This window comes from Stylophora pistillata, chromosome 1 (genome assembly GCF_964205215.1).
Source record: "Stylophora pistillata chromosome 1, jaStyPist1.2, whole genome shotgun sequence".
NCBI classification, from domain to species: domain Eukaryota; kingdom Metazoa; phylum Cnidaria; class Anthozoa; order Scleractinia; family Pocilloporidae; genus Stylophora; species Stylophora pistillata.
The window spans coordinates 39,926,104-39,997,282 of NC_142519.1; the positions used below are offsets into that span (position 1 = coordinate 39,926,104).

General features: G+C 38.8%; 4 protein-coding genes and 1 pseudogene across 5 annotated transcripts in view; 3 read left to right on the forward strand and 2 right to left on the reverse strand.

Moving 5' to 3' along the window:
• The window catches only part of LOC148742486 (uncharacterized), a 20,595-nt gene extending 5,963 nt beyond the window's left edge, over window positions 1-14,632 (forward strand). Inside the window, exons 7-16 of the mRNA XM_088757269.1 lie at window positions 250-315; window positions 1,409-1,480; window positions 2,124-2,195; window positions 5,818-5,892; window positions 6,171-6,242; window positions 6,429-7,449; window positions 8,534-8,615; window positions 9,269-9,307; window positions 9,791-10,219; window positions 12,559-14,632. Of these exons, the coding sequence (XP_088613395.1) occupies window positions 250-315; window positions 1,409-1,480; window positions 2,124-2,195; window positions 5,818-5,892; window positions 6,171-6,242; window positions 6,429-7,449; window positions 8,534-8,615; window positions 9,269-9,307; window positions 9,791-10,219; window positions 12,559-12,698 (2,068 nt within the window). The 3' untranslated portion in view covers window positions 12,699-14,632. The remainder of the gene's footprint in view (window positions 1-249; window positions 316-1,408; window positions 1,481-2,123; window positions 2,196-5,817; window positions 5,893-6,170; window positions 6,243-6,428; window positions 7,450-8,533; window positions 8,616-9,268; window positions 9,308-9,790; window positions 10,220-12,558) is intronic.
• Window positions 14,633-29,620: 14,988 nt separating this feature from the next.
• On the forward strand, window positions 29,621-45,119 carry LOC148742487 (rho GTPase-activating protein 19-like; annotated as a pseudogene). The gene is made up of 8 exons (XR_015996254.1): window positions 29,621-29,819; window positions 30,380-30,576; window positions 36,382-36,474; window positions 38,204-38,263; window positions 39,365-39,520; window positions 41,965-42,015; window positions 42,422-42,964; window positions 44,583-45,119. The product of XR_015996254.1 is annotated as a rho GTPase-activating protein 19-like (transcript).
• LOC148742488 (uncharacterized) lies at window positions 34,483-35,790 on the reverse strand. Its single transcript, XM_088757052.1, has 3 exons — window positions 35,514-35,790; window positions 35,312-35,400; window positions 34,483-35,174 (listed from the first exon to the last, which is right to left on the reverse strand). The coding sequence occupies exons 1-3, from the start codon at window positions 35,709-35,711 to the stop codon at window positions 34,745-34,747; spliced, it is 717 nt and encodes a 238-aa protein (XP_088613178.1). The 5' UTR covers window positions 35,712-35,790; the 3' UTR covers window positions 34,483-34,744.
• A 9,488-nt stretch (window positions 45,120-54,607) lies between the features above and the next one.
• On the forward strand, window positions 54,608-59,495 carry LOC148742489 (pancreatic secretory granule membrane major glycoprotein GP2-like). Its single transcript, XM_088747584.1, has 7 exons — window positions 54,608-54,781; window positions 55,209-55,580; window positions 55,704-56,090; window positions 56,189-56,238; window positions 56,952-57,553; window positions 58,267-58,583; window positions 59,262-59,495. The coding sequence occupies exons 1-7, from the start codon at window positions 54,718-54,720 to the stop codon at window positions 59,354-59,356; spliced, it is 1,887 nt and encodes a 628-aa protein (XP_088603710.1). The 5' UTR covers window positions 54,608-54,717; the 3' UTR covers window positions 59,357-59,495.
• Window positions 59,496-60,404: 909 nt separating this feature from the next.
• LOC148742490 (WD repeat-containing protein 1-B-like) overlaps window positions 60,405-71,179 on the reverse strand; it is an 11,471-nt gene continuing 696 nt past the window's right edge. Inside the window, exons 3-15 of the mRNA XM_088757032.1 lie at window positions 70,317-70,464; window positions 69,683-69,863; window positions 68,822-68,899; window positions 68,098-68,178; window positions 67,271-67,362; window positions 66,394-66,535; window positions 65,285-65,366; window positions 64,850-65,003; window positions 63,743-63,827; window positions 63,156-63,266; window positions 62,277-62,450; window positions 61,386-61,530; window positions 60,405-61,215 (exon numbers count right to left, since the gene is read on the reverse strand). Coding sequence (XP_088613158.1) covers window positions 61,109-61,215; window positions 61,386-61,530; window positions 62,277-62,450; window positions 63,156-63,266; window positions 63,743-63,827; window positions 64,850-65,003; window positions 65,285-65,366; window positions 66,394-66,535; window positions 67,271-67,362; window positions 68,098-68,178; window positions 68,822-68,899; window positions 69,683-69,863; window positions 70,317-70,464 — 1,580 coding nt within the window. The 3' untranslated portion in view covers window positions 60,405-61,108. The remainder of the gene's footprint in view (window positions 61,216-61,385; window positions 61,531-62,276; window positions 62,451-63,155; window positions 63,267-63,742; window positions 63,828-64,849; window positions 65,004-65,284; window positions 65,367-66,393; window positions 66,536-67,270; window positions 67,363-68,097; window positions 68,179-68,821; window positions 68,900-69,682; window positions 69,864-70,316; window positions 70,465-71,179) is intronic.

Below are 71,179 nucleotides of genomic sequence, written 5' to 3' on the forward strand. Positions count from 1 at the left end.
TATACTCAGCTAAGATGCATAAAGATTCGTAAGTCCTCAAAATAATAATAATAATAATAATAATAATAATAATAATTTATTGATTTATAGTGCACCTTTCAACATACCAGGTGATCAAAATATCCAATTAGGGGGTTATTTCGATAAAATGAAGTCTCTTTATTCGAAGAGAACTAGTAAAACTTTTTTAAGCCGATTCTCAAATGCTAATTGAGTCGCCTTCTTTTTCATTCTACATATTACTTATAGCTTTCTTTCCAGCAACAAACTTCAGCGCTTGCCAAGCTTCAAAAATATTTCCGCTATAAAAACGTTGTAAGTGATAAACGTTAGTTAAAAAAAACCTGGTTAAGTCACGTAACTTGTTTCATGAGCATTTATACAATATCAGCTTACCTTTGGACTATTTCGCTGGCGTCTTCTTATGGCATATTACAAGTTTGTTTAACGATGCTAACAGAATAAAACGCGAAAAATATACGCCCACATTGGAAACGGATGCCGTCAAATAAGTATAATCAAGGGCAAATGTGTAAGGTGATAGAACACAATGTAATACAACACATCCTAAAAATACTTTAATAGCAACCTTCCCTCGGAGCTTTGTAGCCACACTATGGTAGTGACTATGGCTGGTGATTAATGATTATCCCAGATCAAAATTTTCCGAGAATAGAAATTAACATTTTTAGCGACTATTAAAACACTTTCAATCAATCTTGAGTTAACTTGGGGTTTAAATGAAAACAATGGATTTAAAAAGTCAAGTTTTAAAGTAAAATTTTTCTGGCGGCTTTTCCGCCTGTTTCAGACAAGAGTTGCTTAAAAGCATAGAATTCTGGGTGCCGTGATTAGGAATACGAGCTTTATTCCCTCAATCCATTGCAAAAGAAAATGGGCGCGCGTCCGATCATGTATTTAAATGTTACAATAGCGTTGCGAAGGTATAAACATTGTTTAACCGACGGCCAGCATAGTTCTTTCGCTGAAGGCCTGGCATAATAGAGCTTAGTTGTCACAATGCACGCGCCAACGTTTTGGTCCGAATACATTTTTGGTGTTATTTTCAGGAAGCGTTGGAGTACACTGAAGGGAATGAAAACAGTTTGCTAGATACCAAAGTACTAGTTCACTTTCGAAGGAGGTTTGGCCAAAATAAATGCATGTTTAACACGACTGACTCTAAATGATAGCTGATGAAACAGTTTCTATAATAGGAAAGAGGTTTCGGGACAGAAGCAGTCTCGAGGTCCTTGACAAATAATGCTGGATCAAGGTTACTAATTAAAAGAATCTCCAAGTTTCGTAATCACCTGCCTGCTGCCAAAGACCATTAAAGTCAACAAATACCTCTCCCTATCTAAGACTCTATAGTTATACCGAACGCCTTGTGCATTTTATTGTTTAGATACATGCATAACAACAGCCTCGTAGCCCTGTCACCTGATCAGTTCCAAGGCCTCTCCAATCTGAGCGACCTGTAAGTAAACATTTCATGGAAACCACACCTGACAGCACAAGTAGCTAGTATTGACCATGTTAATATCTAAACATCTGTGATTGATAATCATTTGCTCGTCTAATTGCTTAGCTCTTTTTATTTACTCTTGGTTTGAGAACGTCCAGCTGAAAAAAAAAGGGAGGAGTAACTCTCGAAAGTACAGTCAGGAGCCCATCAACCTGTGTGATGAGCTCCTGGTACAGTTTATTTAATATTTTTGCAGTGGTACAGAGGGTCAGCGGGGTGAATAGACTCCCCTTTCCTCCTTCCACCAGTTTTGCTTAAAGGTTTTCTAAAAGAATCAAGGTCGTGCTCTTTGACTGGATAAACCTCAGAAAGCTCGGCAGAATTCTAAACAAGATGCCATGTCATCCAAGATAGCAACTGCTACCCCGAAGTTCTCTAGAAAAAGACAGAAAAAGAATAGAATTGGGGATGTAATAACTCTTTCTCTTACCCAAAAGGATTCAACATGTTTTCAAAATCGGAAAATTTCTGAAGTTATTTCGGGAGAAAGTATGGAAGAATCAATAGAGATGGTGGAAGTTTATGAAAATAAGTGTTTACTTCTATATTTTTTTACACTTCTGATAGTAATGATGTGTCTTCTTTGTTGTTCAAGGGCTGTTTACGAAAACAATATTGAGTACCTCCCGCGTGGAGTTTTTGAAGGCATGAGAAACATGATGTCTATGTAAGTATCTGGTTTTGAATCTTTCCTTTAATTAACGGTAGCGAGGTACCAGAAAATCAATAAGGGTCTCGGAAAGATGCAATCGTCGGAATCGTAGGAATTTCCGTTATCTGAAATGAATTCGGCTCAAGAAAATCAAGAGGCTCGCAAAGGTCCACACCAAAAACGTGGACGATCCTCCACCCCTGAGGACTGGTCATACTGTATGAATAAAACCATTTGTGATTGGAAGACGAAGTATTTACGAAGCAGAGGTGAAATCCGGCTGAATAAGAGATCTTTTAAAGTGCTAGAAAGAACCACCAGAAGACAAAGCACACACACACCAGGTCTTTTAACCACAAAAACCAAGGTCCTGCCAAGGTGGTCCTCCCAGATTCAAACTCTAAGTGTTCAAAGACACATACCATGCAAACCACACGAGGAAGACATGAGGCAATACTCATGGGGATATTCAAATCAAGCGGATAGTCATGGATCAACGTTTGTGAATATATGAAAGTCATATATTTGAACTGTGGTTAAAGAACGAGTACGAGAGCGATCTTCGCAGCAGCGAACACTAGGTGAGAGAAGATGTTACCAGAAATCAGAAAAATTCACAAATCAACGGCAACAGTCAAAATATCGAATTGGCTCATATTCTAGTATTAGGTAGGCCTATAGATAAAACAAACCAAGACTTATATAGTTTGTTGAAAAATTCTTTTGTTTTCGAGAAAATTAATAAAACTCAATTGGCGCATAATTAGCGTCGTTCGAAGATAAAATTTAGCCCAGTTTTGGAGGCCTTGCTTCTACTCGTAAAAGCAGTGAAAAATTTACTTATTCACAGACTATTAGGACAATGTCTCCCCTAAGTTTTCACAAAAAAAGTAGAATCACCATTTCAATGTGAAATAAAATACAGATTTTTCTATTTACTTAAGTGCAGTGTGAAAAGTGGGGTAGCTTCAAAAAACTATTTTTATATGTGTTAGGTGAACTAAACGTTTAATATTTGAAACAAGAGAAGTAGAAATGATAAACTTACCGTTTGTAGAGTTGTTTTTCTGGGGTTTTTGTGCTGCTATGCATACGAGGGCTTTTTAAATTCATAGAAATTTCGCTCTTAGGCGAAATCGGCGACATAAAAGATGACACTGACTTTGTTTATCATTTGCAGTCATGATCAGTGGTAATAATGAATACTTGAATGATATAAATAACGTCTTCAAAGTACTTGCAATAAAGAAGAGGCTGTTTTTGTTTTCTCCGAAAGCATTCGTTTTGTAGAAATGAGTGGACATGGTTTTCACTGCGTGACTTGTGTGTCACGCAATTGTCAGATCTATATTCCTATTACGCAAGGGGTTTGAAATTTCTTAAATCGAAAAGTTGCAGGAAATTTTTTATCTGAAATCCAAATAGGAGGAATGAGATATGAGAAGGCGTCTTCGCTTTTTGCCTGGAAATATTGACTGGCACTTTGCATTTGTTATTTTCCCCTCGACTCCACCCAAGACCAAGTCTTGAGCGATGAATTGGGCATATTGTTTATGTATCAGCATCGTTGGGTCATTGTAAAACAGCTGCTGGACTCAATATCAAGTCATACTCGGTGAACACACCAGTGAATGAAAAATGAGCCAAATGGCCTGCTATTTCCTTGTCACACGACAGTAAAGGTACTATTCGCCTAGCCCCTTTTCTGTCTTTTGGATTGTAGCCACAATCATCCACAGCAAGAGATTCAAATGAACAAAAAATTTCCATTCAAAATATTTAAACTCAGTTGTTTACTTGTTACGCACTAAGTTTATCAGATGTTATTATATGGCTGTGTCTCACAAGGACTGGGAACTACCGAATTCACGAATTTGATTGGCTGAAATCAATATTGAAAGCGGTCTAGATTTTCCCATCTAGATCGGCATCTGGCCGGTCTAAAAATAAAAGGTACAAAGGTACAAAGCATATAAAAAATTGGCATATGAGACAAAGTCATATAATAAACATCTTATTAAGCGAGCTAGGTCGGTCTGTATGGGAGAATCTTGACCTCGGTCGATGGTGCAGACCTCACTGGGTTCGGTCTGTACTGGCGACCTCGGTCAAGATTCTCCCATACAGTTCTCCCGCTCGGTTAATAAGAACTAAAAATGAACTGTGACGTTACGTGTTATTGCTAATTGCCTATAAGTAGTAACAAGTTTAAAAAAATATGAATTTTTATCCGAACACAAAACCTCTCATTCCTTCTATTTGGATTTCACACAAAAAATCTCTTGCAACTTTTCGATTTAAGAAATTTAAAACCACCTGCGTAATAGGAATATAGATCTGACAATTGCGTGACATAAGTCACGCAGTGACAACCATTGTCCACTCATTTCTACAAAATAAATGCTCTCGGAGAGAACAAAAACAACTTCTCTCATAGTGCAAGTACTTTGAGTACGATATTTATATCATTCCGAGCCTTCATTATCCCCACTGACTGCAAATGATAAACAAAGTCTGTCTGTTCTTCTATGTCGTCGACTTCGCCGAAGATCGAAATTTCTATAAATTTAAAGCCCTCGTATGCATAGCAGCCCAAAATCCCCAGAAAAATAACTCTACAAACGGTGAGTTTATCATTTCTACTTCTCTTGTTTCAAATATTAAACTTTTATTTCACTTAGCACATATAAAAATAATTTTTTGAAGCTACCCTACCTTTCACACGGCCCTTGAGTAAATAGATAGAAAAATCCGTATTTTATCTCAAATTTAAATATTGATTCTACTTTTTGTGAAAACATAGGTGAGACATTGTTCTAAGAGTCTCTGGAATAAGTAAGTTTTTCACTGCTTTTACTGGTACAAACAAGGCCTCCAAAAATGAGCTAAATTCGACCTTAGAACGACGCTAATTGTGCGTAAATTGAGTTTTATGAATTTTCTCTAGAACAAAGAATTTTTCAACAAACTATATATGTCTTGGTAATTTGGTAACATCAACTAAGTAGAAATTGTAAATTGGCCATTGTAAAGAGTTAAAAAGCTGACGTTTCGAGCGTTGGCCCTTCGTTAGCCCTTACCCCTTTATATATGTCTTGGTTTGTTTTACCTATAGGCCTACCTAACACTAGAATATCAGCCAATTCGATTTTTTGACTGTTGTCTGTGAATGTTTGACTCTTCGTCACAACCTCTGTTACACAGTAGTGAAAGTGACGACTTAAAAAAAACTTAGGCCTATACTGGATTCCAACTCATGACCTCTGGGATACCGGACTGCACTGGTTAGCTGACATCGCAATGGTCACGGGTTCGAATCCCGTACATGCCTGAATTTTTTTCAGGCTTCATCTTCCCTATTGCTTGTGTACTGTTCGTCACAGCGAAGATAGCTCTGATACTCAGTGATGGATAAGTTACAATTTAAATGCGACTTGCGTAAAAAATTATCTATGGAAAAGTTTCCGTAATTTGAACGTAATTTTAAGTTGATCATCGAGCAATAATTGCACAGTGAAGGTCATGAAAATACTTTCGTGATATTATTGTACGACTTCATGGCCTCATGCACAATGAGGCTCTCTTCAATGCTTGTTAATTGACGCTTCACCCTTTTAATTACTTTATCGTTCTGCAGGAGCTTTTATTCCAATAAGATCCGCGCAGTGACCAACGAACAATTCAAAGATGTCGCCCCAACTATTCGATTCTTGTGAGTTTGACTAAACTGATAATATTTCAGGTGTGTTCAAACTACACGAAGAGTTTGTTCCAAGTTCACAGGAGACAGAGACTGTCAGACTGAGTGCAACTTGCACGTGCTGAAAATTCTCGGATTAGCGCCCGTGGGTGTAAGATTTCTAACGGAAAAAAGGAAAAGAGAGAGCCAAAAAACTGCAAGTGGTTTAAACGTAGGGTAATGATATTGACGTTATCATGAAATAGAGGGAAAAGTTTAACTGAATTACCTGAGTTTCCTTTAATTTGCAGGTACTTCCATTACAACGAAATGCGAGAACTCCCAGAAGAATTTTTTTCCAACATGAAGAATCTAATAACTGCGTAAGTGGAATATTCACGATGGTAGAAGTGGAACAATTGAAAATGTTCACTTGTCTGAAGACGATTATGCTACTCATAGAATGTTACAACCACTCATTCATTTTCCTACCAGTTCAGATCCTGTGAAGAACGAGATTTCCGCTTTTTCTCTCTGTTATTCATTTCAACTCTTTTTATGAACCGTAGGACTGTGGACACCAACCTGATGTGTTGCCATTTGACGAAGGAGGACGCAGATTGTGACTTTGCTTATGTCGACAGCTTTGCAAGTTGTGAAACGATGTTCAGAGATCGAGCTCCCAGGATTTGTCTCTGGGTGGTTGGAATTATATCGTTGGCTGGTGCTGTGTTTGTGGTCGTGTGGCGGTTGGTGTTTAAGGAAACAAAGAAAAAAAACAAAATACAGTCCATCATGTTGATACATTTGGCCGGGTCTGATGGACTGATGGGTGTCTACCTAATCGTTATAGGTGTGATGGATGCCATTTGGGCAGGGCAGTATTACTTGCACGACTATTACTGGCGTTCAAGTTTGCCATGTCAGATAACAGGTGCCATTGCCGTGTTGTCAAGTGAGGTGTCTGTAATGACGATTTGTTTGGTATCCGCCGACCGCGTTAAGAATATTCTGTTCCCCTATCGTGGAAAGTCCCTCACAATTAAGGTTACGCACCTTTTTTCCCTCTGTATCTGGATTGTTGGTGGCATAATTGCATTTATTCCCACGGTGGGTATCGACTACTTTGGTAGTCGCCAAAAGGGTCACCACTTTTATGGCCGATCAGTTGTATGTCTTCCATTGCAGCTTTCCGCTGATAAGCCCTCAGGCTGGGAATACTCTGTCGCCATGTTTGTTGGTGTAAACTTTACTCTTGTGTTCTTCGTCATTGTGGCCTATTCCATGATTATCTACAAGTCATGCACATCAAACAGGCGCCTGGCTCAGCAAGGAACCGAAATAGAGAGAAAAATGAAAGCCAAGAAAAGGGCAGCCGACCTGAGGAGGGAGGCCTCGCTCGCCAAAAGAGTGTTCTTCATCGTTCTTACCGACTGTGTCTGCTGGCTGCCTATCGTGGTGATTGGAATGAGGTCTCTCTTGGAAAAATCCTTCCGTACACCTGGTGACCTGGCAGTTTGGATCGCAGTCTTTGTTCTGCCGGTTAACTCTGCCATCAATCCCATTCTTTACACTTTATCAACAAAACAGGTAATAATTCGCAACCTTCATATCGTTGCTTCAACTTCTTTCTGGTGATAGATAAGCTGACATTTAAAGGATACTTCCATAAATATCTGTTCTATGCCGTGAGGAACGCAAAATGAATCAGTTTAAGCGAAAACACTTCGTTCAGCACGAAGAAAATCTGGGGTATTTGATATTTGAATATTTTCGGATTGTACTCGACCTTCCAAAAGAAAAAAACTTCCCGTACAAAAACCCTCGCAAAAGACGAACGCCACATAAATTTATTACCTCTTAACGATAAACATCTCAAAATAATGAAACAATAGTCCACCGACGCGAAATTTAAATCAAAACTTTTCCTTTGGGAATATCTCAATAGGTGGAATCTGTACATAATGGGAGCTTTGAGGAATTTTTTTCTCCTTTGAAAAGAGAGCATTTTACTGTTCGAATCAGCGACTTAAGCCGATTTGTGAAGCGACCAAGTTGCGAAATACTATACCCTGAGTTATTTAAAAGAATAATGGAACGAGAGAACTGAGAACGGTAGAACGGTGGATCGGCGAAATTGCGGAATATGTTAGAACGCGGAGGGACCGAATACTTTTTTGCATAAAAAAAAAAATAAAAAGAGTAAAAGAAAATGGAATAGCAATAAATAGGAAAATTATCTATGATTTACAGGCGAATAAAAGGAAGCATAGGTATTTAATGTTAAAGCCCAAAGGATTGGAAACCACGAGTCATTAGAGCTAGCCCCTTAAATCATTATTATTATATCAGCATTATTAGCATTATTATTACTATTGTTAATACGATTATTTCTTACCATTTTATTACTAGTTGAATGTCAATTAGACAATATATTCTAGAATCATCTTTCTCCTCTGGATCAGGCTACTCAGTCATAAATATGTGGGATGCGGTTTAGTATGTAAGACAAATATTTTGCAGCTCTACATGCGAGCGTCATTTCTCCAACCTCTAGTTTTTTTGTTTGTTTGTTTGTTTTTTTTTTTCTATGCTATAAAACTTGTGCTTCACCGTAAGTAGCCATATACAGTCTTTGACTGTCCATTATTTGTTCTTGGTGGCTTGCATATAGGTACGACGAGTTCTGAGTCCTAAATTCCAACAGTTCTTGGGCTATTTGATGGAAAAATGTGGACGAAATCAAAACACTGAAGGTAAGATTATCGAGAACCATTGGAAAATAAGGACTATCATTTTGTTGTGTATTAAAAACGCGGTTTCTCAAAACAAACCTGCTCAACTGAAGTTTCCGTCAAAATATAATTAAGGTTGACATTAGGTCAAGTAATGTTTTGTACAGCCTCTGACTGCCGAACAACCATAGGTAGGGGAAATTCATTTCTTATTTTAGGCAACGTCCAGAGACAACATTTACCGGTCAATTTCAATTGGTCTGATTTTCCTCGGTTAAAGGTAGTACTGGAAAGAACTGCTTTCGGTTACAAGGTCTTTCCACGACCGACGCTTCGACAACCTGAAGGGATTCAAAGTCATCAGCAGAGTCCTGTTAGGGTTTCCATTTTTAAGAGTGGTCCTCTGTGATGTCAGCTTTAATTGATTTTTAATTAGTACTTGACGTGCAATTTTGTTTCACTAAATTTCATTAGTTCTTGAGATCTGATTAAGTGTTTTTGCCACGCGATAACCTTCTGGCGACTGCACTTCTGCATGATTACCTTAAAAAAAAACTATCTTTGGTGACGCTGATTATTGCTTCTCGATACACCTATCAGCTGACTTATTTTACAGTCATGAAAGTAAATGCCATTTGAAAATCAATGATTAATGCCATAACTGTTTTCCAAAGGCCAAGAGGAGGGCATGGAAATGAGAGTCATCGAAGAAGGTACGAAACTTTTACTCAGCTCAAGTAAGCATGAGGGAAAGTTGCTCGATCGAGGCGTAAACAGAGGTTCTGCCTTAAGTGTCAGTGAGAAAGTGAAAAAATCGTGCCTTATCAACCGACTACCCCTTGGATCGGAGGCCGGGATGGGCGAGGAGAAAAAACATTTAAATTGACAGGAAATTAAATCCAGTTATTAGCCGTCAGCCTCATTTAAACGCCAGAGTTATCCAGTAAAATTTAAAACAAACGCCGCTGATGTTTAATGGATAAACTACGTTATCAACAGTGCTAAATTACTCTTTTTCTTGAAAGAACTGCGACCAGCGTTGTTGTTCCAATTAAGACTGTTAAAAAAAAATACACAAGATTACTAAAATGTTATGACGCACCCTATGATGGTAACTGATATACTGTGATTGGGTACCATAGGAAGTAGCACTTGTAGCACAGAGCACTTTTTCCTTATAACTTTTTTGTTTCCAGTTCAAATCCATCGAGACGCAGAGAGTGATGACAGCGATGACACTGATGACGAATCAAAAGATCAAAGTGCGCATGTGCAGAACGCAGAGCAGACCGATCACGAAGAGCCTGAAGAGAGAGATGAGACTGAACAGGATGAAGAACCGGAGGAAGGCCACGAAGACCCATCAGAGCAGAGAGACGAACCTGAAAAACGAGAAAAAGAATCTGAACAACAACATGAGGATGACATGGAGGATGAGCCTCAAGAACAAGAAGAATCGGAAAACAAGTGCAAAGAATCCAGAGGGAAAGATGAAGATAAAATTGAAGATGAGCCTGACAAAAAAGAAGAAGAACTAAAGAGGGATTTGGAAGAATCTGAAGAGCAAGATGAAAATAATATGGACGATGAAGCTGGAGAAGACGAACAGTTTATTATGAATAAGGGTATGTTTACCAACCCCCTGCTTCCTCTAAAAAAAAACAACTTTGACATATTCAAAAGGTTTTTTTTTCCATCAATTCTTGGGTTTCAAGTGACGTCACAAGCTTTGCTGAAGTTAGTATCCGCCATGTTGGTGTCCCTCGGGTGTCAAATTTAAGCATAATTAGTCGATTTCTATATTGAAGCCCTCTCTCTTATCGCCGTATTATTTCGCCAACTACATGAATATCCAGAAAGAAAAAAAGCGATAAAAGTATCTGGCATTCATCTTAAGGTATCCCAGTGCTCTCTGAGTATGCCGAAAGCTTAGAGAGTTGGAAGGAAAGATGTTTACAAAAGATCTCGGTCATCGCGGTTGACCCTGCAAGCGTGACAGCCGAGAAGTTCAGTCCAAAATGCTTGCCTCTTGTGGAAGTGTCGGATTTGCTGAGTTACCTCGTTCTTGAGACCAGCTTCTACACCAAGAAGCAGTTCAAGGCGTTCAAGATTCTAGAGGCGTTTAATCAAATGGTGTCGGGATTTGTAACCTCAGTTGTTGGCAAAGTAATCGCCGGCAAGTATGTCGTGAGAGCACGAGTTTGGCATTCACAGCATATGAATGATCCTTTTGTGAACATTTGGGTCATTTCCGAAAACAATGGGACTATTTTGTCAGCCCATTGCTTTGGATGCAAAGCTGGACTGGCTGAGTCATGCTCACATATCGCGAGTGTTTTATTTTATATTAGAGCAACTACTCGAATTCATGGCAAGCTCGCTGGGTGTCACGAAAACTCAGACACCGAAAACTCAGATCCCTCGAAGTGTTCTCCAAGCTTCCAAAGTGCTCCATAATTCGATAGTGCATAGCATAAAGCATGAAACAATTGTTTTATAACATAACCGGTGGAATAATGCAACAAATCCGACGCGAAAGACGGACAACAATATCAAGAGTTATTCTTCAGTGAAGGGAATCGTGACGGCGCTGATGCCGAGTCTTCTTTCCCGTTGTTTTTCTCTTTCTGCCTCATTTAAGAACTCTAGCCTAAGGGTCGCAAAATTGTCTTCGTTTTGGGACTGGTGGGCCGAGTCTCTGTTTGTATCCATTATTATCGCGAAATATTTAAGAATTTTAACAGAGCGACAACAAGGATCTGTGCGACGAAGTACAAAAAAGTAAACAAATGTCCCTTTCGGCTCGTCAACATCACGCCACATTTTAATACTTTGGTGTTGGAGCGAGCGCATTTGATCCAGTTAACTGTGAATGAAAAGCCCAAAATTAACGGGAAAAATGGAGGAAATCTAAGCAAAATGAAGTCTTGTGTCACTCTAAAATGTTTTAATGCTCAACCATCGGACGATTTTGCGAAACGTGCAACTTGCGGCCTTGTTTTTGCTGCTTCAGTTGGATCAAGACCCAAAACGTCAAAATACACGCGGCATTACCAGGAGTGATCATGAGTCGAGTTTATCTCTTGAATTTTCGAGGGGTCTGAGTTTTCGGGGTCTGAGGTCTGAGTTTTCGGGGTGTGAGTTTTCGTGACACCCCAAGCTTGCTTGCACTCAGGTAAAATGCTCATGGATTTTGCCGACATATGTCAATGAAGTGCCGTATGCGAGGGCTAAAGACATCGATTTCTCATCGGCTAAGAAGCTCAAAGAAAAGCTCGACCAAAAAATCGAGGATCTACAACAGCCGCAAGCCTCGAACCATACAACAACTTCTAGTTCCTCCCGTTCTTCCCCTTGATTTGTAATGATCTTAGGTATAGCGCATTAAATCATATATCCAATGAATTTTGCGCCATAGAAATAATAAAATTATTAAATTATTATACGAAAAAATCCTTAGTCTTTATGCTTTCCACTTTTGCTCGAACAGCCAACAACAATACATAAAACCATCCCCTCTTTCTCACATGAACTCTTCGTTAGATACGGTTTGTTTACGCTCGAGGGACACCAAGATGGCGGATAGTAACCGTTGCTAAGGTATTGGTCACGTGGGTCCCAAGGATTTGGAGGACTAATGACGAACATCAGCTCCTCATTAATCACTACACAAATTGTTAGCTTCTACAATTTTTAACCCTTCCCACCCAGCTTAGCAACATTCAGCGGTTTATTCCAATTGTGAGAGAAATTTTCGCTCATTGGAAAGCCTTTGTGCGGTTTTCTTTTTCTGCAAAGCGAAGGTGTTCTCGGGAAGCACTTTTGCGAGTTTGCGTTGAACTTCGGTGCCCCACTCTATATAAAAATCTCGCTATGAATTAGTCTGAGCAGAGCGTAAGGGTTTCATACATGGAACTTTACTAAATTTCTTCTTTCATCCTTGTGTCCTGTTATTATGCAACAGATAAACACCAAGCAGATGACAATCGCCCAGCAGCCTCAGGGCGAGAGTCTCCAAGAGCACCGCTGGCCACGTTTGACGATGACAGCGATCTTGATCACTTTTACGAAGCGCTGGATGGTCTAAAAGAAACGAGTGTGTAATCAACAACACTATTCTCAGATGAGTGCATTCTTTGTGGAGCAATTTTACTTCGAAATCGATGAAGTAGTTATCAAGGAACCTGCAGTAGTTTTCGTAATGTTGTCAAAATACAAGCTTGTTGTTTTAAGTGCCCGTGTTACGCTAAATAATATACCGTAGTTAAATATTCGTTTAGCTAAATGTAATGAAAATGGGTCATTTGAGAGGATTACCTGCTAGGGATACTTGTTTAGGCGTCAATGAGTTGCCTAGCTTGAGTTTGGGCTATATATGTAGCACTTCATACATGTACTATTACAGATCAAAAGCATGTTGATTTCCTTCAGCCATAGTCTATTAACTATGCTTCAGCAGTAAGAAAGCTTTGAACTGTTAAAACTAAATTATTTTAGAAGCCCATCTCTGTCCTTTGTAATAACATTTAAGATTATTCTTTATCAATGAGAGTGAGCTTTAAAATAAACAAACAGTGTTTCCTGGCCCTTTTTGGAGTGAATGCCGTAAAGTTACCAACTCAAGACGTCATTCCAAAAGACTGGCGGATACAGTTACCCTACGCATTAATCTCTACGGGCTTTTTCTTGATAAATAGATAACCTTTGAGTAGTCTTTTATACAATTCTTTCAGATGTAGATTGAATTTTAGTTCAGCTAGTGTCAGGTGCAGAAAAAGTGGCAGCATGTGAAGGTGTTTATATATAGGGTCTGATCAGAACAGGAGGCAAAGTATAGGCTGATAGAGAAAAGATTGTCACGCCCTACTTACTTGTCATTTGTTAAAACTGGTAAGATTTTAAGTACATGGCTGTGTTGTATGGCAATGTTAAGCCATACATGGTATTTATTCAATCTAACACTGATATCAATATCTTATACTTATGATTTGTTCAATTCAACCTAAACATGCAAGACATTCAGTAGATGGTTGTGTTGCATGACAATGCTAAGCCATGAATCATAATTATTTAATTTATATCAGTTATCACATATTGTTTTCTTACTTATGATTTGTTTAAGGCAATGTTAACATCTTATTATATATTCTGTAGATGGCTGTTGTATAGCAATGATAAGCCATAATTTGCATTTATTCAATTTGAAGTTACCGGTACCTTCAATATCTTTTCCATTGTAAGCATTCAGTAGCAGGCTGTGTTGTATAGTAACGCTAAGCCATGAATCATATTTACTCAACCTGAAGTTATCTTACTCATGATTTTGACATTACAGTGGTTACATCTGATATGTTTAGTAGATGGCTATGTTGTATTACAATGCTTAAAGCCATGAATCATAAATGTTCCATCTGAATTTACTAAATTTATTTAAATTTATTAAATTTTCCTCCTGAATTTACTGAATTTACATCTGAATGATATCTTACTCATGATTTTGTTTCATCACAATCATGGTAACTTCCACCATATTTAATAGATGGTTGCATAATTTAACAATTCTAGGCCCTGAGTCATATTTATCCAATTTCAAGTTGCTTTTGATATCTTACTCATGATTTGCTCAAAACAAAAAAAGCTAGATCTTAAGTAATTAGTAGATGGCCGCATTGCTTAACAGTGTTATGCCATAATTTTATTTACCCCACGGCACACACGTACCAAGTACTCAGGTCAGATGATGCATGTGTATCTGGCTCACTTATTTATTCATTTGGATTTTTTGCTCTTTCTACTTCTAAGTAAATTATGCAGAAGCTTGTACAAATTGAAAGAAAAAAGGTGTTGCTGAATTAATGCAGAAAGACAGGAAGATGAACATCAACTGAGTGATATGTATCAGTCAAATCTGTGTTGGCAAACTGTCAACTAGCTAGTGAAGTCATTGTATATTGTCAAGCATATCTGCTTAAATAAATAAAATAAAATAAAAAGTTGTGGTTTATTGTAGATAACTATCCATTAACCCATTGACCCCTAAGAATGACTAGCATCAAATTTCTCCTCACAATCACTCCTAAATCAAACAGTAACGTCACCAGAATAAAAGAAATCATCACCAAATTAAGAAGCTCTGAAATGTTAACAAATTCTCCTTTTCAGTTCCCTAAAAAAATGTATGACAGTACATCGAGAATATGCATACTGAAGTTAGATGTACATCTATCAGCTTAAAGGTCATGAGTGAATTTTGTTTAATGAAAACTTCCAGTGCATCAACAAACTGCCGTAATAATCACAGATTATTCAAGGGCTGCTTGCAGCCTGTAGTATAACTAACAATTATTCTATGAGCGCGCGTTGGATATCAGATGATAGATAGCCAACGAGATGCGTAGCGCCGAGTTAGCTATAATCATCTCATATCCAACAAGCGCAAGGGGAATAACTGTTTTATTAAAAATGGTAAATTCAATTATTAAATTTTATTAAATTTTTTAGCTCCCTTCTAATTTTAAGCTGAATTGTACGCTTACCATATTTGTAGATTATGGTGTATTGGCTCATATACCATAATGGCTAAAACAATAAAAAGTCTTGAATTGCATTATCCAATGACTCAGTTTTTAATAATGTGGATTATACGAAGATAAAGGAGACGACATTTAACAGTGTTACCAACTTGTATTCGCTCCTAACAGCGGCTTTACAGCAAATAAAACAAAACAAATATATCAATAGGCCAGCGGCAATCCTCCATATACGGTCAGTGGTCCCTCTGTTCGGCGCCATTTTTAATGAGCGGATGTGCAAGATAATGAACAAACAAACAACAACAAAACGAGTCCAAATTGAGGCGGGAGGGAGGGAAATTTTATATGTCGTCTCCTTTATCTTCGTCTAATCCACATGATACTACAGGCTGCAAGCAGCCATTGCATAATGTGATTATACTTCAGAACAGTCGCCTCCATATAATAGTGTCTGTTTAAAGGCTCTGTTATGACTCATTTTGAAGATCCTAGTACAGCTCGGCCCGCTTGAGCATCAAAGCTTGGGCGGTAATAGAACTTGTTAAAGGTCGAAGGACCTGACCAATCTGCCAGAGTCAAAATTTGAGGTAAAGATATACCTGCTTCAATTGCAGCAGTGACTGCCGCACTCCGTGATGAGTGGGCTTTGAATATAGAAGTATCAACTTTAGCCGCACCTAAAGTTTCTTTCATCCAACGAGCAAGGGTGGAAGATGACACTGGTCTGTAAGAGCGGATTTAAGAGACAAATTACTTGCATGTTTGAGACGCTTGCATCAGAAGCATTGGGCCGAAAGGCTTCTGTGCGTTTCTCATATTCTCGTAGACATTCAATAGGGCACAATCTAGCATTAGGAGGTAAACTGGCATGAAATGAAGTTTTAGCAGGATTTCCAATACATGATTTTTTTGTTAATTGAGGGAGAGTAAAAGAAACCCCTTCAGGGTAAAAACGTCTGAATATGAGGTCATGTGCAGCCAATTCAGACCCTTGTTCAGCAGATGTGAGGGCCAGCAGGACCACTAGTTTCTCAGAAAGTTGTTTCAATGACAATTCTGAATCATCACCAAGGCCTTCTAAGTAGCTAGTGACCTGATGAACCTTCCATGTTTGAGTGTATCGTGGAAGGGGAGGTCTCTTGTCGAATATACCCTTCATAACTTGACAAGCCAATGGATGTTCGCCAACCCTCAGAGAATCAGTGGTTAGGTGGGTCATGAATATTGCTGAACGATAGACATTAATTGATCGGTATGCTTTGCCCGAGTTCAATTCTCTTGTAAGGAAATCTAAAACTGCTGATAAAGGGGTTGAAATGGGATTAATCTGTTGTTGATTACACCAGCTAGCCCACTTCTCCCAAGCTTCCCCATAGGCATTTGAAGTGTTTTCTCGCCATGCAGCTATGAGCCGTGTTCCAGCCTCTCCAGAAATGTCTGTCTCTGAGTATGAACGGTTGAGACAAGCCTTCCTGCTAACTGAAGGTGGGTTAGGAGGTGATTTTCCCCTGCCTGGTCAACAGATCTACAGGTTGTGGAGGTAACCGAGGGAAGTCGACACAGCGTTGGAGGAGTAATGGGTACCAAGGCTGGGTTTCCCATACTGGGATTACTATGACCAATTTCTGAGCTTGTTGGAGAATGACTTGTTTTAGGCATCTCCCTACTATTGCGGAAGGGGGAAAGGCATACCCCGTCAACTGAGCCCAGTCCAGGGTAAAAGCTTCCACTGTGTCTGCCCCTGGATCTGGCCTCCAGCTTACGTACCTTGGGATCTGGTACGATAGGCGGGATGCAAAGAGATCTATTTCCAGGGGACCCCAAAGTCTCTGAATACATTGGAAAATTTCTGGTTTGAGCTTCCAGTCGGAGTGGTCTACAACAGTACGCGACTTCTGGTCGGCCTGGAAGTTTTGGATTCCTAGAATATGTCGCGCCATTATGTTTTGGCGTTGAAGACACCAAGACCACAGTTTGAAGGCAAGACTTGACAGAATGGGGGACCTGGTGCCCCCCATTTTGTTGATATATGTCACTGCTGTTACATTGTCTATGAGCAACAGAACCTTCGCTTGAGTTTTGTGTTGAGTGAAGGCTTTCACTGCGAAAGCCCCTCCCATCAACTCTAGGCAGTTGATGTGGAGTAGTCTTTTGGACTGTGTCCAAAGGCCTCCCGTACGTATTCCATTGCAGACAGCTCCTCACCCTAGTAGGCAAGCATCTTTCTCTATTGTTAGATCTGGGTCCCCATTCATCAAGGCCTTGCCGTTCCAAGCCATCAAGCTGTCTCCCCACCATATCAGTTCTTCTCGTGCCTGAGGGGATACCTGCATCTCGCTTTCGTAATTCAGTTAAAAGAGGCCCGAAAGGGTTTTCTTTGACGGCGCGGAGAATGGATTCCAAGATACACGCAAGCTAATTACTCTCGAGAAAAATAAGCGATAGCGCGCGCGATCAGGTCCACGGGCGAGGCGTAAACAAACATTACCGCAATGAGCGTTTCAAAATTGTCGGCACCTCTACTGTTTCCAGCGGGAGTGGTTGTTTGAGAAACAAAAATGGAAAGTTTACTTCTTGAAAGCAGTTAGGAAAATGTTCGGATGGCAGGATTCTTGCCTAAGGTGGTCAAAAAAATTTTATTTAACGAGCGAAAGGATGGTGAAGTCGACACCCCATCAATAATAAAGTCGCGTCGAATGCATTCGGTAGATCTTACTTTTGTTCCGCGAAAAATTTCAATGGATACCTCCGAGTGCTACGATTTGTTTCGCATTGAATTTGATTCCTAATAAAATGAAATGACCGAAAACTTTCCTAAACAACTCACTGGAAGATGAAAAGGAAAATGAAATCATTGTTGGAACCAGGATTGTAAACATTGACAGTTTTATTAACGGAGATGGAGAAGCGAAAATGTTGCCATAAAAATAAACATAATCTTCAGTATAATTTGGATATATCAACCAAGTTAAAATGGTAAATTGGCCACCGTAACGATTACAAAAGCTGACGTTTCGAGCCTTAAACCTTCGTCGGAGCGAATAATTTTCAGTAAACAAGAGATCGTGAAAATGTAGATGAGACTTTAATTCTAACTCAACCACAGACGGTAAAATTAAAATAAAGTATTTATCTTTAACTTGTGAGAAAGATTGTTAATATTTCCCTTGATAATCTGTAAATTACAACGACGAAACTGCAAACTCGCATTTGTTAAGAAAGGATTGCAAAATTTGTTTTGTTTTCCAATTAAACGGAATAATGAAAGTTCACGGTTATGACGGTGGCAAAGAGAAAAAAAGAAAAATGAAGCCAAGGCTTGTTCATACCTCTAGTACCTCGAAAATTATAGAAATTCGCGAAATCTGTGACGACCAACAAATTGCTGATGTATATGAAACCCTAATTTCCGCTGAGTTTGACGCTCGTGACAATCTGGAAGACGTCAGAGCAAATTCTTTTCACTCCAAATTTTTTTCACTCTTCCACTTTAAATTGCACGTGAACAATTATATCGGTCAATCGTGGTAAATGTGCATCGTCGAATGAGGCCTTCAATCAAGCCATCTTCTCGGAACAGCGACCAGATACCATCCAGACGTTCGATGAAAAGCTTTATCTTTCAACAAACATGGTCCAGAAGCTCGCAGATGCTGGTTTGTCTCATGTTACACTACAATCTGTGTACGAGAAACTCAACATTTAACGGCCTCGATGGAGTACTGGCCTTGGCGCCATCTGCAAAATCAATTTGTCATCATATATCGAGTTCAATTCCGCTAGATAATTCTCTCCGGAGTTCATTTCCAACTGTCGTAACGGTAAGCAGTCTCAGTCTCAAATGATGACTCACTTTTCAGGAATGTGTAAAATCACAAAACAATGTGAATCCATCTTCAGGATGAACGATTTTTTCCGCGCTGAGGGCATCCGTCGATTAATCGCGCGGACACGGACTCATCCTCGCGAAAACGAGGCCTTGAGTCAGCGGTATCGTTTAAAACGCGTGACCGGATATAAAAGTGTGAACTAAAATTGCAAAAACCGGAAATAAAGCTTGCTAAGTTGATGAACTAATATCTCGAAAATTAGTTCGGTGACCTACCCTGATTCTTTGTATTCAAATTAATTTCATCATTACGCGTTCCTGAAGAAAATTTGAAAATTTGAAAAAAATTATCTAGTGGAAATTTTTTTACATTTTAAAACAGCATTTTCCTAAATAATTCAAGTTCTACTTGATAGTTTTTTTTAATATCATGTATACAGGTAGAGAATGTGATAATGTTTAAGAAATTTGAAAAAAAACTAGGTCGCCGACTTGGTTTTGGAGATATCTTTCAAGAACTGAGTTTTAGAGGGTCTTTTAGCACTACTGTACTGTTGCCATGGCAACAGATAATGCCTGACGGACCCCCTTAAAAGATTGCTCCAGCATAGTGTTATGCATATGTCTAGTCACTATCCTGATGACAAGTTTGACAGTCCTGATATCTTTTACTGATTGACATTTGCTGTTAATTGTGGAAAACCCTTTCGAGCCTCCTTGATTAAGACTATTAATTAGACTATTAGCCTTACGCCCAATTTGCGCAGCATCCCCACCACAGGTTTCATGAGCTTGGTGAAGACTCTCGGTGCACTAGCTAGGCCAGAGGGAAGGCAAGTGAATTCCCACATTGTGCCCTTCCGTTGAAATCCAGATACTTTTGATAGCCTACCCACACTGGAACAGTGAAATACGCGTCCCTGAGGTCCAATTTGACCATCTAGTCGTCTTTTCTTAAAAGGTCTCGCAGTACGTGTATCCCTTCCACTTTGAAATGAGAATACTCTACAAAATTGTTCACGGCTTTCAAATTTATGACAGGCGTTTGAACACCACCTTTCTTGGAAACCATGAACAGGGAACTTACAAATCCTGGTTCTTTGTCTGACACTGGGGTTTTATGAATCGCCCCTTTGTCTTGCAAGGACTTGATCTTGAGACAGTGTTAAGTCCTTACTAGATGAATCACTCATGGCAGTCAAGTGTTCAAACAGCATACACAAAGGTCCTATGATGTCAAGGACTTTTTCTTGCAATAAGCGGTTCTCTTTATCAATTGCTTTCGCTCCCTGAACAAGAGTAGCAATGTAATCATCCAGTTCAGGAGTATAAACAGCATCAACATTAGGCCTGCATGGGATATTCACGGCACATAGTTTTCCTCTCAAAGTTTGTGACAGGTTTTCTTGCAACAAGTTCCAGAAAACTGGAAAGTTCCTCGCTTGCCGCCCAATATGCGGCTGAGGTACTCTCATCAGAGGCAAGCGACTCTGTATCGAGGGCATCCTCGTGGTCAATACTACGATCGTCAGAACCCGAAGCACCAGGGTTTGACGTATTCCACCGTGGCTTTTTCGGTGGATTAGAATCAATGATGCTGATCTCTGGATCTAAAGGTTGTCGAGCCTTGGTCGCTCTAGTTTGTGCTGAGGGCCCTTGATCGGCCTTAGTTATTTGTGCGTGTTGACTATCGGCCTTGATCGCCGATTTTAGCATGTCCAACGCTGATTTGTCGGCCAAAACGGCACGAATCAAATCGCCAGGATCGACCTTACCTCCCTGATGCTGAAGGAAGTTGTGAGAAGTAAGGCTGGATCCGGAATCCTGTGGAATATTCCCATCGACGATCGTCATTACTTCTTCGTCAGAGGAGCGAATAAACATGGCGCCGAACAGAGGGACCGCTGACCGTATATGGCCTATGGGGGATTGCCGCCGGCCTATTGATATTGTTGTTCTGTTTTATTTGCTGTAAAGCCGCTGTTAGGAGCGAGTAAAAGTTGGTAACTGTTATATGGAGGCGACTGTTCTGAAGTACAATCCCAAATTTTCTTACTTGCTCTGATCACCCGACACAAAACCAAGATATAATTGTAATCATGATGAAGTAGTATTTTGGTGGACTGCACGAAGCTGATGGCGAGTGAAGAAATGTTACCGTCTGATAAAGTTCTATTCATCTGACAGTGAGTTCCTGTGTGGGAGGATATAAGAAAACATTTGGCTTGCTTTGACCCAGATAAAAAATCCACATTTGCAAGTAACCAATCAGAAGCGTGATCTAACATCCTCTCAATCCTTTGATATCTAGTAACTGTCCTGATGTGCTACAATTAAGGTTACCGTGCACCTTCAGACCGACCATTATGTTGAAATTTTGATTTTTAGGTTAATGTATAAGTCTAAGCATGAACTTTCATCTAAAAAAAAAATCCGAGAAAATACGGTTTTTCGTTTTTACCGGAAGTACAACTTTCGTGTCTGATTGACAGGCCGTAGGCAACCTGTTGACGTATATGCAGTGAACCGTAACTAAGAAAACGTTCGTCATTCTAACAAGTATGGTAAGGTCCACAGTTAGTTACACATATACGTTGACAGACCTAAGATTTTTGGTAGGTTTTAGTTTACAAAGATAATGGGCATGTTTGGACTGGGAAGTCAAACTCTTCGCACCGAAATACGTTGCAAATAATTTTTATATGAAGGATTTGCTAAGACGTACCCAATTGTCGTCATCGCTGCAATCTCTTGTTTGAAGTTTCTTTCTTCGTTAGAAGCCGCCGCTGTTTTCCTTCGTCCACCTCGTCCGCTCCCTTTAGAGCGAGCCTTGGCCGCCTTTTTTATCTTTCTATTACGGTATTAAAAAACGAGCAGCCAAAAAAATTCTGTTCGCTTTGAGCGCAATGCGAAACAATAAGGGTTGATTGAAGATTACGCGCGTAAATTTCACAAGGAGGCAAACGGAAGTAAACTTTCCAAGCGCTGATTGGCTCAGTTATCTGAGAACCTAGTTGAACGTGTTTGTGGGCGGAGTTTGTTTGTGAAGAAGGAAAATTTTTTCAGCGCTGTTTTCTCGGAACAATATTTTTACCAGAAGGGGACACTTTTAAGGGCTACAAGTCAAAGGGAATTTGTTCGATTGCTCTCAAATTTTGACAGGAGCTAGTTTTACATATAAAAAACAAAAAATTGTCTCCGAATTTTTTATCTCTAAATACTTTTTTTCAAGAGGGATTTTTGTATGATCACTCCACACCTTTTTAATCCTATTTCAAAAATGTTCTGTAACTTTTCACTGAAATTGAATATGACAAATTGCAGACACGTTTTTTTAGCGCTTTGGCCCCGGAAACGGAGGACACATTAAATAAACGAAAAACAAAATTCGGTTCGACATGTACGTTCAAAAGGTGATTCGGGCACTCGCATTTAGAAGTCGTGAAAAATTCGGCAATTCATTTTTTTTCAAAATGTTTGGTATAGTCTAATAGCCAGTCCTATAAGGTTTAATTTGATTTAGGGGTTTAGACATGTACAGTTTAAACCGAACGCGCTACATCGCTTGCACGCGAGACACCCCTGAATGTGCACGGTAACCTTAAGAGATTATGAACTGTTTCATATTCACTTGAATTTCTTGTTTGCTGCACTCGCTCATGAAATATTGAGTTCAACACAGGGAGAGAAATTAGCAGACCATATCTTCAAGCAACTATGTATTATTTTGTTTTTATCACATAAACACCATAGACCTTCATTGACAAGAAAATGTCGCCAATGGCCTCTGATTGAGAATGGTGAATGCATTTCCTTTCATTCATCAACCTGATAGAGTGGTGTGAAAGGCGAGTGACGAGTCAGCAGCTGATTGGATATATCAAACACACAAAAATTCTTGTACATGTACTTTTATGACTCTTATAAGGGCTGGAAATCCTTGGAAAACACCACACTTTTAACAATTAATAATGTTACCATAAGATGAATTGGAAATAGGTTTTACAACTGAAAGACCAATTATGAAACTTATTATTGGAGTGTAACTAGTGTTAACCCGTTGCTGTGCAATTGCTTAACTCTTTACACCCTCACCTAACATCAGAATGCATGTTCTCTTTACTGTTCTCTATACATTTCCTATGGTGCTGGCAGAGAGAATTTAGGTAACAATCAAGAGCTTTTTGCGTTGGTGATCATTTCCTTAGTTTTCCTGACCTTGCTGTGTGATTCAGGGGTGATATTGTAAGGAGAAATTAGATGCTGGTCACTCTTAAGGTTTAGAGGGTTCATGTTTGCGAAGAGCGTACAAACATTCACACTGAAACAACGGAGTGGAAGTTCTAAAACTTTCGCTAAATTTTTATCTAGAAAAGTTAGGTATAAAAACTTCTAAAAAAGAATTAAAAACAACTTCAAAGAGGAACTCGAAAGAAGTGTTTAAGTCCAAAAAAATATCATATAAGCACTTCAACACAATTTGGAACACGTACCTGACAAATACGGCTTGCCGCGGGGACATAGCGATGTTCTTGAGGACGAGAAGAGATTTAACGACTGAGTTTACACCGCGAAGCAAGATCTTTCTCAGCTTCTGAGACGTTCTCACAAGAATTTGAGCAATCTTTACTGAACAGCCTTCAACGGGGCGAGTTTGCCGGGAAAAATGCAGAAATCATTCAAACAGTGCAAGATAATACGTTTGGCAATGCCATCTTCAACTCTGATTCCTCCAACAAATGAGACGAATATTTGAAACGTCTAAGCGACATTGGCATTTTTTAGGCTTTCTATGTGTCCGTCTCCACGTGATGAGATCTGTTAAACAGTTTTTTCGGTCTAAAAGTAATACTCTTGTTGTCATTTCGTTTGTTGTGTATAGTATCACTTGAGATAAACTAACAACCGAGTTGGGAACCGAGTTAGGAACCGAGTTAGGAACCGAGTTAGGATCCGAGTTAATAATTAATTAATTGATCATCGATTATGACTATTGACAAAATAGGGTAAATTGAAAGAGACAACACGAGCCCTGTACTAGAAATCCCCCGCTAGATTTCTCATATTCGCCGTAAAACCATACCATGAACAACCAATTTGCATACAAGTGCTTTCTTCCACCGTTTTTTGAGCACATCATAAGTCACGTGCGTTTAAAGGTAGGAGTTTCGCAGCCTAGTACCTCGGAGATATGTCGATTGACTTTGTCTTGCCCAAGGCAAATGGCTTGAAAAAGAAACGCCATTGACAAATTGGCATACAAAGATCTGTTTACGATCGTTTTTCCATCGATCGCAACACGATCCCTGCTCGAGGCTTTTCACTGATTACTCCGCAGGCTTTCAACCGATTGCCGTGAAATTTGAAATGCGGGAGTTTCTCCTCAAGCGCTTGGAGGAGTACGAAAGCCTGACTGCTTAAATCGCCCCCGATCGCAGAACTAAGCCGTACTTATCTGCCGCCCTGTTTTTACGTCAATCTGCTCCAGGATTTTCGTTCCAGGTTTTTACTCACCCCGCTTTTAACCGATTGGCGTGAAATTTGAAATGCTGCCGTTTCTCATCAAGTCCCACGAGTAGTACGAAACCTGGAGTCGTCTACTCAAAAATTGCGAGAGACTTCTATCGGTGGCCAAATCTGAAGTTTCCTGATTTTCTTCGTCATTCTCACGACGTCATAAGTCATGTGATTTTTTACTTATGACCTTCAGATTTCCCCAGCGCTGACAACTGTCGATGCACTCTGTTGTCTTAACGACATGTAGCCCAAGAGTTAAACCCCTATGAGAAATTGCCATCCAGACATGTCTTTACAGGCGTTTTTTCATGTTTCAGAACCTCATTTGCATACGTGTTTTTGTATCCGTTTTTCAACGATTTCTCCGCTTACTTTCAACCGATTAATATGAAATTTGAAATGCCGCCGTTTCTCATCAAGCCCTAGGAGAAGTACGAAACTTGGAGTCCTCTACTTAAAATTGCGATAGACTTCTCTTGGTGGTCAAATCTGAGTTTTCCTGATTTTCTGCGCCATTTTGACGACGTCAGCAACAAACTCTAACTTTGTTTCTCTAAGACTTACCTTCAAAGATTTCCTAGAGTCAAAGGCAACTAATGGGGAAAAACTCGTATTTAAAAAAAATCATTGTGGCTACGATGGCGGCGCGAGGTTTAGGACGTAGACTGGACCGAAAGACGACGTAAAAATGGTGAAAATCAATCGTCGGAAAACTTCGGTTCCCAACTCGGTTCCTGCAACTCGGTTCCCAACTCGGTTCCCAACTTGGTTCCCAACTCGGTTCCTAACTCGGTTCCTAACTCGGTTCCCAACTCGGTTCCCAACTCGGTTCCCAACTCGGTTCCTAACTCGAAAGATAGGTATCCTCGTATCACTTAACTGAAAGTACTTCCTTACTTTCCATGTGCACTCGTCACCTTTCCGCACGGTTTGTTGGCTGTGACTAAAAGTGGGACGGTGACGTGGGACGCGGGGACGTGGGACGCGGGGACGATGAAAAAACAACACCCGATTTTTGCGCTGAATTTGTAGAAGTATAATTTTCGGTAGTCTCGGGAACAGCAAACAAAATGTCTGTAGTATCGCGGTCAGGTCTACTAAATTCTTAACGGCTTCGCGTGTTGTTGTTGTTTGGTAGACCTGACCGCGGTGATACTACAGACATTTTGTTTGCTGTTCGCGGGAGGCATATCACAATATAATAACGATCACCTTTCCATTTTTTCCATCTCTGTCATAGGTTTAACGTCACTAGTGATGAAAAGTGAAAGCTATAAAGCGTAATTTTTGTACCTTTCTTCAGATTGTTCACAAGTACTTTTCTCCGGTTTCCACTCACTTTACAGCACGAGATCAGTAAGAGAAATATCTGCACATTCTAGGAATGAAAATAAAAGAAATGTACATTTTCGGACAAAGTTTTTCCTGAAAAAAAAGTCAGCATCGAAAACTTCAAGGATAAGGCACGGATGTTGTAGGATCAACAAGAAACAACAGTTACTTACCGGGAAAGTCCTTCATGGCTGCCCACGTTGTTTAAGACCTCCCACGCTGAAACTATTCTGTGCCCAGAGTTCTTGCAGTCAAATAGGAAAACAAACATATCCGGCCCAACCATGAACGCTGGAAATCATCGGCTGCTACTGATAAACTCTCCAACATAAAATAATACCTTTCCCGAGACCACCGAAAATTATACTTTTACAAATTCAGAGCAAAAATCTGGTGTTGTTTATTCATCACTTCCCCGCTTCCCACGTTCCCGTCCCACTTTTAGTCACAGCCTTATTTTTGTGCATTTCCTCTTAAGAATTTGATTCACATTGTTACTACAGATACATCAAAAGTAATGTTTTTTCTTTGAAACAGGACTTTTCATCACTGAATAAAGTCACTATTTCCCCATAGAGAATGGAGAAGGTTATGGAAGTTCTCACAAATGAAAAAAAAAAAGCATTTGGAAGTAGCAAAGAGCAGTCATAAAAACTTGTATGACCAGAACATTTAATTTTCTTGAGTAAATATCTGCTGTGCTCACTTGCTTTTGAAAAGTCTTAACATTTACAGAAATCCATTATTATTTACTTAATATTTATATAACAAAAACTACAAATTAATAAGTTTCAACAGTGTGGTATTACATTTGCTTGTTGTTTACAGTTGGAGTAGCTTTTTAATTCCTAATTATTTATCCAAAAGCTTTTGGGAAATAATAAAATTGATCTTTTTCATTTCTTACTTTGCATAATTTGTAACTTTTAGACCCTACAGCTTAATGAGTAAAGACATACATGTATGCTTTTCAAAGCTCTAAATAGATCTTTTGACTTAAATGTTTGTGGTCTTATGATAAAGACACACTGGTAATAAATAAAACTTTATTGAATTTAAGGGATGAAAATCATCGCATTTCAGAAATACTTCTGAAGTTAAACTGAGATAGCTAAATGGTTTAAAATTAAGAAGTTACACTAGTTAATAAAACAGGCGAACAATTATTCTGCCAATGACCTCATAATATTAAGCTCCAGTCACTGAGTTCCAGCAGCCTAACACTGACAGTATTCTGCATTCTAAGAAGCAGCAATTATCAAGTGCTCAGGAGAAGAGAGTTATGTATATTGAATACACATTATTTTGTCAACACATACTGTACAGAGTAGCATAAGTTATAATATTAGTTGTGACTGTTTTCAGCATGTACAGAAAAAATTCAACATCAAACTTGTCTAGACCTCTTGTGCAAAAATGTCCATAACTATTCAGATTTGGCATTTCAGGCAAATATGTGATATGCTACTTAGAAGAAGTTCTTATAACTATTTCCATTTCAATTTGAAAATTTGTACAGGGTTTAAAATATATCACATTTCAGTTAAGTTGATGAAGAATTATCACCTCTGTTTTGCTTGTTCTTCAGAATGGTAAATCTCTGTTCTCCAAGAAAGTGTGTTCCTGTTAAATTAATAAATGTACCATGATATTAATATTAACCTTTTATATCAATACATGAAACTTGTTGGAAGATGAAGCAGGAAACTCCAGGCTCATATGACATCTGCTTGAGTTGTTGAAAAAGCAGTCACTGTCACTGAGAATCTTCTTTTGCTGAACTTTCTTCATTTGGTAAATAACAGCTCACCAATGAGTGTCCCCCTTAGGTTCAAACCACATAATTATGTACTTTAGGCCTGGAACCAGGGAACCATTATGTACAAACACCTCAATGTAATTGTCCATTTAGTACATATATTGTATAGTAGCATATCATGCAACAGCAATAAATATGAATAAGTTAACCAGGGTTGTCATTAGAAAATGTAATAGGTGTCTGATCTAAACTGAGTAGGCGGCTGAAGTAAATTGTGCTTGCGGAGCAAGCACAGCGTGTTGCTACGCAACACGCCTCTCTAGGGGGGCCCGAGGGCATGTTCCCCCGAAAAATTTTGAAACGCGAAACTCTCTGTGGCGTACTTTCCAGCATTCTGGGGCATATTTAAGTAGCATTTTTAGCCACACATTGATGTTAAAATCAGTTCAAAAATATGTACAAACGTGGAAAGTTTCTTTCCTTAATTCCACCACTTTCTTTTTCTGATGAAACGTTGGTGTTCTCGGTCACAATTTCTAGAAGCAATAAATGAATGAAGATTCGTTTTCTTCATGAACTTCTTCCACAACGAAAATGCTTCAGCCTTCTATTCTCATAACGTTTTCTTTTATTGCGTTTTTGTCTTGTTTTGTTTTTGTTTCTGTTTTTGTTTTTTGTTTTTTTTGTCCATAGAATCTGGTTTATAAATTTGGTTCATCGTGTTGCAATTCAATTCCCCCTTTTTCGCTGTGAAAACCCCCTGGATTCAAGCTCTACTTCCGAATTTAAAATAGGCGTATGTTTTGTCTATCAAAGTATTTCCTCTTATCTCTAAACATCACAACTGATAAACATCTGGAAATCACCCGCCGAATGCAACGAGCTTTGCAAATCACGATGACATGAAACATTTGACCTTTTAAATCCATAACAAGGACTCGAAAAGGTCCATAAATTTTAAGAAAGTTAAATTGTAGGTATTTTAATTCAATTGATTTGGTGAACAATTGCTAACGTCGCGAAATCTTAAAAAAAAAACAATCTGGCGGCAACTTTGACGGCAACTTTGACGGCCACGTATGGTTGGAACGAAATTTACAATGATCGAAGAACTTTGTCGAAATCGTAAACAAAATGACGAAATTTTCCTTCAAACTGTCTCCGTCGGATAACGTAAAACATGCTCTTTTCTGCGGTCTAAAGCAGCAATTAATGAAAGTCTAGCTGTCCCGAACTCAAGAGAACATCTTTCTGTGATTATTTAGCGTTATAGCGGTACGTGTTTACGGCAAATTAAGGCGAATCTTCCTGCCTTTGTAATTATTTAGAGTGGAATGAACACAACTGATTCAGCAAGGTGAAATAGATCTTGATAAACTTCCTTTTCCAACGCTCTTAAAGCTCTTTTGAAAGTATGTAGTTGATCGGCAATAATTTGCCATTATATTTAAATGAGATATATCTGTGTTATTAAATGCCTCGGTGAGCTTCGTAATTATGATATTTGACAGCAATCGAAACTCTTTCTTACCTTGGTGGCCCGGCCTCGTTTTCGCTAGATTTCGTCTTCTTCGATTGACCTGAAAAGTAATCTTGAAGAGATCGCTTTCTTCGCTGGCCATCCATTTTCGATTTTCGAAGCATCAACGCACGTGTGAATTGCGATCAGTTTCGTGCTTCGCTAAGTCACTCATTTCATGTTACTCGTTAGTTAGCTGTACCACTGATAGTTTTTGTACAGTATTTCCTGTATAGGTTTTTAGGTTTTTCTGTCTTCCATAACATCAGGAGTATACAAGAGAATGATCACTAAACTAAGCTTCAGATTTACAAAAAGAAAGATTTCTTGGGAAGATAGATCTCAATATTACAAAAATTCTTTCGCTCCGACGAAGGGCTAAAGCTCGAAACGTCAGCTTTTGTAATCGTTACGGTGGCCAATTTACCATTACAACTTTGTGGATATATCCAAATTATTACAAAAATTCTGCTTCACAAAGTAGCCGGCGCAACATGGTCTGACAGCCGGCGGATTTCCGCCGCCTACCGGCTTCTAATGACAACCCTGAGAGTCTCTGGCAACAAGAAAAGACAAGAGGAACTAAAAGAGATGCTTGACAAAGAAGATCCTGTTGATTTTGAAAATGGAATATTCACTCCACATGATGTGGCATCTGTTCTTAAAATCTTCCTCGGAGATCTTCCAGAACCTCTTCTAACGAATGCTCCTCTAGATGCTTATCTACAAATCACAGGTACTGTTACATTAGTATAACCAAAATTAAGAGGAGTTCTAGTCACTGATTAACTGATAATTTAATGTGTTGGGGTCTATAGGAACCTGTTTATGCTAAACTTGGTACTCATTAATGATTTGTATCTTCCATTATAAAGCCTGTCTGTTATTAGCCAGCACTCATTTTGTACTCAAGGCAGTATGTAGCAAATCCTGTGTTCTGATTGGCTACCATTACCTGCAGGTTGCATATGTACTCACAAAGTTGGTAGTTTTTTGACAGTGGAGTAGCAAAAAGCAGCAGACTCAGAGACAGTCAAAATGAAGATTAAACAGAAACGATTTTCATGAGTTTATTGTGCTACAAAACTAATTAAAAATTACTAAAACTTCAGAAACCAAGTGCATTGAAAGAATAAAACAAGCACAAGCGTGAAAAAAATTTGCTTTGGAGCACTTCTATTTAAAGTCCTTAATTTAGGTTTATATACTGTTTTTCTATTAAAATGCAGTATTTATTACCTAGTACATAGGGCTGAAACAACATGATCTAATACCATGAACTGATCTTATGTGTAGAAATCCGTAATGATGAATTCAATGCTAAGATGATTGAAGCATTCCAGCTTCTCTTCCTGTTGGTGCCACCCCCAAACAGAATGCTATTACAGCAGTTGTTGGAACTCCTCAATCTTGTCTTCAAAAATCCTCACAATAAAATGACAGCCCACAACCTTGCTGTTGTCTTTTCACCCAACATTATGGGCTTTAAGGAGGTACATATAGCACTCATCTATCAACATGTTCTCAGTATTTAATAATAGTTTTTCACTCTTGTTCTCATTAGTGACCAGGGCTGGAGTGTTCAAAGCTGGGTTAAGATAACCCAGGGTTAGTGCGAAATTTGATTTCAGATCTGAAAGCTTTAAGAGAAAATGCAGCATAATTTTTTTTGTCTACAATGTAGTGATTGGATGCTCTAAAGAGAATAGAGAACATTTTTCCACACAGGCTTTTGAAAAAAAGAATGAGAGAAACCCGGATTAAAATTTAACCTTGGCTCAGCGCTTATCAGCTGTCGAACAACTGGGCCCTGGACATAATTTTTCCTTACAATATTAGTGCACTTATCAAGCAGACAAATGTTGAGAATAAACAAAAATATCAATTAAAGGATAATTTGTTGAATATGCATTTGTGCATGATCCTCACAGTAAAGAGCACTATTTAAGCAATAGTGAAAATCAGACCTGAAAAGATTCAGGCCTGTACGGGATTCAAACCACTGACCTCTGCGATACTAGTGCCGCACTCTACCAGTTGAGCTAACAAGCCAACTGGCAGCAGGTCATCCAATTAGTCCGACATAAACCCGTTAGTTGCATTACCAGCAATGCGAGTCATATTGCGTCTCAAATACCGTACGTCAATCAAAGATTACTTTCAAAATGGCTTCCCGAAGATACAAAGAAATGTATGGGATCTGAAATAAAATCTTATTTTTTGGCAGTTTAAATAAATTAAATTCTACGTGCCGACCTCTCGTTGATAAATAATATGCAACTGCACTACGAAGCGAAAGTTTTTTCACCGTTTCGTTTATTCGTCGAGCCGCGGAATAGAGGTAAAATAACAAAGATCTTCGGTTGTACTTCCTTTATAGTTTCATCCAAATACCTTCACTTACCTTCACTTCCATGCTTTGAGCTGTCCGTGTGTTTCATGCTTTCATCGGTGCCGACCCCTCAAAATTTTCTTCAGTTTACGATCTTTCAAATACGTTAAATAAAGCCTTCCATGATAAAATAGGAGGCCGCAAATCAATCTTGAAAATAGGGCTTTTTCACTATTAGACGTAACCTTTACCTGAGCTCGCGAATGTCCTGTAGGACGCGAAGAACGACCACTTTCCATCGTTTTCTTCGTGAAAAAAGTCGCCATATTTACTTCAGCTTAGCAGCCTAGCATTTCCACGCTTTTTACCGCTGTTTTAACAATCTGCAGACTCCTACAAGCGCCAAATCGCGCCAATTATAAAAAACAAAACTTGTATCACTGTGAGCTCATTCCAGTCTGAATCGTCAAAAAATGTCTGATGTTTTGCTCGATTTCGAAAAGAAATCCCTAGAATTTCAACTTAAGGTCACTGAATCTCCTCTTTCTTATATAAAACAGCAATGCGTTCAAGAATCTCGAATAGCTCTGGCAATATACATCCCGTATCCAATTTTGATGAAATGGCATGAGCTTGTTGGAATAAAAGACGAGAGAGGAAATGAGTTAAACTACATTGACCTTCTTAATTTTTGGATTCCTGGTCGATGGTTTAAAGTAAGCAAGGAGAACGGATCAAGAATCCACGGAAGATTGAGACGTGAAGCCGGTGCAGTTGTGAACAAATACACTGGGAAGAAAGTTAGTGGAAGTAAGAGAGAAGAGGCAAACAGGAAAGGGCTAACCCTTAACATTTATGAAACTGAGCTTGTGGTGCCTCATGAAATAGAAGAGAATCTGTCTGCTGCAGAGCAAGAAATAAAAGAATGGAAATTGAGGTACAAGGATCTTGAGAAGGAGAAGGAAAGCTTGGCAAGGGGAATGATGGAAGCAATAAGAAGAAAAGAAAATGAAATGGGAGAAACGGTCAAAACTACAGAGGAAAAGTTCAGAGATATTGAAGAAAAAAATAAAGAACTTTCTGAGTACATACAAAATTTAGAGAAAAAGACTGGTTTTCTTTGCCAAGGGAAAACTATAGACAGTTTGGGAAAAAGACAGCAATCGAGAAGACTGAAGGAGCTGAAAGAAAAATCAGAAATTGCCCTCTGGTTTCTTGAGTCACATGGACTCAAGCTGTCTTTTCTCAAGGTCCAGGAGGCAGCAACTAATGAATTTCACACCCTGGAATTTGACCAGTTGTCAGCTAATGAGACTGACCAGAACAACCTAGAAACTCTTCTATTTTTACTGGACAAATTCTGTGCAAGTGATGAACTTTACCATGAGTTGTCTCTTTTGTCTGAAGATTTACCAAGGACATATTTGATCAAACAAAGGAGGAATGAACTGAATAAACTCTGTCATATTGAAAGAACACCAGGTCAATACCCTGGTGCACAACTTTCATTTTCTGAAACTCTACAAGATCACATCAAACAATTTTTGGAGTCAAATTCAAACCACAAAGGTGATGAACCAATAAAGGTAAAGATCAGTTGTGATGGTGCGAAGATGTCGAGGTCAGCAAATTTTATGATAATGTCATTCTCACTCCTTCAAACAGGGGATTTAGTTATGTCATCAAAGGGCAACAGGACAATTGGTGTAGTCAATGGCCCTGAAAAATATGAAACAATTGAGACATCATTTTCAGAAATTATCAATGACATAAATTCTGTGAATAAAAATGGGAAGATCAAGGTTAATGACAAAGAAATAGCTGTTCAATTATTTCTCGGTGGAGACTACAAGTTCTTGCTGATGGCCATGGGGATGTCTGGGGCTACCTCAGACTATGCATGCCTTTGGTGTAAGGTGCACAAGCTTTTCAGGTGGGACATGTCCAAAGATCTGTCCCATTATAACGAAGAGCTCAAGAGAACACTCCAAGAAATTAAAGAGTTAAGTTCCTCTTCAAAGAAATTTTCATGTGTGAAAAGTCCATTGTTTACTATTGAGCTTGACCACATTATTCTTGATGAATTGCATTTAATGCTGAGAGTAACTGACAAACTGACTGAAAATTTAATCACAGAAGTAATGGAGAAGGATGCAAAGCAAGATTTTAACATGGCTCGGGGTAAGGAAAAGGGTGTAAACCTTGACATTCTCATTAAAACAATCAATGAACTCGGCATAACTTTTTCTCTCTGGGAGAAAAAAAATGCTGATGGGAAAGGCAGTGGAACATATGACTGGACTAGCCTTGTTGGGTCTGACAAGAAAAAGCTGACAAAACTTTTGCCAGCAAAACTCGAAGAACTAGATATCCTGTTCCCAGAAACAAAAGAAACAGTCATCAAACTCTGGAAAGATTTTTATACACTCTACAGTTTAATCAACTCTGATTCAAATGCTGGTGACTTTTACCTTGACATTTTCCAGAAATCTAAAGACTTTGTAAATTTGTTTTGTTCACTTGGTGGTGTTCGAATAGGATATGAAAAGAAGAGAGTGACTCCTTACATGCATGCATTAGTATATCATGTACCAATGTTCATCAAAAATCATAAAAACTTCAGACAGTTCACTGGTCAAGGCATTGAAAAAAATAATGATGATGCCAAGAAAATATACTTTCAAAAATCAAATAAGTGGGATGCGGCTCAGGATGTTCTGCTTCTGGAACACAGGCAGGAGGCACTAAAGCACTGCGAGAGAGAAAAAAGGCAGTACACCAAACGAAAAGCAGCTTACTGGGAGGATGGCATCATCGAGACACGAAAAAAAAGAAAGAGGGCATGTTTAAGAGAACTACAAAATGACCACAATGGAGCTGATGTACAAGGAAATAACTTAAGCGAAGATAAATACAACAAAATGACTGTTAAGCAGTTAAGACAGGAAATCAAATCTATAGGTATTAATGTGAAAGGGATTGCAAAGCTGAAAAAATGTCAATTGGTTGAGATTTTGAAGCAAAATCAGTAACTATGGCAAGCAAAGGAACAACAGATATGCAGACATGTATCACAAAATATATTTTTTAATTTGATTATTTGCAAAAATATCTTGTGAATAATTTTTAATGCTAATATGAATACTAAACTTTTGTTTGTTTATATGCTTACAACAAAATAATAACAATAATTTTGATATAGTGTATTTAATCATAAAGCATATAACTTTCTTTGATTTTCAATTGTTGCAATCACATATTCCACTAGAAATCTCTGCAAAATTATTTTGTAGATTTTCTTGTTTTATATTTATCTGTTCTAAGATAAATTAAATGTTTTTACAATCGCATGCTTTCCTGTTGACATATATCATAACTTTTTCAACTGGAAAATTTGGAGCAATTTTGACCTGACCACTGGATAAAACGTAACGTTTTTTTGAATTGTTAAGGACAGTTTTTAACTTAACAGGAAAGTCAACTGCTATTCCTTGTCCAAGTTGATTGAAATAATAGTACCAATATGGTGGAAGTTCAAATCGAGTAAAATCATTTTTTTCATAGAGTATACTAACTCCGTCTTCTGCTCTTTTACCTTTTCCTTTAAAAACGTATCTCACAATATCATGATCCATTCTAATTTCAGTGGAATAAAGAACTTTAACCGCATTCGATTTTAGGATTGAAAGAATGCCTTCCAGAAATGCAACTGATGCGCTCTGTAGTCTTTCCACGGTAACAGTGGGGTTGCTGTATGCCCTAGAAAGTTTTTAATGCAGAAAACAAAACATAAGATTGGAATCGAAAACGTGTTACGGTTAAGACGATCAAACCATCTTCTATAATGAAGCTCACATTTAAGCTTAAAATCACCATCGAAAACAAACTAAATATACCTGATAAGATGCTCATTCAAATGAGCCGAAGGCTCCCACGTGCTTGTCCACAATGGCCAGTCCTTCCATTTTACTAGGTATTCAAAGTCCTGAAATTGTCAGAGATTGATTAGAGCTGTTTATGAACTTACTTCGATTGTAGTATAAATTTCATCCGAAGTAAAATATAGCTGCAGGAACATAAAAGGGTCAATACACATACCTCGTTCTTCAATCTTCGCCGGCTGATAAGTCTCTCCACAAAATAAACTTTAGATCCGCTTTTAAATTTTCTCCTTCCTTTCAAATGAACTTCTAAATCCACTGTAGAAAGAACATTTAGTGCTTTATAATCAACTCGATTCCTCCGCGGAAATCTACTTCGCTCCATGTTTACATGAAATCTGACGCCATAGCGCATGAACAGTAGAACCTGAAGAAACTACTGACCTCGCGGACCGCGGGAGTAAAATGTCTCGGATTGCTGGTAATGAATGTATAAAACCAAATTCTCCAAACTAAAATCATTAGAATTGTATGACAGAGAGTAAGAAGAAATACAAATAATGAGATATTTGGATGGAAAGGGTTAAATATCTTCAATGGCATTAACCTACAGGTTATACTGTAAAGCATAAGATGGAATTTGGTGATTAAAGCAAAACTGTCCACTCTTAAGTTTCTTTGAAACAAACTGCTAATAGTGTTCAACACTGTGAATTCCCAATAAGTGCATGGAATCTAATATTTCTCCTCCCAGAGTTACCCCTGAATCATACAGTAAGTTGAAAGAAAATGACACAGCTTGAGATGTTTTTGATAATGTTAAAGTCTCCTTTTCGGTGCATTAAGAAATGTGTAGAGAACAGACTGTGGAGAAAATATTCTGCACTCCTGTCTGGTAGCCATTGCGTTAGGGTGTTATTAAGACTCGATCGACAACTTTTTGACTGGGGCAAACTTCAATTAAAGATCCAAATATAACTAACAATAACAGAAACATATAAATATAATTGTAATTTATGGAAAAGTCCAATCAACATTATGTTTTCTCATATCCCTTCTGGTAAATGTGTTTGAAAAAAAATCAGAAGGTGACATGCCTTAGTCACATTCCAGAAGACATGACAGTGATGCACAAGTTGGTTGCCTCCATGATTCATCATTCTTCAGATCTTTTCAAGGTTAGTACATGTATCTGTGACTACCATTAGAATTTTCAATTTGGTCCTAATTAAATTAAAAAGTAAGTCATAATTGCATTGGTTTTTCTTCTCTTTGCTTTTTGGTTTGTAAACTAAAGGAAACTTGCAACAGTCACCCTCACAACTTGTATACTTATAATTAAAATTCAAGGCAATTGCAGCTTGACCAGCCAAATATTTCCCAGTCCTTGAGGCAGTTTCCTTGTTCATACTTGAGGAGGCAGCATGGCTGGCAGTGGTTGGGGTGTTGGACTTGAAATCTAGTAGTCCTAGCTTCAATTCCTCTTCCCTGCTACTCACTAGATTTGTTCTCGGTTGCACCAAGTTCAATTCGTCAGCTACATTGTTTAAATAGTTAACTGGTTTGCCTTCAACCAGTTTGGATTTTCGAAACACTTTGTGTTTATTTCTCTGGCCCACATTGTAAACTACTGGGTTCACCATAAATTTTGATAAGAGTCTATTTTTTTGCACTTTTTTCATACTAACCTTAGTTTTAAGTTCTCTATGGCTCCTTGTCAAATACACTTTAACTAACATTGACTTTCGTGGTTGCTCTGGTTTTGATTTTTCAACATTACCGTTAGAATCAGTCATAAAGTGCTCTAAATGGACAACATTCCCTCCAGCTTAACAATAATTAGTTTAGTTTCAGTTGCAGTGCAACTTTTCAAAGTACTTACAGTTAGCCTGCATGTAATACATTTGATTATATATGACATGCTCTTATTTGATCTCAGTCATGATTAATTAGTCAAATTTGGCTGGCTTAGACTATGAATGTCTTCATTTGCATCATCCTTGAGAAAGTCTAGGAGACTGAGTTGTATAATTTCACTTTTAGAGGGTCACAAGTTTGTCAGTAGTTTTCATTACTGTTGAGTGTTACCACCTTCAAGTGCACCTACACCCAAAAAATTTTTTCACTTAATGAAGTAAGCTTATTATTTTGAGTATTTCTGCGCAAAAATCTTTGTATTCGCTCAAATCTTCAATTTTCTATGCCCAGTCAAAATACGGAAAATCGGCCGCCATCTTGCCCCACGACCGAGTTTAAAGAGAAATGGCTCTAGTGGGTAATGTGACGTAAAATCGAGAACACGAAAGTCTGCATTTCACACATTTTCACTTGTTTGGGAAGGTTGTAGTCGATAATTGTCCGAAAATATGCCGACTAATTGTGTTGTAGAAGGATGTAGCAAAGTGCGAAATTTGCAAGAGGGTATTGCGCTTCATACATTCTTCATACAACACACCTAGTCGGCATATTTCGGACAATATCGACGACAATCTTCCCAAACAAGTGAAAATGTGTGAGATGCAGACTTTCGTGTTCTCGATTTGACGTCACATTACCTGCTAGAGCCATTCTTCTTTAAACTCGGTCATGGGGCAAGATGGCGGCCGATTTTCCGTATTTTGACTGGGCATAGAAAATTAAAGATTTGAGCAAATTAAAAAATTTTTGCACATAAATACTCCAAAAAATAAGCTTATTTCGTTAAGCGAAAAAAAATTTTGGGTTTAGGTGCACTTTAAAATAAAATCTAGACTTGCTTGCTTACTCACTCACTCACTCACTTACTTACTCAATACTTACTTACTTACTTACTAACTAATACTCACTCACTTACTTGCTTACTAAAGGGATGCTTTGCTGAATATGGATGATTTTCCTTTTTTCTGAAAATGAATTTTCTCTTAACAGATTCCAAAAGGTCTGTTGGAGGAGATTGAAGCTGCTGAGGAATGTTTTAAAAAGGGGAACGTGAGTCATTTTTTAAGCAAACCAACTTGGTGAAGTCCTCAATTGACAGGACAAATTTTCCTCTGTCAATTAAACATGAGTGTTTACTTAAATCCATGAAAAAAATGTTGATTTGTGGCTAACTTTAACACCAGTTGAAAAATATTGACAGAGAAAGATGTAATATTTGTCAAGAGTGTTGGGGTAGGCATAGTGACCTAAAGATAAGTCTTTTGTAGGGATTCAAGCCTGCCCCAGAACAAATATGACGATTATTAATAAGTGCTCTAAGAGAGCAGCCTTTATATGGGCATTCTTCACTCTCGCGACATTCTGTGTGATTCCACAATCCCCACACCAGCTTCCAGTGACTCACAAATAATCTCTCCCCACTGTCTAACAGTTATTCATATAAGTTAAGGTGAATAGTGGTGGATATTCACTATGCTGCAAAGCAGTTAGGTATCCCCTGCTTTCGCCAATACTGAGGTGAATAGGCTATTTTCGATATAATAAAATTCTAACATGGCTCCAAGGCTAGGGGGAACAAAACAAAAGAAATTAATTATTCATCCCTCAACCTCAATGTGATTTCTTTTGTTTTATTTCCCCAAGCCTCAAGCCAAGCTTGAGTTTTTATCTATCGAAAATGTCCTATTAAATCAGGGCTCAAAATATCAGCTGGCCGACAGACATTATGCAAGGCTCAACACTAACAGTTACTGTAGCCACCAAGCCACAGACTAGTAGAAATTTAATTTTGGCCAATGGTTTTCGATCTCCACTGGCTAGTTTGGATAATAAACAAACTGAAATTGTTGTAACATTTAAGATGTCACTAGCCACTTGGCTGGTAAGATGAAAAGTTAGTGTCAAGCCCTGATTATGTCTGGTCAAATAGAGGTTTTATCCAGTCAACTCCTTGTATGGGCAGACATTTTTGTCCAGTTGTTTATGAATGTGTTAAAGAACTTAATTCCATGGTAAAGTGTAAGTTCGGGTTACGAATATGGCTTTATCACTTTTCCTGCATTGAGTTTTAGGCTGCAATGTCTCAGCTTTAGACAGACCATAAAGTGATATATGTAGGTATCGAATGTATTGTTTTTCTTTCTCCAACAGGAGGAACTACCAGTTACTCACGTGTTTTGTCAGCAGATGAACTAAACATCCCATAGACAAGCTGTCCAAGAAACTACAACAGATGCGTTGGTGCAGCTGTACAATCATGTCGCTGACCTTCCTGATGGACCTGTTAGGCAGAAGTTCTTACAAAGGGTTTGAAAATATTTGTTTGTTTTTTGTTGAAAGTGAGACTCACAATTTAGTTACGGACTGAGCACAGTCCAATAACCCTCTGATGAAAATTGCTGTATAAAGAGATTCATTGGGAGCCAGTTGCAACACTTGGCGCTAGTCTTAGAAGTCTGGGTCGAGTTGTTCAAAAGTGGGTCAGGATAACCCAGGCTTCGTGTGAAATTAGATTTCAGATCTGAAAGCTTTAATAGAAAATTCAGTTTATTTCCACTTGTTTACAATTTGATGATTGAATGAGCTAAAAAGAATTGGGAAAATTATCCCAAAACAGCTTTTGAACAAAGAAATATAGAAACCTGGATTAAAATTTAACCTTGGGTATTAGCACTTATCGGCCTTCGAACAAATGGGCACTGGAGTGTCCTGCTCCTATAAGTTTTTCTTAAAAATAATGGATCGATCAGCAGCTTCCCCCCAGGGACCCACCCCTAGGGCACCCACGGTAACCCAGGGGCATTTGTCAAGATTGTCTACTAAAGTGGGGAAAATGTCACTTTTGTTCACATAGATTGCACTCCAGGGGGGATTTGCTGGTCAGCAGTATACCCTGTCAATGATTCCCGCATGTTTGTTAAAAGAAAGTTAAACAAATATACAATGCAGCCGTTTGGTCAATTGGAGCCTACTGCACTGAAATACAGCACTTTAATGAGGGTATAAGGCCCATTTTAATCGTCGAATTTTGCACGTGATGATTTTAATGCAAATGAGTAAGCACATTAGTTTTTTTTATTAGCATTTGATTCAACACGTGTGAAATGATGTTCTAAACACGCCTAGGCAAAGTAAAAAGCTGGTTGTGCAGAAAATTCGTGCACTTGAATTTCAACGGGAACTCTGGTCGCCTGGGGGCAGGGGATTTGTTTGAAAGGGGGGATTTGAGGAGGTTTGAATAGGGATTTCAAAAAATCTCCCAGGGTCTCTGGGGGGTGGGCACAAGGGGCTGCTGATGATTGATGCGTCAAGTCGTACAAGTTTCTCTAAAATAAATAATTATAGTTTTCTCATGTAGTACTTGGGCTCTGTTGGGACAATGCTCTGCCTATTTCTTCCAAAATTCGACGATGAAAGCTGATTTCGTCCGCTGCCTTAGTTTGATAATCATTCAATCAAAAACACTTTCTTCCGCATTTTCTATGATTTTCAAGATTTCAAGACTGTGTGAACTTATACTTTTAAAGGCTGTTTTCAAAACTTTCTGTCCAACTAAGATGTTTCCCTGTCATCTTCACCAAAATACCGAAGTTCCTCTTCCTAGCGAGTTTCATTTTGCAGGTTCCCTCCGGAAAATGATGAAAGCCATCCAGTTTCTCTTAAGTTCTCAAAAGGGGTGTAAAGAAGAGGAGAAATTTTCTTCTTTTCTGTCGTCACTGAGAAACGTTTTGGTGTAGAAAGCTACTAGTCGCAATACATGCAATGCACACATGCTTGGTCTTACTGTGTGACGAGGTGTAACAGTTTTGACCTCAAGAAAAGAGCATAACTGCAAGTAGCCCATGAGAAAAAACGTACGATTTACTGCAGACAGAGAAATTTGCGCGTGAGACAGGCTGTTCTTAATGATAGAGAGATTTAGCTCCGCCTTTATATGAAACGTGACCGGCAAGAGTGACCACGTGACCGTGTTTTTTCCGCCATTTCTTCGCGTTTTCCGGTTGCACTTTCCCGTTTCTACGTGAAAGTAACCTGTTTCGCGTTTTCTGTGGACGTAAGATTTTCTCCACTTTTTTCCCTCATAGTAGCAGCTAATTGCCGGAAAAGGTTCACCAAGACTATATTCCTTGTAAGTCAAACAAAGGCGCCTTCAAATCCACCATGAAGTGAGCTTACGCGAAGCTAAGGCAGCAAGATTCACGCTATTTTACACGAAACGTGGATGGGCAAGCTGACGTTTGCCGTTTCACGCAAACGCAGTGCTAAATCTCTTTAATAGAACTTTATTGCTGCTTTTTGGGTAATGGGTGAATAGCCTCCACCCAAATCTTGACTAAACGTAAACTTTGTGTCACAATTGGTTGTGATCAGATTTTTTTAAAGGAACGGAAAGAACCTACATGTACTAAATTTTCCTCTCTCCTGATATGTGGTTGCGACTTAAGCTCAGTGGGTAGTGTGGATCGACACGTATCTGAAAGGCCAGGGTTCGAATCCCAGTGGTGACTGAGTTTTTTTCCGGCTTCCTTTTCTGCTATGTCTTTACTTGCAGCTCATCTGCAAGGATTATTACTTTACTTGAAAACATTTGCGCAGAGCGCCAGTCTCGGTTCCTCTCAGTAGACAAACATGTATTTGTTTTACCCTGCAATACTGCACCAGAGTTGCTTGAAAATGAGATACATTTAGTCGAGACGCAGGGATTTACTTTGCATTATTGGACTAAAACTGTTGCTCTTGATTTATCGTAGTTTGAGAAGATGCATCCTGGTACACCGCCATTTATTCCGCGCTCAAAGAAGGTTTGTCCTGAATGATTCAATTCATTTTAGTAATTTTGTAATGTTTGGTGACTAAACGCGTCCATTTACAGTGTGTGTTAAGACTATACACCCGACTTAATATTTAAACGCACCCACTGCAACTTTGTAAACTCGAATTCTTTTGGGACTTTCTTAGTGTGATTACAAATAGAGTCCTAATTTCGTAAACCACCCTTATTGCTTTTTTTCCAGTTGTTATTTTTCAATGAAGACTTGCTCGTACTTAACGATTACAAGTCGTGAATTGGAACCCTGAAAAAACAAAAGCAAAAACAAAATTATGCACACAAGTGCGTAAAAGATAATTAGAAAAAGCGTATGGAAAGGGAAAACCATTGATTATGAACTGTATTACGAACTACATTGTCTTCTTTTTTCACCAAAGGCAAGTTGTGTGAAACAGTTCGCTTCTTCAACTCCACAAAATTCAGCTGAATCTCCGGCAGTAAAGTTAACGAGAACTCCGCTGTCACCCATCCCAGGGAGGAACACGCCGGTAACAAGTACACCAGCTCTAAAGCGACGAGTGGCGTTTGATGTGGTAGATTCTTCAGATTGCTTTACACCTGAAATGCCTGTATACAGAGCGACACCCTTTCTCTCCAGATTTGGTTTTAAAACACCTTCAGGTGTGATCCATGCTGGTGATTCCCCCTCAGCCAAACACAAGCGAACCAAATCTACCTCTCATCAGAAAGAGTTTGTTTCCCCAAGAAAGCATGTAAGGCGGTGTTCAGCTCATGCCTCTAGTAACGGAAGACTTCCAAGTACCACTGACACACCATTCACGCCATCAGGATTCATGTGCAGTGTTACGCAGGCAGATGATAGCTGCGAAGCCGAATCGCTGGTGTTCACTTCATCAGTGAAAACTCGACGTGCCACCCCACCTCATATGAGACAAAAACTTTCAGCGGTTGACCATTCGGTAAGCTTTATATTAGATGTAACTAAAGTGAAATTAATCACAATAGCCAATCGGAGCAAAGATAAATCTCTGAAAGAACCAATGAAAACTCAAAGGAAAACAAACAAACGCTTGAAGCGCGGGAAAACGTGGGTGAAGGAATCGCGCTTGGTTGAGTGGAGACATTGTGACCGTGTGGTTAAGGTGGGTCCTGGGTTCAAGAATCTATACCGCCACTCTCTGGGTTTGTTCTCGTTTAACCTGAATTCAAATCCTTGGCTTGTTACTGTAAATAGCCAACTGGTGTGACTCCTTCCAGAAGGAATTGTCAAACACTTGTTATTTGCAATATTTGTTTTGATTTTGTGTCTGAATGGTTGAGAGACTGGCGTAAGTTTCTGGACCATTTACCGGCTGCAATGATACAAAACCAATACAATCAATTGAAAGTTACTCTCACTTTGTAATGCAAGCGGTGTGCCCTATTTTTTCAGCGTCAAATGCGTGAAGTAATGCTATTGAGATAAAAGCATATAAAGGAACAAGTCTTGCTTTGACACTTCTTCCTATAAACCAAATATAAACATGGGATTTCTGAAGTGTATCTATATTCACAATTCAAATAAAAGAGGTATCGTCCACATTACGAGAAAAGCGATATAATATCAGCGGTTTTCCATCTTAAACCTTCGCTCGTAAACATTAAAATGCATATTCTCTACACTGTCCTCCATACATTTCATATGGTGCTGACAAAGAGAATTTATTAAATAATCCAAAGCTTCTTTAGCTGTTGATTATTTCTTTCTATTATACGGCTGTGTCTCACAAGGACTGGGAACTACCGAATTCACGAATTTGATTGGCTGAAATCAATATTCAAGGCGGTCTAGATTTTCCTATCTAGACCGGCATCTAGACCCGTCTAGAAAAAAAAGGTACAAAGAATATAAAAAATTGGCATATAAGACACAGCCATATAATAAAAATCTTATTAACCGAGCTAGGTCAGTCTGTATGGGAGAATCTTGACCTCGGTCAAGATTCTCCCATATAGACCTCCCGCTCGGTTAATAAGAACTAAACTCTAGTGACCCTAATTTGTGATTCAGGGTTGGTATGTTAGAGAAATCTTAGAGGTCAACGATCACTAAATATTTGTGAATATATTAAAACTATATATGTGAACTGCAGTTAAAGAATTGAGAATGAGAGCGATCTTCGCAGTAATGAACACCAGTAGTAAAATATCGGTGCAGTGCTCTGCCAACTGAGCTAACAAGCCAATTGGGAGTGGGTCATTAGATCGCAGAGTTCATGGGCTCGAATCCCGTACAGGCCGGAATCTTTTTTCAGGCCTTACTTTCACTACTGCTTAAATAGTGTTCATTACTGTGAAGATCGCTCTTATGCTAATCACTAAATATCTCGACCATTTCCCAATTTTGTGGATGGCAAGTATTCATTGCTAACAGTCACCCTACATACACCATCGCGTGGTGATCGAATCACAACTTTTCTGAAAGTAGTAAGAATACGAATACGCTCAAATATTTTCTTTGAAAGAGAAGACTCTGCATAAGTATATTTCTTGCCAAGTTCTTAACTTTTTTTTTTTTTTTTATCTTATTTATTTCAGATGGATGAGATCTACGTGTGATTAAACCCGTGCTGGGATCATCATCAAGACAGATTATTCCTCGATGACTTTTTATACCAAACTTTCAGATCATGGAAAGTCATGAAAGTTTAAAGCTTTGATGACTATATACGGCTTTTGTTTGAATGTTCGCACCTTTGTGGACGTTCCACTCCGGCTGGAAAACGTCGCATATGACATAAGAAGCTGAAAGAGGCAGTTAAGCTACTTAGAAGGATAAAGTCAAACAAAAAAGGCTTATGTACATATTTGTAAATAGAACTTAGATGTAGTCGGAGTGTTCGTTTATACTTGAGACACTTCATGTTTTATATCATCTGGTTAAAAAAGCCAGAACTTGTTGTAAATGATGGTCCTTACATTTTCTCTAAACTGTGTTTTGGAAAAAAAGGTTTTTAAACTTTGTTTATGGAGCGATGCCAACACTTTTCCAGATACATTTACTCTTGCCTAACAATTTCAAATTGATGGTTGTTACCTTCTAAAGAGATTAAAAAAATGTTTTATTTACTGAAATGCGATTTCTCTTTTATTCGTCATCCCCACTTGTAGAGATACCTTCTTGTAATGTGACTTTCCATTTTTTGTTGTCTGTGAGTGGATACCTCCCCCACATAGGCTTAGTTATTGACATCCACCGCGTAAATGAAGTGCTGGTCCAAAAAGAACCGCCAGTCAAAGAGCAGAACACCGGGGTCAAACATCTGCTCGTGTGCCTATGTTGAAACGGCGTAAAGGCAATCTGTCTTGCTTTCAGGTTGTCAATACCAATTCTGCCAGACAAGTCTGTAAGTCACGGTTTTTTAAAGGTGTATAAGCTTTTTTATTAAGCTCCAGATAAAGGATAATTGAATAAGTTTTGTGTTCAAAAGTCCAAGATTTCCGTTTTCTCTACGTTTGTTTCCTTCAGCAGATTTTAAATATTTTTGGAGACTGGATGATTTATGAATTCCTTCAGAGTTTGCGCGGGAAATGGGCGCGCGGCAGCCAAGAAGATGTCCTATGCGCATGGCCCACTTTTGACCTGAGTTGACAAATGAGAGCTTCCCACTCAGTCCTTCAGCGACATCTACAAGCAAGCCTTCGCTAAGAAGATAGGAAAACATGAGTGGTTTTGGACGTCTTTCATGTCCAGAGAACGTAACAACAGATTAATCACCCGTATGAAAAATTCAAGACATCCAGCGCAATGTTGAACCTGATCATAAACACCTGCTCGCATTTGACTAAGCAATTTCCTGTTAAGTTTTGGAGCAACCTGGGAATGCGCCTTGAGATTGGTTCAGAAAATTTACGCCAACTCAACCAATCAGATGCAAAACTAAAGCGAATCTTTCCTGGTCACTCGAGTTTTCCCACCTTTTTGTCTACACCAATCCGAACAATTCATATCAAAAACGCAGTAGGGAGGATATTTCGTCTCCAGCCGCTTCTAGTCTCTCAAAATAGGTTTAGATCAGTGGAAGCCCCTTACAAATGAATGGTGAGTTTTTGCAGCTATGTCACGTGATCTTTAGAACCGATGACAAAAGAGAAGATTAAGAGAACTTGGGAACAAGTTCGTGAATCAAGTGAAACAGAAAGTATCACGCCACAACTCATAATTTAGGTCATTGCTCTTTTATTGTTTGACTTGTATGTAGGAAAGGTTGAAACAGCACAATAAAGTGAAGTAAAAAAAAATGTGCCTCCTCTTTTGCCCCTCTTGCATATCGCCCCAAAACCCGTTACGAATATTTCGTCAAATAACGTTCAACACAAGCTGTAAGAGGTCACCATCGCAAATGATTCAAGAAAACCGGAATTTTAGCCTTTAGGTGAAGCTGGTAGACTTGGTAGACTTTACTTTCTGCCCCGTGGATGCACCTTACCAAAAGAAACGAGTCAATATAGTTTAGTCGTGTCTGCGCTGAACTTTGTGATAGCGTGTAATCAATCGTCACTCGGCTTTAAAAGATATAAAGTATTACTGTTGCGTTTGTCTAAAAATGCCTGACATTTTTTTACTGCTGGAATAAAATGCTATCAGTCCGTGGCTTACGATTTGACAACACTCCTTTCCTTAACAACCTGAACTTAGCGCTCGCCCAGCAGCTATTTCTCTCAGCCTACGTTCCCATGACGGAACGTATGAAAAACGACATTCCGATTGGATGACAGCTATACAAAATACATCTCTCGATTGGTCGACTTGCAGATAAAAGAAGCATTTCTTTCACATTGATTAACTAAATTTGGTTCTTGTAACTGAGCATATCCCAGCCGCAAGGGACTGTGAGAGCTTCTGGAGGAATTGAAGATGAACGAAGTTTTACTTTTGAGTTGTCTTGTGCTGTGTGCAGCCGGAACATTTGAACACTCTGACGAAGACATTCATGTCCGAGGTAAAATTCCAAGCAATTTATTTAGACTGCCATCTTTTAAAAAAAAGATGTAAACACGCACAAATGTAGTAATTTCAGAATTATAGTGCTATTTTTATGCCGTTCCAAAATGTGTTCTATTTGCTTCGTAATATTCGTACCTTTTTTGTTTACCATTGGCTTGTTTTTTCCCTAACTTGTTTCCCTGAAAATCTACGTAATTATACACTTTCCACCCGTGTCCATTTTTTTGCTGCTAATGAGCGAGTGCGAAGCAAATAAGATGACAAGGCTGATAAAAAAACGATGGAAGATTTTCTCTAGTACGCGTAAGACTATTCTGTAAGGTGTTGTTTCTTGAGTGTAAAATACAAAGGGTTTTGAAATGGCGCCCTGCAAAGATTTTCACAGCTATTCATCTCAACAACTTGAACAAAAGGTGTTAAAGCAAGACTAACAAATTTTCCCGCATCAAATCATTTGTTTAACACTCGTGCTTTTTACTGTATTTAAAACAAAAGCTCGGCGTGAAAACCCAATAATTCGAATTATCACTGAAGATTCTTTACGGCTATATCTTATTATATATTTCAGCTTCCATTCGCAATCGCCTCGATATTTTTAAGATGTAAAATATGCATAAAAAGGCTAACACCTTTTAGTTATAAATTTGCTTGCAGGATACAGGGCTAAAACTTGTGTAAAACTCCGAAACTGTTTGCGATTTTCTTCAAAGGGGTCGAAGTTCTGCTTTTTTGGTTAATTCTAGAGTGCTACAGGATCAGTTCTGCGACAATTTACAAAAGAAAGGTTTTCAGAAAAACGGTAAAGGATAAATGTGGACCGTATGCTGTTCTTGTGTTCCGATCATTCTTCTTTGAGCTTAAATTTTACCGATCTTCACATATTATGACAAAGAGGAAAATAAATTTTATAAGCTTGCTCAAACTTGAATATTACTGCATTTGCTTTTCGAGTCTATTGTTCGAATAAACGCTGCATTATGATGCGGCGTTTTCTTCGAGAGCGGCGTTTATAGGTATTTCTGCTCTAAAATGCGGCGTTTAATTGAGTCAATACTGTACGCACTTGATATCATGCAAGAAAAAATCGGACATCCCTCGTTCGCTTGCCATTAATGACCCGAGATAACTTGGCAGGACAAGAATTTTAGTTTCTCGCCTGACATATACTTCCTGAGATCGGTTGCTCGACTGGTACAGTTTCATTTGTTGCAAAACGTCGCGTCTCGCGTCTAACTGTTCCTTTTAATATAATAAGGTTTCATAGAAGATTCTGGGGGAGATACCAAAAAATGGCTAAGAGGTTTAAGGATTGCAGTCGATAACCAACCTGTTGGGAACGAAGGAAATCTTCTGGAACAGGAAAAGAAGAGTAAAGAGGATAACCAGGAGACGGAACAGTCTGTGATACATGGAGAGGGGTTCGATCCAAAAGATTTGGCGCTAGATTTCGATGAAGATACATCTAAAGTGACCATTGATGGAGTAAAAGGTGCAGAAAATGAAGCAGAGGGAGATCCAGCGTTGGAAGGTATGAAATACAATCACTACTTAAGGAGGGGATTGAGGCCTTTGGGCGATAACGAATGGTACCAAAAATTTCTGTGAAAAACCGAATAGATATCGCGGAAAGCCGAAAACACATAGAGGGAGAGTGACGTGAGGCCGACAAAATGACTTCCGGAAACTGAATAAAAATTTTTCCTTTTACTACCGTGACGTTCAATTAGACTAGCAAACTCGGCTACAATAAGACTTAAAAACAAGAAAACACATAAACAAAAAACTGTTAACTGTTTACAGGCTGATAGTTTCGAAAGAAACCGTTTGGGGCTGCGTCGGTGGGAGTAACGAAGTAATTTGGATATATCAACAAAGTTGAAATGGTAAATTGGCCACCGTCACGATTACAAAAGCTGACGTTTCGAGCGTTAGCCCTTCGTCGGAGCGAATAGAGGATATTGTGGGTTGTGTGTGCTTTTAAAGGCAGAGAATGGAGCTACGTTATTGGTGGGAACATGGCAACGAGAAAAACAAGAATAAATTAGTGGAATGAAAAGCGTTCGTTGATCCCTGTGGGATTTAGACTGCCGGTTTGAAAGATAAGCTTTTGTTCAAGATTTTTGCGGCTTTCCGTGCTAACTAAGTGTAAGGAAAGACCGCAGATTGCCATATGTTGCTTAGAATGATTAGAACGCTTTTCATTCCCCTAATTTATTTTTGTTTTTCTCGTTGCCATGTTCCCACCAATAAAGTACCTCCATTTTCTGCCTTTAAAAGCACACACAACCCACAATATCCTCTATTCGCTCCGACGAAGGGCTAACGCTCGAAACGTCAGCTTTTGTGATCGTTACGGTGGTCAATTTACCATTTCAACTTTATTATGTTAACTTTTTACAGCCTGTTTCACCTATGTTGATTGTTCCCTTTTTTTTCTTTTGTTTGGATCCATACCGTAATCGATTGAAAATCTTACATTTCTTGCCTGAATCTGGCCCTGATCCTGTGAAATGCCAAGAATTGTGATTAAAACTATAAATGAACAGGTTTTAACGAACGCATTGGTAATTTCTCGATAGCTACCCGGACCATAAATTTTATTCTTGACCAGTGGTTCCTGTAAGAAAATTAAATTACACTAAATCTAACTACCAACAATAAATGACAACAAACGAAATAAACCCGGCGAAATGAAGGCTTAAACAAACCTGACGGTTGGATCTAAAGGAACACGAGAAGAAGCATTACGAACATGCAACGATAACTATGTAACAGTCATGAAACTTTTCGCGGGAAAACTAAAATACACACTGACACGAGAGGACTGAACCCTACTATGTGAATGGACCGCTGGCCCTCAAAATTTGTTGTAACACAGGTGATAAAGAAAACAATGACTGGGCTTCAGAGAATTTTAACGAGAATTCCATTGAGGAATTCGATGGCCAACCAGCTGGAGGCGAAGGAGAGCTTTTGGAACAAAAAGAGAAAAGCAAACAGGACGACCAGGCAGCTGGAAAGTCTGTGATCAATGGTGAAGAGTTTGGTCCAGGCCATGTGGAGTTTGACTCTGCTGAAGATCCAACAATAGCAACCACTGATGAAGTGAAAGATGGACTAGATGAACCAGATGAAGATCCGACACATTTTGGTATGGACGTATATCTTATAGCTGGATTGAAATTTTTATCAACTTTCAAACTGGTGAATCGTAATAGAACTGATTTTACTTTGAAACAACTCGACCTCAGCAAGTCAAACACCATTTACTGTCTGTCTGTTCCAAAAGAGGTTAATATTTGAAGAACTTGATCCTCTGATTGATCCATTTTAAAAATCGTCCCTTACGCCTGAAGTTTCCGTTGAAAAAGATTTGATGGATTTTTAATAACCTACAATAGGTGATAAAGAAGACACTGAAGTATCTTGGAAGAGATTTTTCAAACATCCCATTGAAGTAATCAATAACCAGCCCCCTGAAAACAAAGATCTTCTGGAGAAATACGACAACGGTAAAAAGGATGACCAGCCGGGTGAAACTTCCATGAGCAATGGCGAAGAGTTTAGTCTGGAAGATGCGGGGTTTGATCCTGTTAAAATTTCAACTGACAAAACCATTCATGGAGATGAAGGAGGACTGGAACCTAAGGAGGATCCAGCAAACTTAGGTATGAATCGGGAGAGCTCCGTTTAGATAGGACTAACGAGAAACTAAAAACACGCACAAAAAAAAAAAAACATAAAACAGAAATACCCTTCATTTTAAATTCGAAATAACGTTACCGAAACGTAACAGTAAGATCTATAAAAAAAAAAAAACTTCGTCATGTTGGTGAAAAGAAAATGGCATCCTTTATACCAGGGTCTATTCATTTGAAGTTGAAAATATTTACACCATGATAGGCTCTCATTGGTCCCTTAATTAAAAAGAAATTGCCCCTTTAATACCATAATAGTTAAAGAATACATCATAATACACGTTTCCAGACCAACGTGATTGATAAACCATGTCCCCTAGGACAGCAAATACTTTTATGGCCCACTTGGAAATGCTGGTCTTACTTATACGCTAGGGGGGTTCAACATTAGATGCAAGGATGCTTTTCCTTAAGTTCCTTTGATATTGGATTACAATTTGATATTGATTGATTCCCAGAGTTAAACCCGTGTGAACCTGCCAATTACAAGCTCCTCAACACAAAAGACCGTCTCGTAGAAAACAAGGATCAAAGCTCAGTAAAATGTGATCAGCGAGATCTCGCTCTTCCCGACTGGTTTCGCTTCACTGATGCGGAAGGTGACCACATTCCAGAAAGTTGCGTACCCATGAGACGCTGCGGAGCTCATTCTCCAGGCTGGCTCAATGGCAAACATCCAAGTGTCCAGGAAGGCGTGGTAGTTCGTCAAGTCTGTTATCATTGGACGGATGGGTGCTGCCAATGGAAAAACAATGTGAACATTCGAAACTGTGGCAACGTCTACGTGTACGAGTTACAGAGACCACCAGTATGCGCGTTACGTTATTGTGGAGACAAAGTAGGTACGAATTTCTCGTTTTATCTTCTTTATAAACATTACAGAGGCTTGAATTAGCCAAGCTGATCGTTTATGTAGGTTGATTAATTTTCTTCCTAAATATGAAAAAAGACGCCCTATCGGATAAAGCGAAAAGAGAAAACAGTTTCGGTATGATGTCTGTTCTGCCTCTGCGTAACAAATAGACTCGAGTAGTTGCCGTGCGTCTGCTCTGTAATGGTTCACGGATAATATTAACATGTTGGAAGAAAACTGAAGAACAACACGAATGCTTCACCAGTGTTCTTACCCCATTTCCGACTTCTGCGATCTATGATTACTAGACAGACCCATGCCAACTGGGAACCTACTTGTTAAAAGTAATCAAAAAGCAAACCTCTGCAAACGGTGGAGTCATCGAAGCGTTTGTCCTCTGACAGATAACGGCGAGATATCAATCATAATTTAGGTTATTATACAATCTTTGCAAAATGATAGGCAACAACTAATCACAGCGAGCTTTGTACACATTTCACTGTGCAACTTAACATGAGTAACGGCCTTAGTATGTCTACGAAAAAACATTCTTCATAATAGCGAAGAAATTCCAAAATTATTGCTGATGTTAGCCGGTCAAATCATGCTTGCGCCTGTGTTTGTTTCATCGTCTCTTTCTTTCCATCGCTTCTTTTTTGTGTCAAAATCGCGGAACCAAAAAGAAACTTCCAAGGAATGAAAATGAACGAAAATCTCAAAGATAGCAACACCGAAAATTTCAAGGTGACTAGATCATTTTCCTTCGATTAGTCGTTACTTGATAATCACTGACCATTCTTTTATAATCTTAAGCATTCAATCCATGTTTTCCTGGCAAATACAAGCTCCTCAACACATACGACCGTCTTGTGGGAAACAAAGATCAAAGCTCAGTCAAATGTGATAAGCGAGATATCGCTCTCCCAGGCTGGTTTCGCTTCGTTGGTGCAGCTGGGGACAGAATGCCAATCAAATGTCCAGAAACAAATCGCTGCGGTACACGTGCACCCGGTTGGCTGAATGGAAAGCATCCTTCTGCCGCAGAAGGTATAGTAAGCCGTGAAGTTTGTTATCACTGGTCAAAAAACTGCTGTCGATGGAAAAACAAGATAAATGTGAAGAATTGTGGAGTATTTTACGTGTATGAGCTGCAAATACCCCCCGCGTGCTCACTTCGATACTGCGGTGAGGGTTGCCTTGCTTGGTTTAACATTTAATGAGAAATTGGATAATATATTCCTGATCACCGTCACGAATATAGAACAAGGTTTTAGACTATTAAAGCGGAAAAACCAACGCTTGTTCTATAATACAAGTTTAGTAGGTGTAGTGAGGTGTAGTGCGGTGTAGTGCGGTGTAGTACGGTGTAGTACGGTGTAGCTTGGTGTAGTGAGGTGTAGTACGGTGTAGTGCAGAGTAGTTCGGTGCAGTACGGTAGTAGGTGTAATTTGGTGCAGTTTTAATGTTACTGACTTCATTCAAATGATTTGCCTTGTTTCGAGGTTGAGCAGATTTTCATTGGATTTTACCTTTTTTTCTGTTAGTTATTATTTTGTGCGCTATTTCGCTCCTGGTTCGGCTGCATGACTCTTATTAGTCAGAATTGTAACGCGCTGTTAAACTTGATTCATCAGCTGGTTTGAATTCTCAGCACAATTTGGCTATCATTCTTCGTTTATTATTTTTCTTTTTAGGCCTTTATCTGATTTTTAAATCAAAATTCTCCTAAGACTTTATCTAGTGTTTGTTATTACACGTATGGTTTATTTTGTGCTCCTTCTTACGCTTCTAAAGTTCATAATCTACCGGTCGTTACCTAACTAAATCATTAATACATACCACGAGGTAGCTCTAAGGAGCCTTTGATTACACCTGTTAGTTAGAACATAACTCTTCTTTGATGAAAAACAGAATAAGTTTCTAATTAAAACAGAGACCATTTCCTTCTCATTACAGGAGAGACCACAGTATGTTCAGATCGCGGCTACCAAGTTCTTAATCAAACCGATCGTGCAATGGCTAACTCTGATCAAAGTAGGGTGAAATGCTATGGAAGAGCTCCAGATAACATTCTTGTACCAAAGTGGTATCGTATGACGGGAGATAGTGGTGACCAGATTCCAGAGAGTTGTGTTCCCATGAGACGCTGCGGAACTCGCGCTCCAGGCTGGCTTAATGGTTCACATCCAAGTTTGCAAGAAGGTGTAATAGCTCGTCAAGTCTGCTATCATGGGACGGGAGGATGTTGTCAATGGAAGAATAACATTCAAATCCGAAACTACGGGGACTTCTATGTGTACGAGCTGCATAAACCACCGACATGTTCATTACGTTACTGTGGAAACAAAGAAGGTAAGAGTTCGCTACCTTAACTTCTTTCCAAAGGCATTATTCAGGTTTGATTTCGCCGCGGGGATAATTTTGAAGTTGACTTACGACTAAAACTAGTTTACGATATTTTTTTGTCCGTTTTAAGGTCATGTGCACCTTTTTACTAACACTCCTAATTAATTGTCTGAAATAGTGGTACATACATGCATGCATGCATGCATGCATACATACATACATGTGTTTAAAACTTCGTGTTTTGGTGTGTACAGCGGCAATCATAATTACCCCGGGTATGATTACTTTTGCCTTAAGAAACGTGGTAGAGTAAAACCTAGCCTGAGGGACTAAAAGTTAAAAGACTTGAGGTGGAGGCCATGCTTCGTTTTCATGTTGTGTTCTTTGATAATATGATATTCTCTTACACTACCTCTCTCTACGTTTGATTGCAAATTGATGTTGGTTACTGAACAAACTTAAGAAGTGGAGGGAAATTACCTGCGAAGGAGTAGCATCTCACCCAGGGGAGGAGGGGTAGGGATAGCAATACTCTTAATGTTTCTTTAGCTGGTTAGTTTTGTTTTCCCAGTGAAGGTTCTAAGAGAACTCCCAACTTTTCTTTTTGTTAATTATGCGTACATATGCATGTGAATAAGAGGAAATTTGAAAGAAACAGTTCTCCAGTGCATCATCACGTCACCAACACTGGAAAAACAAAACATTGCAAGCTGAAGAGGAATATGGGTTTTCACTTTATTTGAAAAGCAATTTTGAGTCATAAGTCCGAGGGATTACTTATCTTTGAGTCTTTTACCTTAATAGCAATAGATAGCCTCAGCATAGTTTATGGAATTTTTTGCAGAGCTTATTACCCAGCCACCACCGACTACAGCGCCAAAGCCAAAGTCAGGTAACTCAAACAAACAATACTGAGCCATTTTGCTCACAAACCTCAATTTCTTTGTTGCAGTGATGATGGACATGGTTCTCACTTACTTGATTTAAAGTGCCTCCCTCAACTGAGCGTCGCTCTCCTAAACACAGCCATAATCATTGAATACAAGTTAACAAGAAAAAGGGGAAGATTTGTTTGAAACAGCCTTGAAAACGCATTTTCCCCTGCAAAAACGTTTTTTCCGCTCACTAATTATTGTATTTAAAGTTTTGTCTGGTTTAAGTTGGTCTAAGACATTCAAACATTTCTAATTGTGCAAGTACATCTGTTAGGATAGCTTTGTTACGGTATTCAGTGATTGTAGATTCAGAAATGCTACGAAAACGGTTTTAGTCTCCAAGCAACTGACATTAATATCCAAGTTCTTGACTGTTTGTCTTAGTATTCGACCCATGTTATCCTGGCAAATACAAGCTCCTCAACACATACGACCGTCTTGTGGGAAACAAAGATCAAAGCTCAGTCAAATGTGATCACAGAGATATCGCTCTCCCAGGCTGGTTTCGCTTCACTGGTGCAGCTGGTGACAGGATGCCAAAAAAATGTCCAGAAACAAATCGCTGTGGTACACATGCGCCAGGTTGGCTGAATGGAAAGCTGCCTTCTGTCGCAGAAGGAATAGTAAGCCGCGAGGTCTGTTATCACTGGTCGAAAAACTGCTGTTTTTGGAAAAACAAGATGAATGTGAAGAACTGTGGTCCATTTTACGTGTATAAGCTGCAAAAACCACCTGCGTGCTCACTTCGATACTGCGGTGTGTAAAGGGCTTGCTTGCTTAAAGAGGCACTTGCCACTTACATAACATTGCTTGATGGGTAGTATTAAAATGGGTATTTTTATCATTAAAAATTGATAAATTATCTTTGTTACAAAATAGGAGAGGCCACGGAATGTTCAAATGACGGCCACCAAGACCTTAACCAAGCTGACCGTGCAATGGCTAACTCTGACCAAAGTAGGATTAAGTGCGATGGAAGAGCTCCAGATAACATTCTTGTACCAAAGTGGTATCGTATGACGGGAGACAGTGGTGACCAGATTCCAGAGAGTTGTGTTCCCATGAGACGCTGCGGTACTCACGCTCCAGGCTGGCTCAATGGTTCACATCCAAGTTTTCAAGAAGGTGTAGTAGCTCGTCAAGTCTGGACAGGAGGATGTTGTCAATGGAAGAATAACATTCAAATTCGAAACTGCGGCGACTTCTATGTATACGAGCTTCAAAAGCCTCCGGCGTGTACATTACGTTATTGTGGGAATATGGAAGGTGAGATTTTTGTTCTTTTAACTTGCCTAAACACAACATCGAAGCTTTACTTTTTCTCGTGTGCGAATTCAAGTGTTTTTATTTATTTATTTTTGCAGCACCTACTACTCAACCACCAATCATAAAACCGACACCGTCACCAGATAGCGTATTATCTCGAGCAATTTTCTTTTGACCACAAGTGATATAAGGTTACCCAGGATTCCTTTGGTTTAGCTTTAATTCGCTCTATGATTGGTCTATAAACGCGCGCCACTCTCACAGCCGATCAGATACAACAAAAAACAAGGAAAAAAGTTATAATTCCTGATTGCCTTTTTTGAATATTTTGATTTTGGTTTTACGACTTTCATTCGCTTTAGAAAGTACACGTATTAGGTAACCTGCTGTCTTTATCTACACAAATTGAGAAGATGATAAAACTACCTTTAAAATTTCTAGCTGTCTTCCAGTGTAACCGATAAATCAAAAGTTAAATAAGCAACTCTAGTTTTATGATTAACCTTCTGCTTTTGCTGAACCGAACCGAAAACAAAGCGTTTTGGAAAAGCTGACGTCACTGCTGCTTGAGTTTTCTGTCGGGATTACAAAACCCTTCTTTTACGCCTGTTCAGAATTTTCAGAAAGTGTGTCTACCGCCGGTGATTGTCAGTATTTCAAATATATCCAGCATGCTATGGATTTGAGAACATTTGATGTTTTTCGGCGAGCAGAAAATTCTACATGCAAACGCTGGTTCTAAATTTATCCTGCTTAGTGTGAACAGCTCATTGAATAGCAGTAAAAGTATCCATTGTTCAATTTAGGTAATGGCCGCCTCGTACCACGTAAGTAATGCTTGTGTTGTTTCTCTCATTTTGAAAACCTCTTCTTTCTTCAGGGGTAAATGTCACTTGTGGTAAAGACGGGATGTTCATCAGCATTCCAAAGAACTTTCTTCCGGGCATGAAAATGGATCATCTCCGTCTCAGTGATGTAAACTGCGGGGCCACAGAGACCCAAACTCACTTTATTCTTCCCACAAAACTGAAAGAATGCCAGACAACGAGTAGGGACACCAAGAATTCTGTCTGTTTCATGAACAAGGTGTTGGAGATATCTGTCGAACACCAGCCGATTATCACGCGCGTGCGCGAAGTGGAAATACCCTTCAGCTGTTGTTACTCAAACACAGGAGTCGTTTCCTCTGTTGGTCTCCATATCAAAAGCAAAAATGTCGTTCTGTCCAGGGAAGGATTTGGAGAATTTATTTTAGAAATGAAGATCTTCCCCGATAACAGGTTCATCGACCATTACGAAAGCGGAGACTTTCCAGTGAATGTACCTTCGGGAAAATTGCTGTACGTGGACGTCAGCTTGGATACAGAGGACTTGAAACTCAAGATTTTGGCAGAAACGTGTTATGCCACACCTGATCCTAATCCTTTTAAACCTGAATTGAAATACTTGTTCATCGATAATGGGTATGAGAAACTCGTTTTAATTCTTGGTTTTCTTTCTTTGTTTTTTTTGTTTTTTGTTTTTTTTTACATCAAATGGCAGTAGTAAGCTCCTTACAAGTGTAAGACACAACGACTCGTACCAGTAAAACACTGCCAGATAAACCCAACGTTTTCATGTTTTTTTCGTTGTTATGTCTTTTTGTTCTCTATTGACTTTTGTCAATTGCTTCTTCTGCACCAAATAAGGGCCGCTTCTCTCGACTTGTCTTCGCTTCTTCATAATCTTCATTTAGGCTTGTTACGCAACGTCCAATTAATTCGAGGGAAACGTGTCTCTTGACGAGCATTAAGTCTTGCGATTGAAGTTTATCCTTGAATGTAGAGACAGTTTTTAAATTTTTGATTTAAAAGTTCCCATTTTCAACTCGGTGTGCCTTTTCTCTATTGTCTCTCTATCCAAAAATTTTATCTCCTTCGCACAAAGTTATTAGGAGTCCAGATGCCCAGGCAGTACCTACCATTTGTGCTATAATCGTTCCCACACTTGATCTTTTGAATGATGACGAACCATTACTCAAGACGATACTGCATTGCTCAAGCAATACTTTCGATAAAGACATTTTGAACTAGCTCATATCTTAAGGATGGACATATTTTCATAATTAAACAGCGGTTTTTTTGTTGAATGACTTTCCTCAATGAGCAATCGCCAGCTGCCGTGACTTCTTTTGCAGGTGTGCCGTAGACGATACCTTAGAGTTTATTCCATCCGATGATGAAAGAAGTCAGAGATTCAGTCTTGCGGCGTTCAAATTCTTGGGTAATCATCAGTACGTGTACTTGCATTGCAAGCTCAAGATATGTAACGCAACAGACCCGAAGTCACGCTGTGCACAGGGCTGTCTCCGTGAAGGGAGAAGGAAGAGGTCGCTGTACTCTCAGGAAACAAATGACGAAGAGTATATCTTGGCCCAGGGGCCATTCGTGCGTTCAGAAAGTGATGACGATGAAACAGACTACCAGAAGCAAATGGAAATGAACGAAGTTGAAAGTAGGGCTAGGTTTTTTATCCTTCAAAAATAATGAAATTATGAGGCGTTGTGGTACATAACTTAAATTGCAATCAGATTTTCACGAAAACAACTCATTCAGAACTATTCTTAGTACTCTATATAGTATGCATATGTTACATTTTGTACACTGTGTGATATCAAGAATAAGTAAGACGGCAAATTTTGAGCTCAGTGATGAAAATAATGTAAGAAAGATTAAAGAAATAAATATTTCTTAGTTTCATTACCAGGACGGAACAACATTAATTATGCCCTTTCGAAGCTTAAAATTCACCATTCCTCTTGTTCTGTTTACTCGCTTGACGCTTTCGATATTGCCGACCCTGGCTGTATGCAGAACGTGTGTCACACTTAAAATTACAGGTAACCCAAGTCACCGTAGAGTCTTTGTAGTTAAAAGGATAGAGCCTCGGAGCGCGGAGTCCAAAAGTCTGGGGCTCGATTACTCATAGGATTCAGATTTACATTTTTGTACCGCGACTTTAAAATTATTCTTTTACACGTGATATCGTACAAGAAGAATAGTAAAATTCGTTAAAGTATTACGCAGAGAAAATTTCTAGTTAGCTCAACTCATTATGTCAAAGATATGACGGAGTGATATATTTGTTATGGTGAATATCAACGAAATGATTGAAGTACTTTCTCCTTTACAGGTCCGTACAGCGCTCTCGTTGCCGCTGTGATTGTTGTTTTCGTGGTTGTTGGCGTCACTTGTGGGTCGATCTATGTCTGGAAGAGGAAGCACTAGTGCTAGTCGCGGTTACCAACTCTTCACTGTTCCTTCTGCGGACAACAGCTCGCGTAGACAAGATTCTTTAAGATTCCTTTTACAGCTTTCACGATACGAATGGTATTTGTAAGATGGATGAACTTGAAAAACTTTGAATGAAGCAACAAAAATTATAATAATAATATAATAACAAACAAATATACAATGCATAAGAAGCTTAATTGATACAAATTGATATCTGAATGATTTTATTGGTATCATGTCAGACAAGATACCTTAAAAGTTTGCCACTGTAAACTACAATATAGAAGAAATAAATATTCACTCAGAGTGCTCAATGCCTGTGGCCGTCAACCTCATCCCTTCGCCTGCACTCAGGTCATTGACATAACTGCTCCAATTCAAAGAACAGTTATTGCCCCTGAATTAATCGAAGAATGAAACAAATGAGACAAAGAAATGAAAAAAGGAAGAGGTAAAAAAATTAATATTTGAGTCTTCAATCACACATTTAAACTTCCTGAGAATTTTCCTCAGACCTTATCCATATGTAAGCTATCTCCAAAGTGAACGATGTATAAGCATTGTTCTTTCTTTTTTTTCCCTTTCGATTATCTATACACCTTTCAGCTCGGGGTATTACGAAGCTCTGGATGTGCTTTAAACTTGGCTTTGAGAAATTGAATTCAACCATGGCTCAAATTTTTATTGGTATCTGTTGTCCCATTCACGCATAAGTAACATTTCTCGTCCGCAGTCCACTCGCGTTCCAAGGACATTCTTAACGCAGATACTCGAGAAAATATAAGGAATAGTTCGTGAGCTGATCAATTTCCGGCGAGACCAACTCGTCTTTTTACTAAAGCCTCGGTAACTTCACGGGCGGGAAGCCTTTGATAATCGTAACTCAAACTGAAAAGTACAGTCGGGAAACGATCAGTTAACTGAGGTAGAAACCTCGAACCCACCCAGTCCGTAAAAATTTCGATTATCTTCGATTTTGTTATTTATTAGGTTGGCCTGCTTTGCTTCCAAATGACTCGCAGCAAAATGGCGTACAATAAAATGTCGTGAATACTACTTTTATTAGTCAAATGATTATCAAAACACCGTCCTTAACATGTTTTACAAAAAGTTACAAATCCAAATTATCTGAACACTGCCGAATAAATCTGCTCGTAACTGAAGCTCCCATCCATACGTTCCAAACTTGGCCTTTGAAATTCAATTCAAAGCGGTTTGATCGGAACATTGCTGATGTTGGGTAAATTCGTTTCCCTTATGACTTACAAAAACAGATCCTCGCATCTATTATGAACACTTAGACTACAAGAGCAAATAACTTTGCTGACACATTTTCATTCTGCACTTGACAAAAAGATATCAGAGCTAACAAAAAAATTATCCCCTTCCAATCCTTTTCTCAGCACCCGAAGTTTTATTTCATGACGTCATCTAGTTTTCTGCCGAGCCAAATAAGAAAAGGCATAGCAGATACATGTTACCTTGGTGAAAATTGAAGTCTTCATATTAACATTACACGCTTTTATTTTAATCTCTCAAAAAAAATCACAAGTTTTATTTTTATCTTCGAAAAAAAGAATTTCCTCTTTATCTAATAATCAGACATAGTTAAGTGCATTGTGAAAAATGTTTGCGCAAAATGGCACTTGTTTGGTGGAGGAAGTGTGCACGGTTTACCTAAGTCACACAAAGCTGACAAATTGAAGCGCAGACGAGGGAGGAGTGGGGGGGGGGGGGGGAAATAATCTAGTAAGTTATGTTCCAGAAACGGATACAGCAGTCAAAACCCACACTGGCAAGCGTGTTATTATCCAACCACGTGACCCGTGAAATAACACCTTGAGGATGAGCACCTGAAACGGTAACAAAAAAAAAAAAAGCATTTACTACGCATGCTCTATAAATTGCCGCGTCGCCTTTTCTCATGTGTTATCGTGAGGTGTCGCACATCTTAAAAAGAAACATTCAAAACAGGCAACAAAAAAAGGACATCAATATGGTTACCGCACAAGTTCATGCTTACGTTTAATTTCAATCTTCGCATTGGGCTTTTCTATGTCGTAACTGTACAAGTTAGTGTCCAGTCCACCACAGGCAAGATGCCGTGAGTCAGGGGCCCACGCCAAACATGTTATGCGAGCTTGGGGTCCAGTAAACTCAAACTTCAACTTCAAAATGATTAAACAAAGTAACGATGTATTAAGTCAATAACTGTTTTAAGCTTTTGAGAAAACGGCTAAATTTAGTTTGCCTTGTAGGGGGTGGGGATGGGAAAATAGAGGGGGGAAGGAAGGGGGAGTTTGGGACTTTCCTGATTTTATAAAACAATGAGCTGTTTTCGTAATCGATGTCCAAGCCGATTTGAATCCCTTAGATTTGGATACCCGGGTACACATTTGCTGACCGATTTGTGTTTAACGAAGATTGTCTCCGTCGTGGTTTAAATTTTCGTTCGGCCTTAACTGTAATACTTTGGTTGATGAAATTTTTCTAGAGACACAAACACTGAAACAGGAGTCAAGTCAAGGGCCATTAGACTCGGGTCGGGTTTCGCAGCTGGGAGTTTTTCAACAAAAACGTCGAAGCAGCGAAATCTATCAACAGAGCTCATTTGCTGCCTTTATTTACATCGACCGCGCATAAATTCTCCAGCTTCACAAGCTTAATTCGAAGTGAAACAGAGAACTATTTTTCAGACGTTTTAGGTCCATATCCGATCACAGTCTTACTAATAAGTCCACTTCGTACAACGCTTCTTTGTTGAAACGGACGTTGATTCAAATTCTTACAACAAACCTCCGTAAAATTCTACCATAAAAACGGTTTTCAAAGATAAAGTCTACCCGGCCCTCGCCTAAAGATCCCCTAAATAGACGCCTGTCAGCCTTATGTATTCCATACACTTGTGTCATACCTCATAACCAGTGGAGTCGTATACAGACACTTTGCGATTATCATCACCCGCAGCTAGGTAAGCACCATCTGGTGAGTACTGCACGTCACTCACTACATTAACAGATGCTGACCGTGAACAGCTCGTCTTGGCGACCAGAGTGTTGTTATCCAAAGTGTAAACATGAATTTCTTTCTGGTGAAACAAGTTGAAGAGATATTAATATCATTTTGACAAAGATTAAATAACCAATAATTATAAAAATAATAATTCATTTAATTTCGTAAAAAGGTTGTGCTCATTCAACGTGGTAAAGTACAACAATAATAAAGTATTATCGTTTGTCTCGTGAATAAGGTCACTTATGATGTGGATCGCTTGCTTTTGCCTTCTGGGTTTTAAGCCATTTGTCATTTCGCAGCGCAGTGTATTACAGCGTGCGCCTTGACCATATATATACGGTAAGGCCTGATTATGCTAGTACGAAAAAAGAGATGTTTTCTTTTCTTTCAAAGCCCACTCTATGAAAACAAAACAAATCAATTCCTGTACAGAGTAAGAGAAAATCGCCCCGTATGTGAATAAATAATGGTAAGATGGCGACATGCATTCGGTGGTCATAAAGCAAGCTGCAACGTTTACATTCCTAACTATCGTGTATTTGACCTAAACATTTTGTCTATACTCCGTCAATTTTTCTTTCATCTAAAAATTTTGCTTTTTTCCCTATTTTTGTACGACTTTTAATCCTAAGCTATCGTGTGAAGCTTCGAAAACTATCGACATTGTATGACTTTAGGTCCCCAAAGAACAAGTAACAAGTAAACTATTGTGTTTGGAACCCGACGGGCGCCGGTTCAGAAAGGCATCGAAGCACATATCTCCTCGCCTAACCCGTACCGTTTCTCCTCCTACTGCAACCTCTGCCTGCCCTGGGTGGATAGCTACGCAGCGAGCTTCGTAGTCCACAGGATGAGAATGCACAACATTTCCATCTCGTAACACTGCAATCTACGAGAAGAAAACTTGAGAAGGTGAGAGAGAGGACTATGTACTTAATACTTTTGCGAAGGAATGAGCATTGCAGACCTGTTAGCTTGGACCTCCTATAAAACAACCCAACCATTACACGGTTCGTAGACTACGAGCAGTCCCTCCTTCTCGGCGAAGTCCGTTGCGCGAGTAAAAAGCAAATAAACAAAACAAATATTTATGTTAGCGCCTCACTCCCAGAGTTCAATACGGCGCGCTAACATCAGATGTTGCAATGACCAATCAGAACAGACGTAAACGTTGTTGGAAACCATTCCCAACTCATCAATTAAGATGACAGCGCACCGACACTAACGCAATCAAGTCGCATCAAGTTTTAGTTTCAAATCTGAATGGTTTTAAAATTGAGATGGACAGTAAGAGCGAGGTAAGGTAATGCAACACAAGCACTGTTCAGTCCCGGACAGGCTCCAATGATTCTATTTCAAACTTACTTCTTTCAGACAAGCCACAACAGTGAGACCATCTTTCCCGCAGTCGAGGCCGTGCGGTTGACTTTGCATTCCAGTACTTTCAGACCTAATGAGAAAAATTCAAATATCATTAAAGAAAATAATTTAAGAGGAAATTGACCGTGGCAAAGATGTCTAACTGCAGTTACAATATAAACAATCTAAGCAAGGGAAAATGTCAAAATGAACCACGAGAATTCCAAATAGAAACATTGAAGCAATGTTCCTGTGTCCCTAGGTGCCACCAAGACACAACCGGTTTTCATTTTACATCCGGTTGGCTTCAAGAGTTGAGCTAAAAGCTTCATATAAGCCCCATTATCTTATAACCAAGACTTTCTCCCTCCTTTTCCTAAACTAAAGCCCGATAGCAAAATAGAGGGAAATATAAGAATGCTATGAAAACACCAGGAAAATACTTATAGCGTAGAATTGTTAATCCAACGGATAAATCGCTATCCAGCGTACTTCACTATCCACCGGATGGAGATTTACCCACTGGATAGTGTTATCTACATATTGGACAAACGAGGCCTGGACGACAGAGTTGAATAACGTATACGCATGCGTTAGGTTTTGCCGCAGAAACACGGACTTGGAGTCGTTCGCATGGTTGATTTCCTATTCTGTTGCTTCGAGGCGTCGTTTTCGTTGCCGCTTTTCTTTACAGAACAACCTTCAAAAACTTGGTACACCCCCTAAAAATTTTCAAAAATTAATTTTCTCCTTAAAACCTCTGGAAATAGGAAAGTGCCTTCGACATAAACAGAGTTCCTAGGTTTTAAAAGGCAGCCCTTACTATTTTCCACTAATTTTGCAAAATTTTAGACCTAGGACTTTTGAGCCCACGTTGTTGACCACATTCCCTCTGACGTAGCATTTCATTATTCAGCTCTGCCGGCCTGGACGACAGGTCAAATGGAAAAACATCGACTCGCATTTTGGCTCTCACTAAGGCCCACTCCCCCTTCTCTCTCTCTCTCTCTCATAATCTTCTGTTTAGAAGCCGTGGGAAGTTTAAAAACTCAGAGGCTTATCAGAGCGTGAACAGTGGGCTTACATTGTAGGATGACGTGTTACTACACTAACCCGTATTCCAGATTCTTTACGGACGTGAATCTGACAGTGTCGTCCATACTGCAAGTGGCTATCTTATCCCCACCGAACACCATGTCTGAAATTTGATTTGTGTGACCTTTGCCTTTGAATGTCTCAGCATTTCCAGATTTCACATCCCACTGACCTGAAGCGTGTTAAGTTCTGACAATAGAGCTACACCGCAACTTTTAATGAAATAAATGTTATTTGACCTACGGATGAGAATCGTGTGTAAGAGCAAGAAAGCATTCATTAAGGAGAAGGGTAACAAGTTCCACAAAACAGATTTTGTCGACAGCTACATGTGCTCCTTAGTATCCTTGTATCTTGCTACACGGAAGCTCATATATGTAAGTGAAGCTTGGAGAATTCCAAGCATTTCAAATGTTTTTGTGAATGCATGGGACACTGCACTTAAAAGGATACAAATTCGTGAATCGAAACTTCCAGTGTAGAGAGTAGAACCGTCTTCGGAGGACGCAAGGGACAAAATGTTCTTGTTGTGTCCCTAAATGGAAAAACAAAAAACCACGAAGTATCAAGACAAAGGTCAAAACGTCAAGATGTAACTGATAACTCTGGATTTGACAACTATCGTCTCGCACAATTCAACCCATGATCTGATTTGAAATTCTCCCCTCTAGCTGCAACACAACTCCTTGTAAATCACTTACAAGAATTTAGTGTCAGAACGAGAGAACAACATCTACCGGAAATATAAACAATAGCCTCTATTTGGCGCGAAAATATGCACGGTTATTTGTTCGCGGACACTATCTTTTCCAAGATGCGAACAGTCTTGCGAGGGCGAACCCCGAGGGAAACTGTGAGCTTCGAGGAAAAGATAATGTCCAAGAACAAATATATTAGTATGTTTTGGGCCAAGTAGGGGCTATAGCCTATTGTTATTATATCTTCAAATGCGCGCGAAAAAGTGCACGAAAACACAACAAAAATGTTTACGAACTTCTCATTGTTTGCTGCGTCGGATGTTTTCCTTCGAATCAGTTCTCAGGTGCGACTTTGTGAAAAAACAAAATTAATATTTCCCTACTTCTATAACAGCCACAAAACGCTCTTCTATTTTGAATTAAATTTCAAACGGAGACCTATCGTTGTGGACGTAAGGTTCGAAAACTGGGGATTATAGCACTTGACACCCCAGGTTTAGCTGCTTTTCACCCTTTAAGTCCCAGAAATTATTCAATCAAAACCTCTCATTGTAATTCCAATATACTGCCTTGGAAACAGTTCATGAGAAGAGAAACGCTTATAAGCTAGAAGATGCTATCTTGATTTTCACACGGAATTCTCCTGTCTAATTTACAAGGAAATGTATAGCAGTAGGCCACGAGAATGACTTATTGGACCTTGGAAGTGAAAAGGCTAAACCATTGCTACACTAATGTGCAACTTTTTTTGAACAAAACAGAACATACGTGCATGTAAAGTGATGGTCGTATGAGTGGTAGTGTATGTACACTGTAAGTGAGTCTACTCTCTATGGTTCGTAATTGTACATGTTAACCCCAGACCTTAATAATCCTGCTTGGAGAAGAAGGATTGTTCTTATCCAAATAGCTGATATTTCCGGAGAGAGCAACAGTAAGAAGGTATTCTCCCTGCCACAAGCAGCCAAGTTGTTGATGTTCAAGATCTGTGCCAAATGTAAACTCCCTAACAGAAAAAAACCACAAACAAAAATGGTGATTCCAATCTAGACCATTTTTTTCTTGAATAGGAGGGCCACATTAAAGACTTGTAGTTGATAATGCGACAAGTCTAAAGCCAAAAAACAGAATTTGTATCAGTTCTACTGTAATTTAGTTTCCTGGGCCGGTTTGTTCAAAGCTGGGTTAAGATAACCCAGGATTTCCGTAAAATTATTTTGATCTCAGATCTGTAAGCTTGAAAAGAAAATCCACAGTAATTTTTTTTCTCTCTAAAATGTTGTGATTGGATGCTTTAAAGATAAGAGCGAAAGTTATCCCACAGAGGCTTTTAAACAAAGGAATTAAAAAACCTGGATTACAATTTAACCTTGAGTTAGCACTTATTGGCCATCAAACAACTGGGCCCATAGTACTCCTCCCTCTGACAAGGGAATTCCAGCCAAGTTACATTGTATCTGAAAACCAATATTCACCGAATCAAAATATGGCGTCCAATTTGAATTACCATTGTTTTTTACTTACTAGCCTCGTCTTCATGTGGAAAACACAAAAGGATTATCACATGTGTGAGAGGCTAGTAAGTCCAGAACAATGGCAATGCAAATTGGACGCCATTTTTCGATTCGGTGTATTGCACTCATCACTCAGTGCTTCGTACAATATCGATTTTCACGTACAAGTTGATGTGAAATTCCCTTGCCAGGTAATGAATTTTCCAATAGAATTTCTGTGTACTTACGTAGAAGCATTGTTAGCGGCTATGTCCCATATTTTGGCAGTCTTGTCTGCTGAGGCACTGAGAACAAATTTACTGTCTGGACTCCATGATATCTATGAGAGTCGTGAAAATCTTTTAAGTACACTATATGTGCACCACCATTTTACATTCTATAATAGACTATAAAGATTACATTAATGAAGAGTTCTTCACAAAACAATCCAAAATAGGTATTAATGAAATGGATGTAGTGGATATTAGCCATTCGAGTCAAAAATAATTTTTTTTTTTTCTTTTTTGATCCATAAGAGAATAACATATTTCCTTGAGTAAATGTCTGGGGGCTTATTTTAAATTTCAGCTAATAGGGTGGAGGCATACTGGAAGGGGGGGAAGGGAGGGAGGGGGCACTTATTAAGTTTGCATGGTGATGGAACAAAAATTGAAAGAACACATAACACATATAAAAGAACTCTAGACTGCAGGCAGATGGAGATAAAAAATGTCTGGAAGGGAAAAGAAACTAAATTCTATTGTACTGATTCCCCTCTCGTGAAAATTTAAAAAGTTATAAATAAAGTGGCAACAGGAACAGCATACCTACTGAGTGATGGAGAAGGTGGAGGGAGGGGGGGGAACAGGGAGGGTAGCAGCAATTTGAAATTATGGCCAAGGAGAGGGCACTTATTCAGGGAGGGCCATTATTAGAACATGAGTGCTTACTTGAGGAAATACTGTATGCATCCAGCAATACCTCCAGTCAACTTCAAGCAATTACACTGTCAGGGAAAACTCTTATAATTGAAGCTTAACTAGGAAAAGTCTTACACTCTCAGTAAAATACTTACCCCATACACACCCCCTTTGTGAGCTTTACCTCCACCCAAGGCACAAATTTCCTCTCCGGTCTTACCATTGTAGAGGAAAATCTAAAAAAAAAAAAAACAATAACAGCATATCAATTTTGATCAGAATAAAATGTTCAGCATAAACAGAGACCAAATTAATTTTTGTTTACAGATTTATTGCTGCAAAAATTGCCCGAGTCTGTTCATTCTTTCCTTACTCCAAACAAGTTTCAAAACAGTTTCATTCTAATTTTCTTTTGTTTTAGATTACGACAAAGAGTTTTAAGTCTAGGGGAAATAAATATAAAAAAACTTAATAAGGAGAAGATAGATATTGGATAGATTCCAGATTCTCTTAACGTCTTTCTTGTAAGATACATTACAACCACGTGCTCTACATGTAGTTGCACAAGCTAAACAGAATTAATACATATTAGAAATTTGCTTATCATCTTTATTCTGCTGTTTACATCACTCTGTGATTTTCAAGTATTCCCTTAAACACATTCATCCTTTATGGGTGCATATCACTATATATAATAACACAATCACCATGGACTAATAGCTCAGTTGGCTCAGGAGCACTTTGCTATTTTCACATAACTAAGTCATGAGTTACAATTCCATTTCAACAATTTTTTTAACACTTGTTATGCAGCATGTTTATATGGTCACATGTCTGTATTGAACATTTTCCTATTTCAGAAGCACAAAACAGTCATACCATGCCATCAGCACCCCCAGACACAAAATGTTCCCCATTTGGAGAGTACTTCACACAGTTCACAAAGTTGGTGTGGCTCTGTTTAAATGAGAAAAGGGAAGGAATCAATACGCTTTCCACTGTCCAAGGGAGTGTCATAAAACAAACCTGTTTGAAGTATTGCACCATACCAGAAAAAGCTGTTCCTCAACTGCTGTAAAAATGTTTGGAAAAATGTTTTCTTTTTCTTTTTTTTCAAAAAGAGAAGTTTCCCAAAATTGTGAAACCTAGCTACAAACTAAGGATCTTTGATAAGTCTCTGGGATCAAAATAGGCAATCATTAACAGGGAGGTTAGGTGCCATTAGTTAACCAGTGTAAATAATATGATTTAACTTGATCACTTACAGAGCTACTAGTAGCCAAAATAGTTAGTGCTTTCAATTGAAAAATGTATGTTTGAAGAAACTGTGCTTCTGTGATCTCCCTAAATCCATGTACACTCAAAGTTAAAAAGGTAACTGCTGTAATAAGTCTAACAGAAAATTTCCATGGGTCAATCTGGCTCCTCTTGTTAGGGCTACGAATGTATTTCAATAACAGAATGTTGAAAACTAACACTAGTCCATTAAATGCTCATGTCTTTTCCACTGTTATCACTTAAATTTTGGGTTGAGAATAAATACAAATTTTTCAAGAATTGGAGATTAAAAAGAAATCCATATTAGTCCACCATTAATTTTTAGAAGTCAAGGATCTTTAGAATATCATTGAAATTTTTTACACACCTTCCAAACCTTGTATTTCAAGCAATCAACTTATTGCTCATCAGATATAGATAGAATTTGGTAAACATATAAATTATATTGTCAGTGTTACCAACCTTGTTTGCATGATGATATTTAAAGGGTGGCCCCTCATAAAAGGCAACATCACTGTCTTCACTCGCAGTACAAATGCGGAATGGACGAGTGGGTTTATAATCCACCGCATTAATATCCTTGGAGTGTCCTGTGATTTGACCAACTGAAGACCCACTATCCCATAGGAACACGTTACCAAATCTAAAAGCAAAATAATATTCCAGTAAAATTAATTACACATTGTTCAAGGCTCAACACTAACTTTTCAGCTTAATAGCCAAGTGACTAGTGACATCTTAGATGTTATGACAATTTCAGTTTGTTTACTAGCTAAACTGGCCAGTGGAAATTGAAAAACCACTGGCCAAAACTGAATTTCTACCACTGACTGTACTAGTCTGTGGCTGGTGGGCTACCGTTAGTGTCCAGCCCTGATTGTTATTGTTGTTTGGGCCATTTAAGCACAAAACTGACATATCAGTTAATAAGGAATTTATCTGTCATTGGGATAAGGCCAATTGTCTTTCATGATACAAAGCTAAAAGTAAAGATAAATAACAATGTGAATAACTTAGAGACCAAAAGACCGACAGATAAACAGAAAGACAATTATTTGGACAGGGTTTTCATAAAGAAATGAAGATGACAGCTTACTTTTCCCTGCCTGTTCCAACAACAACAATCCTCTTACTGTCCTCAGACCAAGCAATATCTTTAATGGCACCGCTTAAAGGTTGGTATTCATATTTCAATATATGCTCCGCCTGAGTGGTGTCCCAGATTCTAAGCTTTCCAGAAACATCTAAAAATAATTAATATAAAATGATTTTTAAAGAGACAAGGTCACGATGTTAGTTAATATACACTTGTACCCTGTAACTGAACAGATAATTATGTGCCACACTTCTGTCGTTTGCCACTGAATTTGGCCAGAAGGAGAAAGTGTGTGGCTACAAAAGAAAACACTGACTGTGTGATATGCTTTAATGTATGGAACAATATAATGTTTAATCAAAACCATACTATAGCCGAGTGACATGGAATTCATTTACTAAGGTGACTTTCCAGGGAAATTAATGGGTCATGAAAGTAGGCTTTTAAAGAAATTAATGGGTCATGGAATTTATTTAGGTGACTTTCAGGGGAAATTAATGGGTCGTGAAAGTAGACTTTAAAGAAATTCATGGGTCATGAAGTAAGCTTTAAAAGAAATTAATGGGTCATGAAATTCATTCTGGTGACTTTTAAGGGACTTTCATGGGTCATGAAAGAAGGCTTAAAAGAAAATTCATGGGTCATGAAAAAAATTCCCCCCATTCATGGAAAATTCAGGGCTTAAAATAACCCCATGAATTTTCATTTTGCAGTATTCATGGGCCATGAAATGATCTTAATGGGTTTTTCACTAGAAATTCATGGAATTGTCATAAAACTACTAACAGCTCATAGTGATATCTGTGACTAGAAATTCCTCATTATTTCTTCTGTGATGTTTTCCACATGATCACCCCGTAAAA

Excerpts from the sequence above, each read along its gene's own strand:
- LOC148742488 (XM_088757052.1), bottom strand. The coding sequence starts at position 35,711 with ATGCGCTATGGCGTCAGATTTCATGTAAACATGGAGCGAAGTAGATTT. Across the intron at positions 35,401-35,513 it reads GGCGAAGATTGAAGAACGAG|GACTTTGAATACCTAGTAAA; the intron begins GTATGTGTATTG and ends TGACAATTTCAG. Across the intron at positions 35,175-35,311 it reads TTGAATGAGCATCTTATCAG|GGCATACAGCAACCCCACTG; the intron begins GTATATTTAGTT and ends AAAACTTTCTAG.
- LOC148742489 (XM_088747584.1), top strand. The coding sequence starts at position 54,718 with ATGGAATTTTTTGCAGAGCTTATTACCCAGCCACCACCGACTACAGCG. Across the intron at positions 55,581-55,703 it reads GTGCTCACTTCGATACTGCG|GAGAGGCCACGGAATGTTCA; the intron begins GTGTGTAAAGGG and ends GTTACAAAATAG. Across the intron at positions 56,091-56,188 it reads TTATTGTGGGAATATGGAAG|CACCTACTACTCAACCACCA; the intron begins GTGAGATTTTTG and ends TTATTTTTGCAG.